The sequence below is a fragment of the Myxocyprinus asiaticus genome, chromosome 50 (genome assembly GCF_019703515.2).
Source record: "Myxocyprinus asiaticus isolate MX2 ecotype Aquarium Trade chromosome 50, UBuf_Myxa_2, whole genome shotgun sequence".
Classification (NCBI taxonomy): domain Eukaryota; kingdom Metazoa; phylum Chordata; class Actinopteri; order Cypriniformes; family Catostomidae; genus Myxocyprinus; species Myxocyprinus asiaticus.
The window spans coordinates 11,832,315-11,893,262 of record NC_059393.1 but is presented as its reverse complement, the minus strand read 5'-3'; the positions used below and the strand labels follow the sequence as shown (position 1 = coordinate 11,893,262).

Sequence of the window (60,948 nt, the reverse complement as noted above, 5' to 3'; positions counted from 1 at the left end):
AATCATAAAACAAAACATGGCAACAAAGAAAAAAATGAAATTACCCCTGTTCAAAAGTCTTCATTCCCTTAGTTCTTAATACTGTGTATTGCCCTCTTTAGCATCAATGACAGCGTGCAGTCTTTTGTAATAGTTGTCTATGAGGCCCCAAATTCTTGCAGGTGGTATAGCTGCCCATTCATCTTGGCAAAATGCTTCCAGGTCATGCAGAGTCTTTGGTTGTCTTGCATGAACCGCACATTTGAGATCTCCCCAGAGTGGCTCGATGATATTAAGGTCAGGAGACTGTGATGGCCACTCCAGAACCTTCACCTTTTTCTGCTGTAACCACTGCAGGGTCAACTTGGCCTTGTGCTTAGGGTCAGTGTCGTGCTGGAAAGTCCAAGAGCGTCCCATGCGCAGCTTTCGTGCAGAAGAATGCAAATTGTCTGCCAGTATTTTCTGATAACATGCTGCATTCATCTTGCCATCAATTTTCACAAGATTTCCCATGACTTTAGAGCTCACACAACCCAAAACATCAGTGAGCCACCACCATGCTTCATAGTGGGGATGGTATTCTTTTCACTATAGGCCTTGTTGACCCCTCTCCAAACATAGCGCTTATGGTTGTGACCATAAGCTCTATTTTGGTCTCGTCACTCCAAATTACAGTGTGCCAGAAGCTGTGAGGCATGTCAAGGCTTTGGATATCTTTTTATATCCTTTTCCATCTTTATAAAGTTCCATTACCTTGTTACGCAGGTCTTTTGACAGTTCTTTTCTGCTCCCCAAGGCTCAGTATCTAGCCTGCTCAGTGCATCCACGTGAGAGCTAACAAACTCATTGACTATTTATACACCGACACTAATTGCAATTTAAGAAAACACAGGTGTGGGAAATTAACCTTTAATTGCCATTTAAACTTGTGTGTGTCACCTTGTGTGTCTGTAAAAAGGTCAAACATTCAAAGGTATGTAAACTTTTGATCAGGGCCATTTGGGTGATTTCTGTTATCATTATGATTTAAAAAGGAGCCAAACAACTATGTGATGATAAATGGCTTCATATGATCACTATCACTTTTGCCAGGGTATGCAAACTTTTGAGCACAACTGTATATATATATATATATATATATATATATATATATATACAGGGTTGGGGAGTAAGTAAATACATGTAACGGGATTACGTGTTTAAAATACAAAATGTAAGTAACTGTATTCTACTAAATCATTGGTAATTAGAATACAGTTACATTCAAAAAGTATTTTGATTACTGAAGTGATTACTTTGCATTTCATTGTCATTTGTTTCATTTAATATTTAGTACTTTCAGATGGAAAACATTTATACATATAAATGATGCGATCCAAAGTGCATCTGCACAGCAGTGAAACGCTTTCTTATGATGTGTTACATTCATATGAGCAGACAGTGAAGTAAGTTTGAAGTAAGTTTGGAGCAGAAGAAATAGAAATAAACCTTGTGTAAATCGTCAGCTTTACTCTAAGCTAAAATACCATTTATTGCCATTTTACATGCACATGTTAGCAGGCATAATCATATATTTTTTTTTTTTATAAAGAAAATTCACATTGGATCATAATATCTTTTTTTCTAGTAAGACCTTTGATATTAGGGCAAAAATCATATTCTTGATGATAATTTTTGTATTGTTTTCCTGTAAAAATGTCTAAAAATCCTTAAAACAAGATCAGTTTGATTTATCTTGTTTTAGAAACAACACTGCATAAGATATTTAGGTTTTTCAGAGAATGTATTTTTAACTTGTGTATTTTGTCTTACTGTACTGGCAGAGTTTTTATAATCAAAACAAGTGAAAAAATCTACCAGTGCTGAAGAAGTAATCCAAAGTATTTAGAATACATTACTGACCTTGAGTAATCTAATGGAATACGTTACAAATTACATTTTACAGCATGTATTCTGTAATCTGTAGTGGCATACATTTAAAAAGTAACCCTCCCAACCCTGTATATATATATATATATATATATATATATAATGTGTGTGAGTGTGTGTGTGTGTGCAAGTGTGTGTGTGTGCTTGCTGATTTGGCTGTGTGTCTGTCCATCTTCATGCTTTGGATACATCAGAGAGATACAGGAGACTATAAATGCATTTTTACGGGTTGGTACAAATGAATGTTTTTCAAACAACAACACTTAGGACACTGAAAACTTAGGTTTACATGCCAAAACATGCTAATGTACAAACACTTTCATAGGGTCACTCTGTTCGTATTTAACAATTATTGTGTCTTTATTTAAAAGAAATCTTCTGAAATCAGTATAATTATAAATTAAATGCAGTCAACAGCATTTTTTTTTTTCAAAATGTTTTATTTGTGGTTCATTTTTTTAGTGCCTCTAAAAGAACACTCTCTGAAATTCATTGTTTTATTACCTCAGTGTTTCCACTCGTTTTCTTTTCAACCAAGTCAATTTTGTTCATAGCCTGAATAAAAGGATTTAAAAAAATGCTGTTAGTATTGACCTTATTACACTATAAGCGTACAAAATAAAAATTGAAAGGGTTTAAAACAGATACTGGATGATGCTATTAACTAAACTTGAGCCAAAATACTGAATTAAACACTCAATATGCAGATATCCTGAAATTTCAAACTACACTTAGAATGAACTGTTCTTTTCTATAAGTGAGCAGTACATTTCTCACATAATTAATTAAGCTGAAATATATTTCTGAAACTTCTCTTATCGATTTAAATGACTTAAAAAAAAATTAAGATGAGTCTAAGTGACACATTCAAGTACAAGAATAATAAAGAGCTACATAACAATAAAATTCCAAACCAATTTATCACAAGCCTCAATGTTTCAACCCAAACATTTGCCTTCCAGGTGAAAATTTGTAAATATGTTTAAGAGAGTTTAACAGATCTAACCGAATCTTATCTGATCTAACATCAGTCTCAGCTACTGCAATGAAAAGAAATGAGATTCACTTGTCTGATATTTCAAGAAGCAAAATGATGATAGTAGAATGTGACTCACTGCATCTGGCACTGTCACTTTAACCGTTTCATTTAAAGTTTCGCTCAACATTTTTTTCCTCATTTAAAAAGTTTTACCTCAAAATAAATTAATAGTAATTTGAAACATATGTATAAAATCATGACCACTCATTTGAGATGAAGAGTTCAGTCATATCAGTAACCGCCCTGTTACTGAACACTTTCACTCATGGATTAAATTAATTTTGGCTTTCTGTGCATGTGAATTTCTACAATGGCAATAGTAACTGAAAACATCATGATTACTTTCGTAACCTCTGTTCCCTGATGGAGGGAATGAGACGTGTCGATGTAGTGACACTAGGGGTCACTCTTGGGAGCCCCAAACACCTCTGCTTTTTTGAAAAAAAGCCAATGAGAATTGGCGAGTGGAATTTGCATGCCACTCCCCTGGTCATACGGGTATAAAAGGAGCTGGTATGCAACCACTCATTCAGGTTTTGTGCTGAGGAGCCGAGACCAGGTCCCGGCCATTTCAGCGGGTAGTTCAGCGTTGTGACAAAAGGGACACAACGTCTCGTTCCCTCCATCGGGGAACGGAGGTTACGAAATTAACCATGATGTTCCCTATCTGTCACTCACTTGACGTTGTGTCGATGTAGTGACACTAGGGGTCCCTATACAAAATGCCACAACTATCTGAACTGTGTTACATGAAGTGGCGGTGTGTGACAGGCAGACTGCTGTGTGCCTCGTAGCCAGTGCACCAGGCCATCACGTAACTTCTCCCAACGCTCTTATGCGCATCGAACAGTCCATCAGGAACAAGCTGACTGCCCAACAATAGGCTAGCCCAGCCGAGGCCTCTTTCCCTCTCTTTTCTCCGCAAAAAGAGTGGAATTTGTTAACTGACTGGGAGCCATAAGTGTCTGCATCGGGGGGTGTCCCTCCCAAGGGGAAGACACCGCGGAGACCACACCCCGCCCAAAAAGGGGGGGGGGGTATTTTGAGTGGAATACATCACATGGACTTACCGAGTCTTGTCGGAAGTATGTCATGTGGAGAGGTCCCATGGTAGGTCCTACCCGAAGGGGGAGGAGTTTTTACAGAGCATGGTGACCGGGGGCAGAGGGGCCTCTGCCCAAGGAAGACGCAGTTTGCTGACAGGGAAACGATTTTGCAGAAGATATCCCATGGGGTTGCCTTTGGGGAACCAGCACATGTAGAGCACCTACCTCAGTACAGGGGCTCATTAGCACACGGACTGGGCCGGTCAGCGAGTTTCTCCGCAAACTGCCAGAGGGCTAAGGAGGAAAGTCATCCAGGGGTCACAGTCTGTGAACAAAAAAAGTTTGTCTGGCGAACTGAATCACGTAGCCGAGTCGGATGTTCTGGGTCAGCCATCGTGACAGGTTGGAAAGCGCGAGCCATGCGCCCAAACTCCGGGCGAGGGGGACCAAGGGAATGATCATGTCGGACGGGGCCTCGCAGCGGGGTGGAGCTTGAGGTGCCACGTCGAGGGGACTCGAGCCCCGTGGCCATGCTGAATCCAGGGACATCGAAGCACTTACCTGGCTTCTGCCGCCCACCATAAGATTGGCCGAGGAGGAATCTCTTCCCCGTTGTCCACTGGAACCAATCCTGTGTGGGCGTGTTTGTGCCACAGCTGGGCGCACAGGGGCAGGGGGTCCGCCACTGGAGCGCCATACCTGCCAAAATGGGACGGTGGACAGTGGTCGTGACGACGGCCGTGCACACCGGATATGTGACCCAGGAGACGAGGGAACCACCGGGGGATGGAGTGGTCTGTCGACCAACCCCAGAGAAGTGGGTCTCCTCGCCCCTGTGTCGCCCGTCTCGGGGTCGCTTCGAAGCCTTCCTCGGGTTCTTAGCGGCCGGCCGTGAGACAGGTGGTGTCTGCTTCCTGCGGAGGGCTCCACGCCGGAGCCGGGCCATGGGGGCGGGCTGCGGCGGAGCCGGTGTTGTTGCTGCAGGAGGACGCCCTTGGCGACAAGCAGACAGGGTGCGGGGTCTTAAACCGCGCTGGGGCAGAATATGTTGTAAGGCCTCCGTCTGCTTCTTCACCACCAAGAGCTGCTGGGCAAAGTCCTCGATGGCGTTGCCAAACAGGCCAACCTGGGAAATGGTGGTGTCAAGGAACCGTGCCTTGTCCACCTCTCCCATCTCGACCAAATTGAGCCAAAGGTGGTGCTCCTGGACCACCAGGGTGTACGTCGCCTGCCCGAGAGACCGCGCCATGACCTACATCGCCCGGAGAGCGAGGTCGGTCACCGAGTGCAGTTCCTGCATCAATCCCGGGTCAGAACTACCCTCGTGCAGTTCTTTTAATGCCTTGGCTTGGTGTACTTGCAGGAGAGCCATGGTGTGCAGGGCGGAGGCGGCTTGTCCAGCGGCACTGCAGGCCACAGTCGTCAGGGACGACGTAAACCTACAGGCCCTGGATGGGAGCTTCGGGCACCCACGCCAGTTGGTGGCGCTCTGCAGACACAAGTGCACCGCGAGCGCCTTATCCACTTGGGGGATCACCAAATACCCCCTGGCCGCTCCACTATTGAGGGTAGTTTTCAAATTCAAATTCAAATCACTTTATTGTCACACAGCCATATACACAAGTGCAATGGTGTGTGAAATTCTTGGGTGCAGTTCCGATCAACATAGCAGTCGTGACAGTGATGAGACAGTACCAATTTACAATAACATCAAATTAACACAGCACAATTTAAACATCTGATATACACATAATTACACCCAACAATATACAAAAAATAACATACACTGTACAGTATACAATACACACTATATAGATACACATTATTCAATAAAAATAAAAAATAAAAATATATAAAAAAGTATATATAGTAGTAAATATAGAATGTACAGTATTGTACTGTATTGACATTCAGGCTGTCGGTTGATAGTCAGTTGTTAAGAGAGAATATAATATAATAATAATATAATTTATGACAGTCCGGTGTGAGATATAAGAGTAAGGGTATAAAGTGCAGTGCTGATGTATTTTGATCGTGGGAGATCAAGAGTTCAAAAGTCTGATTGCTTGGGGGAAGAAGCTATCATGGAGTCGGCTGGTGCGGGTCCTGATGCTGCGATACCGCCTGCCTGATGGTAGCAGTGAGAACAGCCCATGGCTCGGGTGGCTGGAGTCTCTGATGATCCTCCGAGCTTTTTTCACACACTGCCTTGTATATATTTCCTGGAGGGAGGGAAGCTCACCTCCGATGATGTGTCTGGCAGTTCGCACCACCCTTTGCAGGGCTTTGCGGTTGTGGGCGGTGCTATTGCCGTACCAGGCGGAGATGCAGCCAGTCAGGATGCTCTCTACAGTGCAGGTGTAGAACCGTGTGAGGATGTGGCGGTTCATTCCGATACTTCCTCAGCCGTCTCAGGAAGAAGAGGCGCAGATGAGCCTTCTTCACAATGACTTCAGTGTGGATGGACCATGTGAGTTCCTCAGTGATGTGGACACCCAGGAACTTGAAGCTGCTGACTCTCTCCACTGGTGCTCCATTGATGGTGATGGGACTGTGTTCTCTGTCTTTTCTTCTGAAGTCCATCACAAAGTCTTACTGACATTGAGGGAGAGGTTGTGCTCCTGACACCAGTGTGTCAGAGTGTGCACCTCCTCTCTGTAGTTTCATCATTGTCAGTGATCAGACCTACCACCGTCGTGTCATCAGCAAACTTAATGATGGCATTGGAGCTATGTGTTGCCACACAGTCATGTGTGTACAAGGAATACAGTAGTGGGCTGAGAACACAGCCCTGTGGGGCTCCAGTGTTGAGGGTTAGTGATGAGGAGATGTTGCTGCCGATTCTAACCACCTGGACAATGGCTGAGTCTGGAATCCCTGCAGACATCCAAGTTTCTGTAAGGCAGATAATGCAGCAGTCCCTCATCTCTCATTGGAAAGAGATCCGCACTTTCAGCTCACAGAGATTGTTATCCAGAGACTGAACATTTGCTAGTAGAATAGTGGGTAGCGAGGGTCGATTTGCACGGCGTCTTACTCTGATGAGAATGCTGGCTCTGTTTCCCCTTTTCCTTTTGCGTTTCCGCATCCGGGCAGCCCAGACAAAGGGCTCCGCTTGCGTGTTTGTAAACAGCGGGTCGGCATTGAGGAATTTGAAGTCCAGTTCACGGTGTGAAATTGCTGAACCAATGTCCAAAAGTGTTTGTCTGTCGTAGACAATAAGGCAGACAACATCCAGTTCCTCACCCAGTGAGAGCGGGGGAGCTTAAAGACTGGGACCGGGCAGTAAAAGGTGCCTCCCACGATCTTGTCAGCTCCTCATGCACTTCTGGTAAGAAAGGAAGGGGGGTGGGCTGTGGCCATGGGTGGCGCCCTGTGCCCAGGAACCAATCGTCGAGCCGCGAGGTTTCAGGGGAGAGTGGAGTGTTCCACTCTAGCCCGACGCTCGCGGCCGCCCGGGAAATCATGTCTGTCATTTCCGCGTTGGCGTGAGACTGGGCGACCGTTCCCGAAGGCAAGCGAGCGTGCTGGGGAATGGGAGGTCTGTGGGGGGATACCCGGTGGAGGTGGTCCCATTGATGTCCCCAAATCGCCCCCAGTGCTAACCGATGTGGCCTCAAACCTGTAGGTAGAAGGACTGGTGCGGGGAGCTGCTGGGGTGGCTTCCGCGACCGCAGCGTTGCCATGGTCATGTTCTCGCAATGAGGGCATGACTCATCCATGAACGTTGTCTCCGCGTGGGCAGTGCCCAGACACGTAAGACAGCGATCGTGGCCGTCAGAAGCGGAGAGATAACGACCGCAACCAGGAATAACACACAAACGGAAGGCACCTTTAAAAAGACGTTCCGTGTGTGCCGCTCTTTTTGTGAATGAAAATATACTCTTTTAGAATATACTCTCTTATTTTCGCTCTGCCGAAGCTCCCATGGGCGTTCTCTGCACTCCACGGGTGCAGAGGGGGAGAAGCTGCTGAAATGCGCCATAAATCCTGCAGTTTTGAGGTGCGTCTTTGGAGGGAATTGAATTCAGTGCACTGAATAGAACCGCTCGGCTCCGAAGAGAAAATCTGAATGAGTGGTTGCATACAACTCCTTTTATACCCGTATATCCGGGGGTGTGGCATGCAAATTCCACTCGCCAATTCTCATTGGCCTTTTTAAAAAAAAGCAGAGGTGTTTGGGGCTCCCAAGAGTGACCCCTAGTGTCACTACATCGACACAACATCGAGTGAGTGACAGATAGGGAGCTAGTGTGTTGGAATGATGCAGCATCCAGGACACTAGGTGTCAATGTAAGCCAATCTAATCCACTTCAACATACTTCAAAAAAATAACTGAGTGCACCTTTAAACATACAGATCACAACAGCTATATTCACCTTGACTTTTGTGGGTGTGAAAACACACAATTAGATGTACTCACAACTTTTTTCTGATTTTATCTCTCCATTAGAGCACGACACGTCCAGATATTCATGTCTCCCCCAATCTCCAGTATTCCATCCAGACTTGCAACTAAGTCTATACGGGTAACCATGCATCACACAGACCTTTTCTTGGAGGGGCTGTAGATTGTACTTCTCAATAATGTCAGGTGTTATTTCACAGTGATCTGTGACAGACACAAAATCCGATTAGACAGAAAGTGCAAAACAATGCAAAATACTTAATGATGGGCATGCGATCCAGAGAATGGTTTGGAGATGACTCAGACATTTTGGAGGGGTCTCCCATGTCCCATACTTACAGTGATAATATCTTGGTTGTACATCTAGCATAGGGGTCAGGAACCTTTTTTCACTAAGGAGCCAATTTTGTAATTTTTGGATGATGCATTTTTACGAAAGAGCCATAGCACAAACAAATAATTTACTATTTTCAAAAACAACGTTTTTCAATAAAATAAAATGTTTATATTGCCCACAGACTACTCAAAAACACAAAAACAAACAAATATGCAAAAATTAATAGGTAAAATGTTGCAATAAGGAATTTAGTACACGTGTTTGTGCAGGTCTCCATAAAATTACTTCATTTACAATTGTTCATGAAAAATGTAACTTCCCTTTTGGGCTGGGCGATATGTAAAAATATTTTAACGATAATCGGCTTTAAAATATTGCGATATCCGATTACATCGTCAACCCCCCTGCTAAGGGTCGGTGAATATTTTTGCTTTATTGATTTCGCTTTAAAAATGTATTTAATTTATTGAAACACGATAAACTTAAACAAAAGACATTTCTCAATTAAAATTGCACTTTAAACAAACTGAAAAAAGCAATTAAAATAATAAAGTGATTAAAAATCTTATATATAACCGCCTCCCCAAATCCATACATTTACCGTCTCCAACGGCCCCATTTGCCATCACATAAGCATCCGTCAATGACACCAGGTGAAAAGTTACTAATAGCTTACAAATTAAGAACTAAAGACAATTATAAATGTAAAGATAATTATAATAATCATCATAATAAATAAGCCTAATAAATTCCCTTGTGTTCCCAAAATAATGCTGCCAAATGTGTGTTCTTATCGAATGTGTTTGTATTGTGTTTTGTTAATACAGTTTATGCTGCCTAAAGACAAGAAAATAGAACTCAATTTTAGGTTCAAGGTGAACGTGTCTTGTATTACTTTATGATTTAATCACTTTCGTCTTTGTTTCTTTAATACAAATATATATATTACTGAACCTGCAGAGTTGCACTCAAAATGCAGGTTACCCACGAACTGCTCCGTAAAAAATAAAGCGAACTAAACTCACAGCACCTCCTGAGATGATCGGAGATCATTTGCAGCATTCTCATAGACTACATTATTCTTGCAAACAGTTTTCAGTCGAATGAAACAGAGACAAATGTGATAACTCTTTACATGCGCTTGTTTCACGAGACAGGGTCCCGTTGCACGCCTCTGAACAAACAGCGAATCAGACATGAGCATTGGCGGCTTTTCTTTTGTCTGTTCTTATAAATATAATTATAATATAAATATATAATAAAAGTGTGTTTCTTCAAGCGCGTGTCTTTATGACTAACAGCTTTTCTTGTCATGTGTCACTCTGAGACGTCTCACAGGTCATCCCCCTGTTGCGGGTAGATAAGCAAAATTACCTGCACATGAAATACATTTGGACGAGGAGCTCGCAAACTGGATTGAGCCTTTGGTGGGTGCTATTTCACAGCCTGGGCGCACATAAAAAATAAAATCGCTCAGAGAAAAGGCTCTTAACCACTAAGATCAATAGTTATTGCTAAATGAGGCCCAGAACTCAATGAATGTGCGTGTCTTTGAGAAGCACTTTCATTGCACTCGTGAACAGCAGAGCTCACTGCACACACAAATCAAATCAGACACGCATCGGCGGCTTTTCTTTCGTCTGTTCTTCAAAATATAATCACGTTTCGTCAAACGCATGTCTTTGTGTTTAATTTCTTGTAATATATCACTCCAAGAAGTCGTACAGGTCGCCTTCCACAGTGGCTGGTATATCAGCAAAATACTCTGCATGAAAAATCAGCATTTGGCGGGTGTTAATTTCAAACCTTGTTCACCAGGAGTAGGCTGTACGACAAATTCTGGAGAAAGGAAATCAAAACAGTGTCACTGACTTCAAGCTTTGCAATCGCACCCACACTTTCTGCAGGAAAATTATCTCTAGAAAGTTTGAAACGATCATATGTTGGTGAATGGTGAGACAAGCCACAAACCACTTGATTTTTAACAAAGAGCCACAGGTTCCTGACCCCTGATCTAGCACATAGTCTCTTTGGCAAGTGTAATGATTTATTGTAATTACTTCACCTTCATTTCTATATATTTTAATGTCTCCATGTTCAAGATGAGGTGGTGGTGGTGGACAGGTCTTTCCTAAACAAATAAAAGTAACAGAGAAATGTTCGTCCTTTTTGAGCACTGTTTTACAATTTTCTGCATAAAATCGTGCATGCTGAATTTAAACATTCATCTTTAATTTTAATGTATAAATATATCAAAAGGTATGAATAGGGACATTTTACACAGCACACATTCTTGCACACATCTGCACTATTTTTAATTGTTCTTTTGTGTACACACACTCTAGATGGACGTCTTTGGCTGCTGGCTTCTGTGTTGCCCGACTAGTGCCGCATTTAAGACACAGTGTCAAGTTAAAACAAGTTTTTAAAACTAGACTTGGCTGAAAGTGAACTGTGCCACATCCTGTGAAAACAGATATAAATGAAGTGAGATGTCACTGCTGTGAAGACCAGCGTCTCTGCCTTGACCTCTGTCGAATCATCCAACAACAGGAAGAGTGGCTGAAGTTATATGCTGCAGGCTTAGCAAAGAAACTGTTATTGAAAGATGGGGATGTTAAGATTTTTTTGAACCCAGCAACAAACCTAAGTAACCAGTTTAATTTATAAATGTTTCATCTCTTGATGGCGTTTGATAATAATGGTTTATGGTGCAGCTGGGCTTGATATAAAAGTGTGATTCACTCAGATACAATGCGTTTCGGTAACATTGTTGTTTTGGTTATTTCATGTCGGATGTGTCTTACGTGTAAACTATGAAATATAATTATTGAGGTTATGGAGCTGGTTCATTCTCTTCTGATTTCAAACAAAATATGGCTGTATTTGAGGGGTTGCACTGGTTAACATTTGGAGTTTATAGATGCTTATTTGTTATACCGAGATGCTAGCCAATCATAACAGTGGGCATTTACCTTGAAGTCTTAAAAGAGAAGCAACACCAAAACCGACTGTTTCAAACCAGAGCCAGGGTGGAAAATTATCATGTATTACTAAATTATTACTTTAAACCTTTTCTAACATTATAAGTGGACCTCAGAGAAAATATATATAAAAAAAAAAAAACAGTTATGTCATGACTCCTTTAAATCTCCCTCTATCAATTTAACACTCATTCACTCAATTATTCACTCATTCTCACGTGTCTCATTCATGCGCGATGCACAAGCTTAAATTAGGGTGCATCAGTACAGACTTCTTAAAATGAGTGTCAAAGATTTTAAAGTGAACTGCAGCAGATTATGAAAAGCAAACAAGAAGAATGGTGTGGCATAAAACACACAAGAAATGGTGGCATCTCACATATAAGAGCATTACTGTATATATATTTCTTTCAAATGGTAAGTAAACATTATGACATTTTCAGAGATGTCATGTGTTGGTCTAAAATGTTGGGGTGACACTTGTCTAATTTTTCATATACTGTATTATTATTATTATTTTAAATATGTTTAATATATCATTATATATTGATGCTGAATCATCTTGGATCCAACCACTTTTTGCCCAATGGCTAAGCAAATGTGATTGTAAGATTTTAAGGGGACTCACTTGTGCAGACAAACGTTCCATGCCATTTTTCATTTTTACACGTCCAAGTTCCTTCAGGAATTTCATCATACGGATGATTGCATTTGTATGTCACATTTTCTAAGTTGTTGTACACATTTTTCTCATTTAACAGTGTCACAAACTCCATGTACTCTGTTGGTTTGGAGCACTGAGATTTTTCTAAAGGAACAATGTAAAATTCAATACAAGTTTAATGTATACTGAAAAATATCTATTTGCAGATGATAGTATTTCAATAAAATATAATAAACTGGCTGTACAATATGTATACATGCCCAACATTTCCTTAACATAAACATAGACAAAGACAGTAGTTTAAATTTTCACTCACTATTACATTCCGGGTAAATCCAGGTTTGTGCATCACACTTAGCAGTGGTCTCTTCCTTAGACTCAAACCCCTCAACACACTCATAGCGCACTGTATCTCCATGTGGATATTTTTTCTCTCCTTGGTTTTTATCTACCAGTGTGGCATTGTTTACTTTCTGAAGAGGTTCTGAACAGAAAACTGAAAAAAAAAAAAAAAAAAAAAAACAGAGTATCATCATTCATACAAAAAAGGGTTGTATAAATTTGTAACAATATATTTTAATAATAAAATATAATAAAAATGTAATCAATTTTATATAACTTCAGATAGTATTTATAAAATATGGAGCAAAATCTATATAAAGACGCTGTAAATGTAAACATTCCCTCTTGTTGTTTCTTATAATGCTGTATAATGGCATTTCTAAAAAAGTTCATTAAAACATAGGTATCCAAACTGACTAAAACTCACTTTCACATGCAGGTACTTTTTCCCAAGTCTCATTGTGGCAGAAAACGTTTCTATCCCCGCTCATCGTGTATGAGTTTCGACATTTGTATATTACATAAGAGCCTTCAGGATAAAATTCTTGAGGTTTAGAGATTACGACAGCATTTTCCACCTTTGGAGGGACGTCACAACGCACATCCACTGGAATAAAAAGCCATATAGGACAAATCAGAAACTGCAAGAAGACAGGATTTAAAGTAAATCATGCTAACATTGTTTTCTGTCACTTATATATATATATGTATTAAGAGTTTGAGAGGCTCACCCTCACAGGTTGGTGTCTCCCATGTACCATTGACACATTTTATTGGGCTATTTGTTGATTTGAATCCTGGATCACATTCCAATTCTGCAAATTCTCCATCACTATTTTTTATTTGTTTCACTTTTCCATTATTGACTTTGGGAAAAGCACCACATTCTTCCTTCCCTGTAAAGAGAGACCACAAGAAACACATTTCAATAAACTAGTAGTTTATCTTATAACTGAGACTAACAATAATAAAACGTCCTGGTCACTTGCGCTTACACTTACTATGCTACCGTTGCCGTGTTGTCTGTCCGAACTAACATGTGCTTGCCCTGGATCAACAGCCGGAACCTCCGCAGGGTGAGCAGAATTGCCAACAACTCGAGGCAGTTGATGTGCCAATGCAGTCGCCCGTTGCAAACAGCGCATCAGCCCGTTACGGAGACCTGCTCTACAGGAACACCTGCCCGTAGAAACGAGAGGTCGGTCCAAGGGCTGAAAAGACAGTGACAGACCGGCGTGATGACCACGCGATGTGTCCCACGGCGCCATGCCCATCTTGGGACTCGAGTCTGAAACTGCTGAAGCGGTCTCATATGCATCAGCCCGAGCAGGGTGGCCACCGCTGAGGATGCCATATGCCCCAGGAGCCTCTGAAAGAGTTTCAGTGGAACCGCTGTCTTCTGTTTGAACGCCTTCAAACAGGCCAGCACCGATTGTGCACGCTCGTTCGTGAGGTACACTGTCAAAGAGACTGAGTCCAACTGCAAACCGAGAAAAGAGATGCTCTGAACCGGGAGGAGCTTGCTCTTTTCCCAGTTGACCCGAAGCCCTAATCGGCTGAGGTGCGAGAGCACTAAGTCCCTGTGTGCACACAACATGTCCCGAGAGTGAGCTAGGATTAGCCAATCGTCGAGATAGTTGAGAATGCGAATGCCCACTTCCCTTAACGGGGCAAGGGCTGCCTCTATGACCTTCATGAAGACGCGAGGGGACAAGGACAGGCTGAAAGGGAGGACCTTGTACTGATACGCCTGACCCTCGAATGCGAACTGCAGGAAGGGTCTGTGTTGAGGTAGAATCGAGACGTGAAAGTACACGTCCTTCAGGTCTACCGCCGCGAACAAATCTTGATGCCGGACACTCGCCAGAATGCGTTTTTGCATCAGCATCTTGAACGGGAGTCTGTGTAAAGCCCGGTTCAGTACTCGCAGGTCCAAGATTGGCCACAACCCACCGCCTTTTTTCGGTACGATGAAGTAGGGGCTGTAAAACCCCTTCTTCATCTTGGCCGGAGGGACAGGTTCTGTCGCACCTTTCCGTAGGAGGGTAACGTCCTCGCGCAAGGTATCAGCGTTTTCGTCCTTCACCAAGGTGAAGTAGATACCGCTGAACCTGGGCGGACGCCTGGCAAACAGAATCGCGTAGCCAAGTCGGGCGTTCTGGACCAGCCATCGTGACGGATTGGAAAGCGTAAGCCACGCATCCAAGTTCCGTGCAAGGGGGACCAAAGGGACAACGTCGTCGGACATACCAGCAGGTGAGGCCTCGCGGCGGTGCTGAGCTCGAGGTGCCACACCATGTCGTGGCCGTGCTGAGTCTAGGGACATTGAAGCACTTACCTAGCTCCTTGTGACCACCCCCAGAACAGCCTGGGACGGGGGATGAAGAGGCCTGTCCTCATAACTCGTGGAGACTGTCACATCGGGGGTGGATGTGTGCCACAGCTGGGCACGCAGGGTCAGGGAGGCCACCGCTGGAGCGCCAATCCTGCAAGGAAAAACCCATGGACAGTGGTCATGATGACGACTGTGTGACCCAGGGAAGGAGGAAACTGCTCTTTTGCTGAACTGTTGGGTACCGCAGCCACTTGGGCATGTGGCAAAATGAAATAAAAAGGTAACAAATGATTCTCCACCCGGCCCTCCACCGGATGGAGTGGTCTTAGTTCCAGCTCCAATGCAGTGGGTTTCGTCAACCCTGGGTTGCCCGTCTCAGGGGCGCTTTGATGACCTCCGTGGGTTCTTAGCGGCTGGCCGTGAGACGGGTGGTGTCTGCTTCCAGCGGTGGGCTCCACGCCAGGGCCGGGCTGAAGGGGCGGGCTGCGGCGGAGCCAGTGCAGTCACCGCAGGGGGATGCCCTTGGTGACGAGCAGATGGGGAGCGGGATCTCAAGCCACGCCGGGGCAGGATATGCCGGATAGCCTCCGTATGCTGCTTCACCATTGAAAAATGCTGGGCAAAGTCCTCGACGGTGTTGCCGAATAGGCCAGCCTGGGAGATGGGGGCAGCAAGGAACTGTGTCTTGTCGGCCTCACCCATCTCGACCAGGTTAAGTCAAAGGTGGTGCTCCTGGACCACTAATGTGGACATCGTCTGCCCGAGAGACCGCCCCGTGACCTTCGTCACTCGGAGAGCGAGGTCGGTCACCGAGCGCAGTTCCTGCATCAAATCTGGGGCGGAACTACCCTCGTGCAGTTCTTTTAGCGCCTTGGCTTTGTGGACTTGCAGGAGAGCCATGGCGTGCAGGGCAGAGGTGGCTTGTCCAGCAGTGCTGTAGGCTTGGCCATCAGGGATGACGTGAACCTACAGGGCTTGGACGGGAGCTTTGGGCGTCCGCGCCAGGTGATGGCACTCTGCGGGCATAGATGCACTGCGAGCGCCTTATCCACCAGGGGAATTGCCGTATAGCCCCTGGCCGCCCCGCCATCGAGGGTAGTGAAGGTGGGGGAACTGAGGAATCGGGACCGGGCAGTAAAAGGTGCCTCTCACGATTTTGTCAGCTCCTCGTGTACTTCCGGGAAGAAAGGCACTGGACCAGGGCGTGGCTGCTTGAGCCCAGGAACCAATCATCAAGACGCGAGGGTTCAGGGGAGAGCGGAGTGTTCCACTCTAGCCCGACACTCATGGCCGCCCGGGAAAGCATGTCCATCATCTCTGCATCAGCCTGTGACTGGGCAATCGATCCCGAAGGGGGGAGCCCAGCTGAGGCTTCTGCGTCCGACTGGACATGCCCGCTCTCCGATGCTGCGCTCGAGAGCTCACCAGCTTCGCAGGCTCAGAACAAGAGGTCGAACTCACCATGAGACGAGCCGGCGGACTCATCTGGAAGCCCGAATGGGGCAGACGAGCGTGCTGGGGAATGGGAGGTCCGTGGGGGGATACCCGGTGGGGGCGATCCCATTGGAGTACCCAAATCGCCCCCAGTGCTAGCCACGCTGGCCTCAAACCCGTAGGTAGAAGGACCGAGGCGGGGAGCCGCTGGGGTGCACGACCGCAACGTTGCCATGGTCATGTTCTCGCAGTGAGAACATGAACCATCCACGAACGCTGCCTCTTTGTGGGTCGCGCCCAGACACGAAAGACAGCGATCATGACCGTCTGAAGTTGAGTGGTAACGACCGCAACCAGGAAAAACACACAATCGGAAAGGACAAAAAAGCGGCACACATGGAACGTCTTTTTAAAGACGTGTCTTTTTAAAGATGCCTTTCCGATTGTGTGTTATTCCAGGCTGCGGTCGTTATCTCTCAACTTCGGATGATCATGATCGCTGTCTTTCGTGTCTGGGCGCGACCCACACGGAGGCAGCGTTTGTGGATGGTTCATGTTCTCATTGCGAGAACATGACCATGGCAATGTTGCGGTCGCAGCTTGCTTTCGTAAGAAGGAGCAGCTTGCTTTTCGTGAGAAGGACCGCGGCTCCCCACATCGGTCCTTCTACCTATGGGTATGAGGCCAGCGCGACTAGCACTGGGGGTGATTTGGGGACCCCAATGGGATCACCTCTGCCGGGTATCCCCCCATGGACCTCCCATTCCCCTACATGCTCGTCTGCCCCAGTCGGTCTTCCGGATGAGTTCGCCGGCTTCTTGTTTGGAGCCCGCGAAGATGATGAGCTCTCGAGCGCAGCATCGGAGAGCGGGCTTGTCCAGTCGGACGCAGAAGCCTCAGCTGGGCTTCCATCCTCGGGGATGGTTGCCCAGTCACAGGCTGATGCCGAAATGACAGACATGTTTTCCCGGGCGGCCGCGAGCTTCGGGTTAGAGTGGAACCCTCCGCTCTCCCCTGAACCCTCGCGGCTTGATGATTGGTTCCTGGGCTCGTGGCGCTGCTCAAAGCTGCCATGCCCTGCTCCAGTGCCATTCTTCCCGGAAGTGCACGAAGAGCTGACGAAATCGTGGCAGGCACCTTTTACTGCCCGGCCCCAATTACGCAGTTCCCCCACTAGCACTACCCTCGATGGCGGGGCGGCCAGGGGCTATACGGTGATTCCCCCGGTGGATAAGGCACTCGTGGTGCACCTATGCCCGCAGATCACCGTCACCTGGCGCGCACGCCCTAAGCTCCCATCGTCACCGTCATGTCGTCCCTGACGGCTAAAGCCTACAGTGCTGCTGGACAAGCCACCTCTGCCCTGCACGCCATGGCTCTCCTGCAGGTCCACCAAGCCAAGGTGTTGAAAAAAGCTGCACGAGGGTAGTTCCGCCCCAGATTTGATGCAGGAACTGTGCTCAGCGACCGAAGGTCACGGCGCGGTCTCTCGGGCGGACAATGGCCACATTAATGGTCCAGGAGCACCACCTTTGGCTCAACCTGGTCGAGATGGGTGAGGCCGACAAGACACGGTTTCTTGCTGCCCCCATTTCCCAGGCAGGCCTATTCGGCGACACCATCGAGGACTTTGCCCAGCAGTTCTTGGCGGTGAAGCAGCAGATGGAAGCGATCCAGCACATCCTTCCCCGGCACGACTCAAGATCCCGCACCCCGTCTGCTCATCGCCAAGAGTGTCCCCCTGCGGTGACTGCACCGGCTCCGCTGCAGCCTGCCCCTTCGGCCCGGCCCCAGCTGGAGACCACCGCAGGAAGCAGATGCCACCCATCTCACAGTCGGCGCCTAAGAACCCACGGAGGTCATCAAAGTGCCCCTGAGACGAGCGACCCAAGGACGAAGGAACCCACTCTCCTGGAGCTGGTAAGAAGACCACTCCATCCCCCGGTGGAGGGCCGGGTAGAAAATCTTTTGTTGCCTTTTTGTTTGATTTCACCACATGCCCAAGTGGCTGCGGTTCCCAACAGTTCAGCAAAAGAGCAGCTTCCTTCCTCCCTGGGTCACATACCCGGTGTGCATGGTCATCATAACGACTACCGTCCACAGGTTTTTTCTTGCAGGATTGGCACTCCAGCGGTGGTCTTTCTGCCCCTGAGCGCCCAGCTGTGGCATACAGCCACCCCCAATGTGGCAGTCTCCACAGGTTATGAGAACAGGCCTCTTCCTCCCCCATCCCAGGCTGTTCCAGGGGTGGTCACAAGGAGCCAGGTAAGTGCTTCGATATCCCTAGACTTAGCATGGCCACGACATGGTGTGGCACCTCGAGCTCCACCCTACCGCGAGGCCCCACCTGCCGGTACATCCGACAACGTTGTCCCCTTTGGTCCCCCTTGTGCGGAACTTGCACGCGTGGCTTGCGCTTTCCAATCCGTCACGATGGCTGATCCGGACTGTCCAACTTGGTTACGTGATTCAGTTTGCCAGGCGCCCTCCCAGGTTCAGCAGTATTCACTTCACCTTGGTCAAGAACGAAAATGCTGCTACCTTGCACGCAGAGATCACTGCCCTCCTATGGAGGGGCACGATACAACCTGTCCCTCCAGCCGAGATGAAGAAGGGGTTTTACAGCACCTACTTCATCATATTGAAAAAAGGTGGTGGGTTGCGGCCAACCTTCGACCTGCGAGTACTGAACTGGGCCTTACACAGACTCCCATTCAAGATGCTGATGCAAAAACGCATTCTGGTGAGTGTCCGGCATCAAGATTGGTTCGCGGTGGTAGACCTGAAGGACGCGTACTTCCACATCTCAATCCTTCCTTGACACAGACCCTTCCTGTGGTTTGCATTCGAGGGTCAGGCGTATCAGTACAAAGTCCTCCCTTTTGGCCTGTCCCTGTCTTCTCGCATCTTCAAGAAGGTCGCAGAGGCTGCCCTTGCCCCATTAAGGGAGGTTGGCATTCGCATTCTCAACTATCTCGACCACTGGCTAATCCTAGCTCACTCTCGAGACATGTTGTGTGCACACAGGGACTTGGTGCTCTCACACCTCAGCCGACTAGGGCTTCGGGTCAACTGGGAAAAGAGCAAGCTCCTCCTGGTTCAGAGCATCTCTTTTCTTGGTTTGGAACTGGACTCAGTCTCTTTGACGGCGCTCCTTACGAACGAGTGTGCCCAGTCAGTGCTGGCCTGTTTGAAGGTGTTCAAACAGAAAACAGCAGTCCCACTGAAAATTTTTCAGAGGCTCCTGGGGCATATGGCGTCCTCGGTGGTAGCCACCCCGCTCGGGTTGATGCATATGAGACCGCTTCAGCACTGGCTCCAGACTTGAGTCCTGAGATGGGCATGGTGCCACAGGACACATCGCGTGGTCATCATGTGGTCTGTCACCGTCTTTTCAACCGTTGGACCGACCTCTCATTTCTTCGGGCAGGTGTTCCTCTAGAACTGGTCTCCAGGTGCATCGCGGTCATGACAGACGCCTCCAAAACGGGCTAGGGCACTGTTTGCAACAGGTACGCAGCCGCCGGCCTGTGGACGGGCCCGCGACTGCATTGGCACATCAACTGCCTCGAGTTGTTGGCAATTCTGCTCACCCTGCAGAGGTTTTGGCCATTGATTCAGGGCAAGCACGTGTTAGTTTGGACAGACAACACGGCAGTTGTAGCATATGTCAACCGCCAAGGCGGTCTGCGCTCTCGTTGTATGTCACAACTCGCCCGCCGTCTCCTCCTCTGGAGTCAGCAGCACTCCAAGTTGCTGCGAGCCACTCACATCCTGGGCAACCTCAACACTACAGCTGTCACAGCAGGTTACCCTCAGGGGAGAGTGGAGACTCCACCCTCAGGTGGTCCAGCTGATTTGGAGTCGATTCTGACGGGCACAGGTGAACCTGTTCGCCTCCCAAGAATCCTCCCACTGCCTGCTCTGGTACACCCTCACCGAGGCTCCCCTCGGCATAGATGCGCTGGCACACAGCTGGCCCCCTGGCCTACATAAATACGTTTTTCCCCCAGTGAGCCTACTTGCACAGACCCTGTGCAAGGTCAGGGAGGACGAGGAGCAGGTCGTCCTGGTAGCACCCTTCTTCCCACCCAGACGTGGTTCACGGACCTCAACCCTGGAGAATTCCCCTGAGGAAGGACCTTCTTTCTCAGGGAAGGGGCACCCTCTGGCACACACGACCAGACCTCTGGAATCTCCATGTCTGGCCCCGGATGGGATGAGGAAAACCTAAGCGGTCTACCACCTGCTGTGGTAGACACGATCACTCAGGCTAGGGCCCCCTCTACGAGGCACCTGTATCCCTTTAAGTGGCATCTGTTCTCTAAGTGGTGCTCTTCCCGATGGGAAGACCCCCAGAGATGCGCAGTCGGATCAGTGCTTTCCTTCCTGCAGGTAAGGTTGGAAGGGAGGCTGTCACCTTCCACCTTGAAGGTGTACGTTGCCGCCATAGCAGCACACCACGACGCAGTCGACGGTAAGTCCTTAGGGAAGCACGACCTGATCATCAGGTTCCTAAGTGGTGCCAGGAGGCTGAATCCCTCCAGACCGCGCCTCGTTCCCTCATGGGACATATCTGTAGTTCTTCAGGGTCTACAGAGAGCCTCCTTTGAGCCTTTTAAGTCAGCCGAGCTTAAGGCACTCTCCTTGAAGACTGCCCTCCTGACTGCGCTCACTTCCATCAAGAGGGTAGGAGACCTGCAAGCATTCTCTGTCAGCGAAACGTGCCTGGAGTTTGGTCTGGGTTACTCGCATGTGATCCTGAGACCCCAACTGGGCTATGTGCCCAAGGTTCCCACGACTCCTTTTAGGGACCAGGTGGTGAACCTGCAAGTGCTGCCCCAGGAGGAGGCAGACCCAGCCCTGTCGTTGCTGTGTCCAGTGCGCGCTTTACGCATCTATTTGGATCGCATGCAAAGTGGATCTCTGAGCAGCTCTTTGTCTGCTTTGGTGCACAGCAGAAAGGAAGCGCTGTCTCCAAGCAGAGGCATATCTTGCTCAGGACATGCTGCCCCCGGTAGGGCTACGAGCCCATTCTACCAGGGGTGTAGTGGCTCCTGGGCCCTGGCCAGGGGTGCCTCTCCAACAGACATTTGCAGAGCAGCAGGCTGGGCAACACCCAACACCTTTGCAAGGTTCTACAACCTCTGGGTGGAACCGGTTTCGTCCCAGGTAGTGGCACGCAATACAAGCGGATAAGCCCGGGATAGCCGGCCGGGTGTATCGCTTGCACATAGCGTCTTCCATCTCCTTTTGAGCTGAAGACGTGCGCCATTAATTCCCAGTAGCTTTGTTCCCTGGTTGACTTCCTCCGAGCCCTGTGGCAGTCGAGTTTTCGGAGAGACTCGCTGCTGGCCCAGTACACGTGCTAACTAAGAGTCCTGTTCTGGGGTAGGTGCTCCGCATGTGGTGGTTCCCTGTAAGGCTAACCCCATGCGATATATATCTTCCACTAATTCATTTCCCTGTTGGCAAACTGCATCTTCCATGGGCAGAGCCCCTCTGCCCCAGTCTCCATGTTTGTAGTAACTCCTCCCCCATTGGGTAGGATCTACCTTGAAGATTCTCCACATGGTTGGAAAGACCATGTGACGTATTCTTCCACTTAAATATCCCCCCTCTCTTTGGGCGAGGTGTGGTCTCCACGGTGTCTTCCCCTTGGGAGGGACACTCCCCGACTAGACCTGGCGGCCCAGTCGGATAATCCCCCTTCTTTTTTAGGGAGTGGAAAAAAGAGAAGGGGAAAAGAGGCCACGACTGGGTTAAGCCTGTCTCTATCTTTTGGGTAGTCGACTTGTCCCCAAAGGGCCGTTCGACACTCTTAACTATGTTGAGGGAGGTTACGTGTTGACCTGGTTTGCTGGCTATAAGGCACACAGTAGTCTGCCCACCACACACTGCCAATTCACGTAACACAGTTCAGCCAGTTGTGGCGTTTCGTATAGGGACCCCTAGTGTCACTACATCGACACAACATCGAGTGAGTGACAGATAGGGAACATCGTGGTTACTTGTGTAACCTCCGTTCCCTGATGGAGGGAACGAGACGTTGTGTCCCTTCTGCCACAATGCTGAACTACATGCTGAAATGGCCGGACCTTATATCGGCTCCTCAGCATAAAACCTGAATGAGTGGTTGCATACCAGCTCCTTTTATACCGTATGTCTGGGGGAGTGGCATGCAAATACCACTCGCCAATTTTCATTGGCCTTTTATCAAAGACCAGAGGTGTTTAGGGCTCCCAAGAGTGACCCCTAGTGTCACTACATCGACACAACGTCTCGTTCCCTCCATCAGGGACTGCAGGTTACACAAGTAACCATGACGTTTTCTTTCTGATCTCCCACAATTTCCACATTTGGTAGTTTTGGTGCTTCACACTTAATTTCTGGAAAACATTTCTTCATACTAAATAATCACAGAATTCATGTTAATGATGCATCAATACCACAGATTGTGACTCTTCATAGAAGAACATACCAGCACACAGTGGATCTGGTTTCCAGCCGTCTCGTGTACATGTGGCCACCTGTCCCATTTTACGAAATCCATGCTTACAAGTGTAAGATATTTTTGCATCCAATTTCAAGTCTGCACTAAATGTATTGTAAAATCTAGCAACATGCTTGTCACGTGGAACTTCACATTTAATATCTGAAACAAGATTCACATTTTATGATTAATATGCGATGAGTTCAGCATCAAGTCAAGAAGTGTTTCTCTACAAACTTACCCACACAAGTAGGCTCGTAATCCCATTGCCCGTCATCTTGGCATGTAATTGATTTTGTGGTTTCTTTTGTGCCAATGAACCAGTGTCTTTCAGAACAGGTAATTTCCACAATTTCTCCAACTCTGAAATTTGTTTTTCCTTCTGGTTCGATTGTTTCTATTCCATATCTGCTTGCCTTAATCTGACAAGTTATTTCTGTTCAAAACAAAATGAAAAGTTAAGCCGACGTCAAACATAAAAACATATTGTGAAACTGGGACTGAATAGTGTGGGACAAAAAATTCTGACATATTATACATGTAGTACCTAAACTACCTAAACAAATAAAAGTATTTTACCTAAACAAATAAAAGTAACAGAGAAATGTTCGTCCTTTTTGAGCACTGTTTTACATTTTCTACATAAACTCGTTCATGCTGAATTTAAACATTCATCTTTAATTTTAATATACTGTATATATATACCAAAAGGGATGAATAGGGACATTTTACACAGCACACATTCTTGCAACCATCTGCACTATTTTTAATTGTTCTTTTGTGTACACACACTCTAGATGGACGTCTTTGGCTGCTGGCTTCTGTGTTGCCCTAATAGTGCCGCATTTAAGACACAGTGTCAAGTTAAAACTAGTTTTTAAAACTAGACTCGGCTGAAAGTGAACTGTGCCACATCCTGTGAAAACAGATATAAATGAAGTGAGATGTCACTGCTGTGAAGACCAGCGTCTCTGCCTTGACCTCTGTTGAATCATCCAACAACAGGAAGAGTGGCTGAAGTTATATGCTGCAGGCTTAACAAAGAAACTGTTATTGAAAGATGGGGATGTTAAGATTTTTTTGAACCCAGCAACAAACCTAAGTAACCAGTTTAATTTATAAATGTTTCATCTCTTGATGGTGTTTGATATTAATGGTTTATGGTGCAGCTGGGCTTGATATAAAAGTGTGATTCACTCAGATACAATGCGTTTCGGTGACTTTGTTGTTTTGGTTATTTCATGTCGGATGTGTCTTACGTGTAAACTATGAAATATAATTATTGAGGTTGTGGAGCTGGTTCATTCTCTTCTGATTTCAAACAAAATATGGCTGTATTTGAGGGGTTGCACTGGTTAACATTTGGAGTTTATAGATGCTTATTTGTTACACCGAGATGCTAGCCAATCATAACAGTGGGGGTTTACCTTGAAGTCTTAAAAGAGAAGCAACACCAAAACCAACTGTTTCAAACAGAGGGCCAGAGACAGGGTGGAAAATTATCATGTATTACTAAATTAGTATTTTAAACCTTTTCTAACATTATAAGTGGACCTCAGAGAAAATATATATAAAAAAAGAAAAAACAGTTATGTCATGACTCCTTTAAATCTCCCTCTATCAATTTAACACTCATTCACTCAATTATTCACTCATTCTCACGTGTCTCATTCATGCGCGATGCACAAGCTTAAATTAGGGTGCATCAGTACAGACTTCTTAAAATGAGTGTCAAAGATTTTAAAGTGAACTGCAGCAGATTATGAAAAGCAAACAAGAAGAATGGTGTGGCATAAAACACACAAGAAATGGTGGCATCTCACATATAAGAGCATTACTGTATATATATTTCTTTCAAATGGTAAGTAAACATTATGACATTTTCAGAGATGTCATGTGTTGGTCTAAAATGTTGGGGTGACACTTGTCTAATTTTTCATATACTGTATTATTATTATTATTTTAAATATGTTTAATATATCATTATATATTGATGCTGAATCATCTTGGATCCAACCACTTTTTGCCCAATGGCTAAGCAAATGTGATTGTAAGATTTTAAGGGGACTCACTTGTGCAGACAAACGTTCCATGCCATTTTTCATTTTTACACGTCCAAGTTCCTTCAGGAATTTCATCATACGGATGATTGCATTTGTATGTCACATTTTCTAAGTTGTTGTACACATTTTTCTCATTTAACAGTGTCACAAACTCCATGTACTCTGTTGGTTTGGAGCACTGAGATTTTTCTAAAGGAACAATGTAAAATTCAATACAAGTTTAATGTATACTGAAAAATATCTATTTGCAGATGATAGTATTTCAATAAAATATAATAAACTGGCTGTACAATATGTATACATGCCCAACATTTCCTTAACATAAACATAGACAAAGACAGTAGTTTAAATTTTCACTCACTATTACATTCCGGGTAAATCCAGGTTTGTGCATCACACTTAGCAGTGGTCTCTTCCTTAGACTCAAACCCCTCAACACACTCATAGCGCACTGTATCTCCATGTGGATATTTTTTCTCTCCTTGGTTTTTATCTACCAGTGTGGCATTGTTTACTTTCTGAAGAGGTTCTGAACAGAAAACTGAAAAAAAAAAAAAAAAAAAAAAAACAGAGTATCATCATTCATACAAAAAAGGGTTGTATAAATTTGTAACAATATATTTTAATAATAAAATATAATAAAAATGTAATCAGTTTTATATAACTTCAGATAGTATTTATAAAATATGGAGCAAAATCTATATAAAGACGCTGTAAATGTAAACATTCCCTCTTGTTGTTTCTTATAATGCTGTATAATGGCATTTCTAAAAAAGTTCATTAAAACATAGGTATCCAAACTGACTAAAACTCACTTTCACATGCAGGTACTTTTTCCCAAGTCTCATTGTGGCAGAAAACTTTTCTATCCCCGCTCATCGTGTATGAGTTTCGACATTTGTATATTACATAAGAGCCTTCAGGATAAAATTCTTGAGGTTTAGAGATTACGACAGCATTTTCCACCTTTGGAGGGATGTCACAACGCACATCCACTGGAATAAAAAGCCATATAGGACAAATCAGAAACTGCAAGAAGACAGGATTTAAAGTAAATCATGCTAACATTGTTTTCTGTCACTTATATATATATATGTATTAAGAGTTTGAGAGGCTCACCCTCACAGATTGGTGTCTCCCATGTACCATTGACACATTTTATTGGGCTATTTGTTGATTTGAATCCTGGATCACATTCCAGTTCTGCAAATTCTCCATCATGATTTTTTGTTTGTTTCACTTTTCCATTATTGACTTTGGGAAAAGCACCACATTCTTCCTCCCCTGTAAAAAGAGACCACAAGAAACACATTTCAGTAAACTAGTAGTTTATCTTATAACTGAGACTAACAATTACAAACACACTCACTGATACACCATGGCTCAACAGACCAAGATCCCTCGTTGCATGTCACTGATTCCCACCAGGACCCACTGAATGGTTTATAACCTGTACTGCATGAGTAAAATATCTCTTCCTCATTTGGGGAGGCTCTGTTTATAAACCCATTTTCCAAGGATGGAGTAGGGCAAAATCCTTTTTTTTCTGTGTAAAGAACATAAAAAACTGTATCAACACAAAGTAATTTAATTTAATTGGTTTCTGAGTTATCAATGGGCAGATTTATAACTATTTGTTTGGATAATGACATTAAATGGAATTTAAGGCTCTTGCATTGTCAACAAACTGTGACTTGCCGGTGCAGTGCTGAATGCCTGTCCATTGGCCCTGAGAATTACAGGTGATTGGTACACCCTTCTCTGGTTCAAATCCAGGAAGACAATTATACACTATTCTTGAAGTGACTTTGTAGTTTTCTTTCTGATCTCCCACAATTTCTGCATTTGGTATTTTTGGTGCTTCACACATAATTTCTGGAAAACATTTCTTCATACTAAATAATCACAGAATAAATGTTAAATGATGCATCAATACCACGGATTGTGACTCTTCATAGAAGAACATACCAACACACAGTGTATCTGGTTTCCAGCCGTCTCGTGTACATGTGACCACCTGTCCCGTATTACGAAATCCATGCTTACAAGCGTAAGTTATTTTTGCATCCAATTTCAAGTCTGCACTATAGTAATAGTAAAATCTAGCAACATGCTTGTCACGTGGAACTTCACATTTAATATCTGAAACAAGATTAACATTTTTTGAGTAATATGCAATGAGTTCAGCATCAAGTCAAGAAGTGTTTCTCTACAAACTTACCCACACAAGTAGGCTCGTATTCCCATTGCCCGTCATCTTGGCATGTAATTGATTTTGTGGTTTCTTTTGTGCCAATGAACCAGTGTCTTTCAGAACAGGTAATTTCCACAATTTCTCCAACTCTGAAATTTGTTTTTCCTTCTGGTTCGATTGTTTCTATTCCATATCTGCTTGCCTTAATCTGACAAGTTATTTCTGTTCAAAACAAAATGAAATGTTAAGCCGACGTCAAACATAAAAACATATTGTGAAACTGGGACTGAATAGTGTGGGACAAAGAATTCCGACATATAATACATGTAGACATTATGACACTACTGACTTCTTGGCTATATGGACAGATGGACTATTTCTTTTTATATAAGAATTTCCAATATTAATTCTGTGCATTAATTCTGTGCATTACCTTCACACTCTGGGTTCAGACTCCAGCCATATTTAGTGCATTTTGGGCTTCCCTCTCTGGACTTGTATCCTCTATCACATCTGTATTTCAATGTTTCATCTTTCTTGTATTCTTTCTGGTACTCTTTTGGCGAGGAAATACTCCCGTGTGGTATTTTAGGTGCTGGGCATGTTATCTCTTCATGAAACGCAAGGGAAAAGTTAATCAATCATTAATGTGGTGGTTTGACATAAGCACACAAGTCTGTAATCATTGGGTAAAAATAATGTCAAGTAGAAGATCAATTGTCAAGTAGAAGATCAATGGAAATTAACCTATGCAATTTGGAACAGAGTCACTCCAAGCACCATTCTCCTTGCAATGAATGTCCCTACTTCCATCTAACTTTTTGTCAGGAGATACACACTCAAAGTGAATGACATCACCATAACTTCCCTCCTCTGTGTTGCCTGATGCAGTCACATCCCCTTCTGTGTGAATCGCACCACACTTCACCACTAGGAGATAAATAAACTCATTTAGTCATGATTCCCTTGTATAGCTCTAAGACCTGTTTCACACATACTGCGCTTGTGATGCGTTAGCAGCGTGTATTCATTTTGGCACCCATATGAACAGGTGACTAAGCCTATTTTTTGTACGACACATGCAGTACTCAGCAGAAAATATGTTGAAAACACATTTTAAACCAATTTGTCGAAGCAATCTTTTGTAATAGAGGGGCTTTTATGAAACAACATAAAACAATGGAGCAAACTTCTCTCCCATTGTTTGGAGTAAGTGTAAGTTCCACATTTAATGTCAGGCATACAAACACCTTTTGTATTTTAAATCTGACATAATCCAGATGAATTATGCAAATTTATAATGTAAACTTTGAAGGTTGAGTTCTGTTTTATGTTAATTAATTACCATTTGATGTAAATGTGGTTCTCCTCATGTAAATTAGATTTTATGACCATCAAGGCTGAAGTAGTTCTCAGTGGCCCACTCACACTAGCTGTATTATAATTTTTAGTCATAAAACAACAACAACAACTACAACAAAAACTTAAATGGTAACTGTAATTTCTGTACATAGCCACAGCTCTGTTATGCAGCAAAAATGCTGTCAGATTGAAAGCTATATGCACGCATGCCATGACAGTCACTCAATTCTCACAGATGCATATGTGCGAAACAGGCCTAATTTCTGGAGCATTAGTTCTAAAATAAGAACTTTGAAAATCAGTTAAAGGTGCACTAAGTACATTTTTCCTCAAAGATTTACTCCTAAATAAAAGAATGACATTTTGAAATGTAAAAATGTGTATGTATATGTATAAAATCTAGGGCTGTCAATTGGTTAAAATGATTAATTGAATTAACTAAAGCACATGCTATGGTGATTAATTCATTGATCACAATAAATTGCATATTGCAAATATTTGCTGAGAAAGTCCCTCAAAGAACAACAATTAAATATATATGATCAAATAATTATAAATAGCTATATTTAAATAATTATTAATTTAATATATATATTGTACAAATAATAATTAAGATAAATAAAATGCAGATGAGTAAAGCATTGCTAACACAAAAAGTAGCAATATATTTACAGTATTTCCATATTATTGAACATAAGCTAATCATTGGCCAACAGTCCACAGCAACTCATTTTGCAATTTAATTTGTCAATCAATCCGAGATTTATTATAAGGACTTTGTGTTAATGTACACGAGTCAGACGAATAATTTTAGAGTGCTTTAGCTGTGTTGCATCATAAACACAGCATTTTTAGGTCACTGTGTCAGTTTAAACAGTTTGAAACTTAGAAAAACACATCTCGAGATCCCTGCATTCGGAATTGCACTCGGTCCAGCTGTGTTTGAATGCGAGAATGCATCCTCATCTTGTGATGTCGCTAGTGTCAAGCCTGAGAGTGGTTTGTTGTTTGTACAGCTGCGCGTTGCCTATACAGCTGAAGTTTTTCAAGCTTGAATTGCTCTGATGGTATTAATATTCCTTACAGTATAACGATCCAGGGACATGATTAATTTAATTAATTTGTTTAACACGTTAGTTCTAAATTTAATTAACTGCACTGAATTAATGCGTTAAATCAGTCGAATAGTACTCGCATAATCTCAGTAACCGCCCTGTTATTGGACACTTTCAATTATGGATGAAATTAATCATGGCTGACTGTGAATTTCTACAATAGCATCATAATTAAAACCAATTGTGTTTGATTAACACTTTAAGCTCTAAAGGTGTTTTTAATGAATTCCTGTTTCAGTGGAATGCCAAAAATTAAACGCTTTAACACTACACTGCATTATAACTGCATTATAAAATGATAACTCTTCTGCATCCACACCCCTAGATGTCAGTGTGAGTCCAAAATGACTAAATAAATAAATAACTATTTAATTGTGAAAAGCTTGAGACATACTGATTTAGCAGTGGTAAGTTTTGGGAAGGGTAAGGGGACAGAGACAGTGAGAGAGACAGAGAGACACAGAGAGAGATCAAATGACAATAAACAAACAGCGATTTTCAAGCCTACCCTCACAGACAGGGATAGCATTATCCCACCCTTGGCTTCTGCAGTTACGCCGAGTTATTCTGCTTGCCATTTCATACCTGTGAACAAAAAGTAGGTCTCCTTTTTGAAGTGCAAGGTGTGTCAAACCTTACCAGAGAACAGAACAAACCTTTCAGAACTAGAAACAAACAAACAAAAAGTACGCAATCCACATTTACCCTGTCTTGCAAGTATACTCCACTGTTGCTCCAAAAACAAACTCTGTTCCATCTACAAGCTTAAAATCACCATTTGGTGCATCCCCTGGGTGACCACATTTTTTCTCTGCAGACATCAAACAAGTTTTATTCTTCCTGATGAAATGTTATTTCAAGAAATTTGGAGTTAATAGCCAAAAATGGTGTGATCATCATTTTGACAATTCTCTTACTTTTGCAGCTTCGTGCAATGTTTTTCTCCCAATTTCCATTGACACACTTCAATCTGTACATGCCGGTAAAGCCTGGTTGGCAGTTAATTTTCACCATTTCATTATTAGCGTAGGAATCTTTCTCCACTTGTTCTATGTTTTCATATTTAATGTCCTTTCCAAGACATTCTGAAAAGTACAAACAATGAATGCATGAAGACATAAATGTTAAATGGGCTAAAGAACATCCTTAAATAGTCAACACTCTCTGAAACTGAACAAGATTTTTAAATGTTAAATTTAAAGTCAATGAAATCTGAATGTGAAGGGCAATATTAAAATTAGTAACATAAACAAATGAAGAAAAGAAAGAGGAAGATTTGCCATGGGGTGTAAGCTTACCTTGAGCTTGCACATATGTAAAGGAAAAAACCAAACAGGCAAAGCCGAGGATTTTTACAGAAACTCTCATTTTTGAGAGTGTAAGCTCACTTCACAAATGATTGTAGCTTTTTTAATCTTTGTCTCTGAAATTCTACCCTGCTTGGGGATCAACAAGTTAATCATTTACCAAAGTCAAAAAGAGGTTTCATCAGACCTCACTGAACAAAATAGAAAAAGAAAAGAATTCTTATCCAATGCTGCAAGTCACATTTGACATTTATAGACAATGTATATATAGTGTACACAGGGTTGGGAGGGTTACTTTTGAAATGTATTCCACTACAGATTACAAAATACATTATGTAAAATGTCATTTGTAATGTATTCCATTAGATTACTCATGGTCAGTAATGTATTCTAAATACTTTGGATTACTTCTTCAGCACTGGTAGATTTTTTCACTTGTTTTGACTATAAAAACTCTGCCAGTACAGTAAGACAAAATACACGTTAAAAATACATTCTCTGAAAAACCTAAATATCTTATGCAGTGTTGTTTCTAAAACAAGATAAATCAAACTGATCTTGTTTTAAGGATTTTTAGATATTTTTACAAGAAAACAATAAAAAAATATTATCAAGAATATGACTTTTGCCCTAATATCAAAGGTCTTACTAGAAAAAAGAAATTATGATCCAACGTGAATTTTCTTGATAAAAAAACATGATTGTGCCTGGTAACCTGCATGTAAAATTGCTAGAAATAGCATTTTAGCTTAGCGTAAAGCTGACAATTTACACAAGGATTATTTCTATTTCTTCTGCTCAAAACTTACTTCAAACTTACTTCTCTGTCTGCACGTATGAATGTAACACATCATAAGAAAGTGTTTCATCGCTGTTCAAATGCACTTTGGATTGCATCATTTATATGTATACATTTTTCCATCTGAAAGAACTAAATAATAAATGAAACAAATGATAATAAAATACAAAGTAATTTCTTCAGTAATCAAAATACTTTTTGAATGTAACTGTATTCTAATTACCAATGATTTAAATTGTAACTGTAGTGGAATACAGTTACTTATATTTTGTATTTTAAATACATATTCCCGTTACTTGAATTTCGTTACTCCCCAAACCCTGAGTGTACATACTTTATATATTCACGATAATTAACATTGTTTTTGCATCTCTACCTAGTGGTTTGCTACAGTACAAGTTTTAACTGAGTTTTAGAAAAAGACGTTTTACTTTTACCCCAGTCAAAACTGGGACCATAGCTTATTTTCCTTCACAGTGTTCCAGAGTCTAAGTATGCCACAGCCAGACCAGGCATACATATTGGTGATCACATATTTCATGGAGCAACTGCACCACCAAGTGGCACTCATGACATGTCCCTAAGCAATGCTGATTTAGTCATATCACATGAAATACTATAGTAGAGGGGTTTGTTCTAAACATTTGAATGTGAACATCATTCATTCTCTTTTAATTGATGATATGAAGATTCAGGATATTCAGTTGACATTTTGCTAGGTTTATCAATGATATAATGACAACCGGTACCTCATGAGAAAACAGGTTTCAGACAGCCTTCCAAGGCAATGTAAACGTATAATTATCAAAACAAATTTGAGTTTTAGAGAAGCCCATGCAAATATTTAGTAACTACAATGCCTATTGCTAAGTAGTTATTCAGTCATTAAAAATAAAAAATAAAAAAAACTGGACATTTGTAGACTAATTTTCTGCTTTCAACTGCTCCTTCAGATGCCATTTTTATTCTTTCAACCAACAACCGATCCACAGGCACAGGACTAAGGGATATCAAAAGCAGCAAAGGATACATCTCTGCCAGAGGCTGAGTGTATCCACTATCCATGACCCCACAACCCCCCATTTATCTATAAAAATAAACATGAAATCCAAAACAAGTACAAACGTTCAAAATTAATGAAAAATAAATAAATAAATAAAAGCATGCCTATATTTAGTTTTCTACATTCATGGGGTTTTTCTAGCCTTTCATCATTCTCTCATCAAATCACATAGTGCTTCCTGATAATGTAGGGGGATTCGAGGCATGCTGCCCCTTGAGATGTTATGTGGCTTAAAACTGTGTAAAGACTGTGAATATTTTCCATTTCTGTTACACGTAAAAAAGACACTCATACAGGTCAGGAGTGATATTGGTGGGAGAGTAATTAAAGCTGCTATATGTAAAATTGACAACAAGCATTTGAAATGGATACTGCAGTCCAAATTCAAAATATTGGAGAGTTGTCTGCCCCGCCCCAGACTCGAAGCTCATGCGGGTTGCCAGAATTAGCCAACTCAGCATCCGTTCTAAAGGTTTTCTGGACATTTAAGATGTCTCCATCTTCCAAAGGCATCTCATGTCCGATGTGCACGGCCGTCGTCATGACCGCCGTCCACCATTCCTTTTTGGCAGGGTTAGCGCTCCAGCAGCGGACCCCCAGCCCCTGGGCACCCAGCTGTGGCACAAATACCCCCACACGGGATTAGAGCCGATGGACCTCGGGGACTCCTCCTCCCCCCTCCTCAGCCAATCTCATGGTGGGTAGCAGGAGCAAGGTAAGTGCTTCGATGTCCCTCGACTCAGCACAGCCACGGGGCTCGAGTCCCCTCGAAGTGGCACCTCGAGCTCCACCCCGCCGCGAGGCTCCACCCGCCAGTACGTCCGACACGATTATACCCTTGGTCCCCCTCGCCCGGAGTTTGGACGCGTGGCTCCCGATTTCCAACCCGCCGCGATGGCTGACCTGGACAGTCCAACTCGACTATGCAATTCAGTTCGCCAGGCACCCGCCCAGGTTCAGCAGCATCCGCTTCACCTCGGTGGGGGTTACCCTAGAGCAGGTCTCCAGATGGGTCGTGGTTACAACAGACGCCTCCAAGATGGGCTTGGGCACTGTATGCAACGGGCACGCAGCCGCCGGTTCTTGGACTGGCCCGCGGCTGCGTTGGCACACCAACTGCCTAGAGTTTTTGGCAGTACTGCTCGCATTGCGGAGGTTTCGGCCGTTGATCCAGGGCAAGCACGTGTTGGTCCGGACAGACAACACAGCGACGGTAGCTTACATCAACCGCCTAGGTGATCTACGCTCCCATCGCATGTCACAACTCGCCTGCCATCTTCTCCTCTGGAGTCAGCAGCGGATGCACTGTCACGTCAGGTTACCCTCAGGGGAGAGTGGAGACTCCACCCTCAGGTGGTCCAGCTGATTTGGAGTCAATTCGGTCAAGCACAGGTAGACCTGTTTGCTTCCCGGGAATCCTCCCACTGCCCGCTTTGGTACGCCCTGGCCGAGGCACCTCCACGTGTATAGACACGTTGGCACACAGCTGGCCCCCTGGATTACGCAAGTATGCGTTTCCCCCAGTGAGCCTACTTGCACATACCCTGTGCAAGGTCAGGGAGGACGGGGAGCAGGTCATCCTAGTAGCCCCCTACTGGCCCACCCAGACATGGTTCTCGGATCTCACGCTCCTCGCGACAGCCACCCGCCCCGGCGAGTTCCCCTGAGGAAGGACCTTCTTTCTCAGGGACGGGGCACAATCTGGCACCCGTGACCAGACCTCTGGAATCTCCACGTCTGACCCTTGGACGGGACATGGAGGACTTAAGTGGCCTACCGCCCGCGGTGATAGACACGATCACTCAGGCAAGGGCTCCCTCTACGAGGCACCTCTATGACTTGAAGTGGCGTCTGTTCGCTAAGTAGTGTTCTCCCCAACGGGAAGTCCATCAGAGATGCACAGTCGGATCTGTGCTTTCCTTCCTGCAGGAGAGGTTGGAGGGGCGGCTGTCCCCCTCCACCTTGAAGGTGTATGTAGCCGCTATTTTGGCTCATCACGATGCAGTAGATGGTAAGTACTTGGGGAAGCACGACTTGATCATCAGGTTCCTGAGAGGTGCTAGGAGGTTGAACCCCTCTAGATCATGCCTCGTTCCCCTGTGGGACCTCTCTGTAGTCCTTCAGGGTCTACAGGGAGCTCCCTTTGAGCCCTTGGAGTCAGCTGAGCTTAAGGCACTCTCTTTGAAGACTGCCCTCCTGACTGCGCTCACTTCCATCAAGAGGGTAGGGGACCTGCAAGTGTTCTCTGTCAGCGAATTGTGCCTGGAGTTCGGTCCGGGTTACTCTCACGTGATCCTGAGACCCCGACCGGGCTATGTGCCCAAGGTTCCCATGACCCCTTTTAGGGATCAGGTGGAGAACCTGCAAGCGCTGCCCCAGGAGGAGGCAGACCCAGCCTTGGCGTTGCTGTGTCTGGTGCGAGCTTTACACATCTATTTGGATATCACGCAGAGCTTTAAAAGCTCCAAGCAGCTCTTTGTCTGCTTTGGTGGACAGCAGAAAGGAAGCACTGTCTCCAAACAGAGGATCGCCCACTGGGTCATTGACGCCATCGCTATGGCATATCAAGCTCAGGAAGTGCCACCCCCTGCGGGGTTACGAGCCCACTCTACCAGGAGTGTGGCGGCCTCCTGGGCCCTGGCCAGTGGTGCCTCTTTGGCAGACATCTGCAGAGCAGCGGGCTGGGCAACACCTTTGCGAGGTTCTACAATCTCCGGGTTGAGTCGGTTTCGTCCCGTGTAGTGGCAGGTACAAGCAGGTAAGTTCCGGGACAGCTGGCTGGGTGTACCGCTTGCGCATAGTGCCTTTCCCCTCCCTTGAGGGGAAGACGTGCGCTCTTGACTCCCAGTAGTGTTCACAGACTGTGATGCCTGGATGAATTTCCTCCTTAGCCCTGTGGCAGTCGAGTTTGCAGAGAAACTCGCTGCCGGCTCAGTAACTACGTCTTCCTTGAGCAGAGGGCCCTCTGCTCCGGTCACATGCTTGTAGAAACTCCTCCCCCCTTGGGTAGGACCTACCATGTGACTTTCCACATGACATACTTCCGACAAGACTCAGTAAGACCATATGATGTATTTCCACTTAAAGTACCCCCCCCCCTTTTGGGCAGGGTGTGGTCTCTGCAGTGTCTTCCCCTTGGGAGTGACACCCCCCCCCCCCCCGACGTAGACACTTAGGGCTCCCAGTCAGTTAACAAATTCCACTCTTTTTGGGGAGAAAAGAGAAGGAAAAGAGGCCTCGGCTGGGCCAGCCTGTCCCTATTTGTTGAGCAGTCGACTTGTTCTGAAGGAGCGTTGGGGGAGGTTACTTGACGGCCTGGTGCGCTGGCTACGAGACACACAGCGGTCTGCCCGTCACACACCGCCACTTCACGTAACACAGTTCAGCTAGTTGTGGCGTTTTGTATAGGGACCCCTAGTGTCACTACATCGACACAACGTCAGATAGGGAACGTCATGGTTACTTTCGTAACCTCCGTTCCCTGATGGAGGGCATGAGACTTTGTGTCCCTCTTGCCACAATGCTGAACTACCTGCTGAAATGGCCGGGACCTGGTCTCGGCTCCTCAGCACAAAACCTGAATGAGTTGTTGCATACCAGCTCCTTTTAAACCCGTATGTCCGGGGGAGTGGCATGCAAATTCCACTCACCAATTCTCACTGGCCTTTTCTCAAAGATCAGAGGTGTTTGGGGCTCCCAAGAGCGACCCCTAGTGTTACTACATCGACACAACGTCTTGTTTCCTCCATCAGGGAACGGAGGTTATGACAGTAATCAAGACGTTTCATGTACAACAGTAAAGAGAAGACTCAGGTGTTGAATGGGTAGAATTCAATGAAGCTGTCAGCTGAGGACATTTGAGGCATCTATTTCTCAAACTAGAGACCCTGATGTACTTATCGTCTTGTTTAGTTGTACATCTGGGCCTTCCACATCTCTTTCTGTCCTTGTTAGAGCCAGTTGTCCTTTGTCTTTGAAGACTGTAGTGTACACCTTTGTATGAAATCTTCAGTTTTTTTGGCATTGTACAGCCTTCATTCCTCAAAACAATGATTGACTGATGAGTTTCTAGATAAAGCTGTTTCTTTTTTGCTATTTATGACCTAATATTGACCTTAAGACATGCCATTCTATTGCATTTTGTGGCAACTAAAAAACAAACACAAAGACAATGTTATGCTTCATTTAATGAACCAAATAGCTTTCAGCAGTGTTTGATATAATGGCAAGTGATTTTCTATTACCAAATTGGCAATTTATCATGATTACTCAAGGATAAGGTGTTGAGAGTGATGGTTGCTAGAAATGCGGCCTGTCTAGATTTGATCAAAAAGTTGAGACAGTCGAGTGTTTGCCAATGTGCAACATCGCGATTTTTTCTAATAACACTTATTAAGCATTTAGGCACTGAAGACACAAGTTTGTTAAGTTTAAAAATCTGAATTTTTCCCCATTCATCCACTATGCAGGTCTTCAGCTGCACAATTGTATGGGGTCTTTGTTGCTGTATTGTGCACTTCATAATGCACCACACATTCTCAATTGGAGATGGTCAGAACTGCAGGCAGGCCAATCTAGCACCCGCACTCTCTGCTTATTCAGCCAGTATGTGGTTTGAAGTTGTCCTGCTGAAAATTCTGGGACCTCCCTGGAAAAAATGGTGCTGGATGGCAGTATATGCTTCTCCAAAATTTTAACATATCTGTCTGCATTAATGGTGCCCTCACAGATGTGCAAGTTACCCATGCCATGGGCACTGACACACCCCTGGCCCATACAGACACTGGCTTTTGGACCTGACGCTGATAACAGCTTGGATGGTCCTTTTCCTCTTTGGCCCGGAGAACATGTCAGCTGTGTTTTTCAAAAACAATTTGAATTGTGGACTCATTGGACCAAAAAATACAGTTCCACTGTTCTACTTTCCATCTAAGATGAGACCGAGCCCAGAGAAATCAACAGCGCTTCTGGACAGTGTTGATGTGGGGCATCTGCTTTGCAAAGTAAAGTCTTAACTTGCATCTGTGGATGCAGCTGCAGATGGTGTTGACTAACAAAGGTTTAATAAAGTAATCCCAAGCCCATGTTCATGATATCCATTACAGATGATGTTTTTTAAAACAGTGATGTCTGAGGGATCAGAGATCATGAGCATTCAGAAGTGGTTTTCATCTTGCCCTTTATACACCGACATTTGACCAGATTCATTGAAACTTTGAACTATATTGTGCACTGTAGAGTGAAATGCCCAAAATCCTTCCAATTTGTCTTTGGGGAACATTGTTCTCAAAGTACTGAATAATTTGCTGAAGCATCTGTTGGCAAATTGACAAGTCTCGAATGATCCTTAGTCCAGTGGCGCCCTGGCCTGAATCCGGCGGGGGAGGAGTGTGACGAGGAGGAGGGCGTGGCTGGGCCGTGACGGTGCACGGCCAGCGCCGAATCAGATGATCAGCGGGAGAGCGAGATATAGGGGGGCTGGAGATGCCAGTTCGAGTGAGAGAGAGATGCACGTGGCCGCGCTGCATGTGTGTGTTTGTTTATATTTGGTTTATATTGAGTTTTACCATTAAACTTTATGTTGACTGTTCAGCCGGTTCCTGCCTCCTCCTTGCCCATCCTTTAACTGCTACAGGGTTGTATATAGATGAGCAAGCACAGAAGAGAAATTTCTTGTTCAAGCACCATTTCTGAGGCTGTACTGATTTATGATGACACGCATGACAATTCACCTAATGTCATTGTATGTCATTTGCTATGTGTGGTAATGTATGCAGCCACAAATATTTGGAATTAAGCAATGTCAAAATAAAGTGAACCTGCAGAGTTGCCTTCACAATGCGTGTAAAACGCAAACTGCTCCATAGAAATAAAGCAATCTAAACACAGAGCACCTCCTGAGATGATGTGTGATCATTTGCAGTGTTCTCATAGATGATACTATTCTTGCACACTGTTTTAGATGACTGAAATACCAATAATTTGTGGGTTAGAGGGTATTAATTTTAAACCCTGAATATGTCATTACCTCCACATTGTGGATATGGGTTATCCCACCACCCATATGACTGGCATGTAATTGCACATTGGCCGTACAGCTTCATGTTCACATCAATGTATTGGAAAACTAAGGCATGTCCTGATTGCATTTTACATTTAGCAGATGCTTTTATCCAAAGCAACTTACAGTGCACTTATTACAGGGACAATCCCCCCGGAGCAACCTGGAGTTAAGTGCCTTGCTCAAGGACACAATGGTGGTGGCTGTGGGGATCAAACCAGCAACCTTCTGATTACTAGTTATGTGCTTTAGCCCACTATGCCACCACATGATTGATAAGTTTTGTCTGGATATCCAAATAAAATGTCATCATTTTTTAGTTATTTCTCAGGACAGGTACCATCTGTGTATAAAAGAATTGGTAAAATTTTTTTCTTAACTATTTCTCTGTCTTCACATAAACAATGTGTAGTCTTTATTATTATAAACTTTGTTGTTTTGTTTTTGTCCAGTTATTGTTGCTTGGTACCATAGTGCCATGTAGGCTATTTTGTTCTTTATTAAATAATCAAACATTAATTTTCTATTTTTTTCTAGTCAACTGGGAAAAAAAGATGTTTTAATTTACATGGAGCGGCTTGACTTATGGGGGCAAACATTTTGAGATCACAAGACCAGCCAAATACTGCTTCCGTTATCTCAGTAACTTTCTCTTGCATAAAGTAAATTAACCATGGCTAACTCTGAATGTTGAAATTCTACAATGGCATTGGTACAATAACTGAAAATGATCGCTTTTGCTTGAGGCTGCATTTACCTCACTATCCATGTCAGTCCAAGACAACTGCCATTACCGCCAGCTCAAAAATAAAAAAATAAAAAAATTAGTCAGTGCACAGTAAAACCAGTATCTATAAGCTTGTATGATTCAATAAAATTGTCGACAAGCTGTAACTTGCCAGTGCAGTAATGTATGCCTGTCCATTGGCCCTTGGAATCACAGGTGATTTGTACATACTGCTCTGGTTCAAATCCGGGAAGGCATTTATATAATATTTTTGAAGCAATTCTGTAGTTTTGTTTCTTCATTCCCACAATCTGTGCATTTTGGATTATTGGTGCTTCATGCATAATTTCTGGAAATCAAAAAGCATCATACTAATTCATCAAAGAATTCATTTTTAAGCAAAATCTAACTCAGAATCATGATTTTGTTCTGAATATCAGCATGGCTGTGATTCTGTCATAGGCACAAGTCCACAAGTATACAGTATTTGGAGCAACAGCATGATTACAAATGTGACACTGGTTTTTTACAACAGTTCTACATACCTGTAGGCATACATATTAGTGAGTAACTTACATTCCAGATAAAATTTTATCCCGTTTTTGTAGGTCATTTTTTCTGTGCCAACAATTAGTTCCAAAAAAAAAAAAAGAAAAGGAAAAAAACAACAACAATGCATTATGATTTGTGTGCCACCAAGACAAGTACGGACTAAAAGCCGTTCTGGACAGCATGTGTAAGGTGCTTTAATCTGTGCTTTAGTTCCGATTGTTTTTCCACTATTATGGCTAGGACTTTATTAATGTAATTACTAACTGTACTATTGTAATTGTAATTCCTTTTCAGGTCTCCATAGAAGTAAAAGTTTGGGAGATACACATTCTTGTCATTTGGAACCTCACAGCTAATCTCTAAAACAAGATTCACATTCTTTTGATATCACAAAATGAGTTCAGTAGCAGTCCAGAAATGTTGTTTTATAAGCTTACCCTCACAAGTAGGCCTGTGATCCCACTTCCCATTATTTTGGCATGTAAATGAATATGTGTGTAACAGACTTCACGCCAGGAGGGGAAGGAGGACACAGGGAACTGGTTTCTTCCACTCACAGGTAAGACTTTTAATTAATAAACTCCAGCACTTTACAGCTTCACAATAACACATCAGCTTTTCAGCTTCACAATAACACATCAGCTTAACAACAGGTCTCTTTGTCCCTGACTCTCTCTGTCTTCTTGCCGCTGTCATGGTCCCATTTATACCGCTCTCCCCAAGCTCACTGCAATTGGAAACAGGTGCTAATCATTATCTGGCTCAGGTGTATGCACCCTTACAGCTTTCTCTCCGGACGAATGTTCGACCACACCTCCGCCGCCACAATGTGTTTTCCTTTTTGAAAAAGAACCTGTGATTTTCAGAGCAGGTAATTTCAATGCTTTCTCCAAATTCAAAAATAGTTTTTCCCTCTGGTTTGATCCTTATTATTCCAGATCCAGTTAAGTCAAGCTGACAGGTTACTCCTGTTCAAGACATAATAATGCAAAACTAAGTTAAGAAGAGGTCAATCATCTCAAAAATGATTCTCAAACTGGAATTAAATGCTGTTTCTGATTCTAACCAGGGAACATGAAACAAGGTCATAATTTAAATACATATGCTTAAATGGCACAAAAAAAGTGTAAACATTCACAGAAAGTTGCACCTTTGATGAAGCAGAAATGAATGCATTTAATCTACAGTATACAAGTAACAGCAATGTACATACGCTATATAACCAAAAGTATGTGGACACACAAACACGACACTTATATAGTAGGTGATTCCACTTGACGTTGGAAAATAGCTGCAGGGATTTGCTCCCATTTAGAGAAAAGAGCATCAGTGAGGTCACATGGGCATTGTCATGATGGAAGAGAAAAGGCCCCTTGCAAAAATTTGTCTTCTCTGGACTTAAGGGGCTCCTCCAAAATTGTTAATTAGAAAGGGGTGTCCACAGACTTTTGGCCATGTGGTGTATAATATGTTGAGTTTGCAATACACTAGTGTAGTCTACAGCAGTGCATGCCCACCTATATTTCTAAGGATTTTGCGTATACCTACCTAAAATGAGTAATGATACATGTCAAAGGCCGCCAGAACAACAAATGCGCTTTTGACCTGTAGCTTTTCAATCTACTGAAGCAATGCCGCAGCCATTGAGTGAATTGTGATTTATTTTTTTTTATTTTTTAGCGCCAGCAGCGACAGAGTAATCATGATTTGTATTACAAAATTACTTCATTACTAAACTTGAACATATTTATGCATTCAAATACAGCTATTAAACTATTTGAAAATATTGACTGCACCCATTCTAGATTTTGATGCTCTTCGCAAATGCTGGCCAAGTTAACTGAGTTGACCGTTGATTATATTAAATGCAATTTTTTTCTACCTTTTATTTCTGTCAGTAGTGCCTTTTTTCTCGTAATATCATTTCAATTTATATTTCTTAGTAGGAAAAAATAACTCTACTAAACACAGATAAGCACATTATGGCAAGCAAATAAAACAAATACCTGTTAATTCTTAATTATATAGTTATAGCCAATAAGATAGTTAACAAACACTACTACACTTTTGTTAGCCATTCAAAGCTATTCTTTTTATTATCTATTAATTTATGTATGTATTATTAGTGAAATTATAAAGTGTTACCCATTTTACTAGTAAAAATAAAATGTAATCAAACCTATTTATTGTAATAGATATTTAATATGGTAGCAAATCATATAATAAGCTACTATACCATGGTTTTTGGTACAGTACTGTACTGTACTGTCACACATATTGAACTCATGTGAGACCCTTCTTTTGAAGTTTTGAAGAGACTCATAATTTTGAAGTTTTGTATTTTCCTGTGTGATGTCTGTCTTCCTGTCCATTGCCCTAATTGTATCCCAGGTGTCCCTTGTCTTCTTGTTAGCCCAGGTGTATATAGTATACCCTCTTGTTCTTTGTTCCAGGGTCGGTTCTTGTTTGTATGTGGTGCATTATTAGCCAGCATACTGCTGTAGAGTTTTGTGTTACTTTCTTTTTTGAATGTTTACCTTCATCGTTGAATCCTCTTTTGATTACAATTAAAGTTATGCATTTCTGAACTTCTAGCTGTTCTGCCTCTTGAGCCTCAGCCTCCTGTGGCTCCACCCTCTGAGTTCTTGCCTCCTGCAGCTCTTGCTCCTAAGCCTCCTGCGGCACCGCCCCCTGAACTTTCTGCTGCTCTGCCTCTTGAGCCTCAGTCTCCTGTGGCTCCACCCCCTGAACCCTTGCCTCCTGCAGCTCTAGCTCCTAAGACTCTATCTCTGGCAGCTCTTCCCTCGGACTCTCTACCTTCAGTGGCTCCGCCACCTGATTCTCCGCCTCCTTCGGCTCCACCCCCTGAGCTTTTGCCTGAGCCTTCTAAGCCCTTGCCTGAATCCTCGCCTTCTGATCCTTCGCCTGCGTGTTCATTTTGCATGAGTCCCGGCATGAGCCTCTGCCTACAGAGTCACTACCTGAGTCTCTGCATCAAGCGGCTTTACCCTTGAAACCATGGCCTCTTGAGCATCAGCCGGCATTACCAAGGTATTCTGGATGTTCGCCAGCTTCTCCCTGGCCTCCTTATTATTAGCCGGCAGTACCATGGTCTCCAGGATGTCTGCCAGTTCCATCCTGGCCTCCTCATACTCCGCCAGTTCCGTCCTGGTCTCCTGCTCCTCAGCCTGTTCCGTCCAGGCACACTGGACAGTCCTCTAGCCCTGTCCCGGACCCTGGAAATTCCACCAACTCTGCCTAGGCCTTCGGACAGTCCGCCAACTCCGCCTTGGCTTCTGGACCATCCGTCAGCTCCGCCCTGGCCAATGGACCATCTAGCTCCATCCTGGGATTTGGACCATCTTACAGCTCTGCCTTGGCCTTTGAATTGTCTGTCAGCTCCACCTTGGCTTCCTAAATGTTCACCAGCTTTTCCCTGGTCTCTTTGTCATCCGCTGAGTCCACCCTGGTCTGCTTCCTTACCTTTGCCCCATGGCTCACTTGATAAATTCCCATTGGCCCCAGATCTTCTGAATTTTCCTTTTCTTCTGAGCCCTGGACTATTGTCTTTTTTACTTTCTTTTTTGAATGTTTACCTTCATTGTTGGATCCTCTTTTTTGTTTACAATTAAAGTGAAGGGAAGAGATGAGAGAGTGAGGATCTAAATGCATAAATTTACTTGTTTAAAAGAAGGGTCTCACGTGAGTTCAATATGTGTGATACTGTACACCATGACAGCGAGAAACGTCCTTAACCTGGCACACATTTTGTATGTTCATAAGTCTATGATTACAAGAGACCATAAAATATGTTTAATGAAAAAAGTACTGTAATTTCTTACACATTTTATATGTATATACACTGGTGCATTACATATTTACCAAAAATCAAGGATGTTAACTTTGTTATTTTAAGTAATAGGCTGGATAATGAGGTGTTAGATGGCCTTTTGCACAGAATAACCACCAACAGACCTCCGACACACACTGGAGGTGGATTTTAGCTGTTCAGTGATTTCCTTCTACTCACATAATTACATAATTTGAATGCAAATCAATATAAAATGTCCATTTGTTTATTTATTTGGTTAGTGGCCATGTAATAAGCAGGACAATGTTCAGTCCGCCGGTTGTTATCACAAAATAAACCCTTCGGGGTGATTCAAGAGTCCTCTGCTTCGCGTCGGGGTCCTGATCACCCTTGCCATTCTTCCTTTATTTTACAGATGAGTTTGTTCTTAGGCACCAGACATTGGGTTTGGTTGGGGAACTAATGAGAATGCTACAATTTGTACAATAGTCAATCGGACCACCTCATTTACCATCACAATGATCCAGAGTATCATTATGAAATAACCTAAACAGCCCTGCTCATTGGTGACCAGAGATTAATGAAAAAATGCACCACTAGGTGGTCCTTGTTATAATAATAATAATAATAATAATAATAGTGGACTCACTTTGAGGAATTCTGAATTGTGCTCTCTCCAATCTGCACTGTTGTAGTTCTTTAAAGCAGCCACTAGAAGGCATGAATGACCCTTGGAAGTGGTTCCTTAGAACACGGTTTTATCTGTGCCACATTCAAAGGCATGTCTAAAATAATTCATGATTTATCTGTCTATGTTTTGGCAATCTACATCAATTTTATCTATGTTGTGAATCTCTTTATGTTGATGTGCAATCTTTGACTGTAATACCTAAAAAAAAAAAAAAACTCTGAAGTAATTGAAAACTAAATATGTTACCTGATTATATTTACTAGTTTAAGTCTCATCTTGAAAGCCTGCTGAAAAAAAAGCAGCAAGTTATTAAATTTATTTGAAGGAGGAACTTACAAACAAATTAAATGACATTTGAACTGACGTCAGAACACAATGAAGACACATCAGAAATTGCTCAAATTTAGTGAAGCAAATGAAGTTCACGATGAATTAGATCATAAACAGCTACAATTTAAGTGAAGCTGAAAGCTGCACTCTAGAGAAAATAGCAAGTTACACTTCAAGCTACACAACAAAAGTAGGTTGCTACATTTAAGCTACTTCCTAATCAACAAAATTGCTTTGCTACTGAAAAGTTACTTGATTTAATAACAATCAAAGCTAGTACCTCGCTTGTTAGCAGGTGCTAGCTTTGCTGTTTGTGCGATGATACTGCCCATCACTGATTCTAAGTGAATAACTGTAAACCAGTTACAAATGCTACAAATTATGCTACAAATGCTGTCGATTGAGCTTAACTTGTATTGAACCTGGAATATTCTTTTAAAACCAGGGGCCAAAGTAATGCACAGGAAGGGCAAAAGCTAATTGCATGCCAAGATTAATGGTTTCATCAAAGTCCAGACAGCAGTGGAGGTGGGAGGTATTTGCGCACTGTTTGGGCTACAGTGGTCCTCCGAGTCCGGTTTAAAGGTTTCCTTTGGCTGGAGGCAAAGAGAAAGCTCCAGCTTTCATTCCAGCCATAAAGTTAAAGGAGAATAATGGGTGGACGGTTGACAGATGACCGGCATTGGATACCGCCACGACTGCAGGGAGGAGGGTAGAGCAAACGAAAGAGAGCAAGTATTCATGAGGCGCACTAAAGGACTTTAACAAAGCATTTTCGTACACAGCTGTATTCATCAGCCATTAATGAACAGCAGAAATGGGCAGGAATGCAAATTCAGAGAGCGTGACATGTCCTCCATTCATTTAGATAAATGAAAAACACAGCACTGGCATGGGCCCCGGGGCCATCACTCAGTCACCCTGGCAGTCAAGTGCTCTCCAGTTGTGTTGACATGGATGCTTCTCATTATAGGGATATCAGAGCCCACTATGGGTCAGTTGTCTGTTTCTCACTGTGCAGAGAGACCTCTCTGCCATCTGCCTTTGCACTTTGAATTGGCTCATCCTTTGGACTGTGTTGGTACTGGCTACAGATTATAATTGCTATATTTTTAGGCCTCAGACAGAACATTTTGAATTTAGTAAGAATGGTACAGAACAGATCTGTTCTCTGTGGGTTTCATTGTATTAATCCACCATATGACCCTTAAGTCAGCTAATGTTCTTCAAAAAAGACTCTAATTATACTTCCTATTCTTGAGATGTGGAACAAATAACATCCCACAGTCTTATCTGCCTATAATTTTGTAAATAGCAACATTTCCACTTTGAAATCAGAGACAATCACACAAAAAAATATTTTTTTACTCATTATTTAATTGAAATTATGACATTACATTACTACCCCTAAAACTACCTCTCTTTAGAATGTAACTTAATACTTCATGTAGATTGAAATATATTAAACTTGAAAACAAGAATATGAATATATATTGAAAAGAAACTGTACTACGTCCCGTTATGATTTTACTATCTCGTATGAATTATGGCGAGTTGTAATGAGACTATGTTCATATATCACCAGGTATGAGTTAAACAAGGCCAGTAGGCCACACAGGGCCAGGTGACTGTAGTAATTTTTATATATAAATATCAGTGGTGGAAAGAGTACTAATTTTTATTTTTTTTTATTTTTTTTACTTAAGTAAAAGTACTGCAATAGAAGAAATAATTCACTTGAGTACAAGTAGAAGTACTGAGAAATACTATGACTCAAGTAATACTAAAACTACTCAAGTAATTACAAGTTACTTTATGAAAATTATATTATAGTATATACGCTTCCATTTTTAAACACAAAGACATTTTTGTTCTTGAAAGAAATTGATGCTTCCTTTCACCAAGGATGCATTAAATTGATAAAAAATACTGTCAAAATCATTAATTGCAAATTATAATTACGGTTTAAAATAATTGTTTTAAGTAGTAATTATTCAATTTTGTTCTTGGCAAACATATACTGTGTCACATATTCCTTACAAAAGCATTCTAATCTGCTAATTTGGTACTCAAGAAAATGTTCTTATTATTAGAACAATTGAAAATGGTTGCGCTATCATGCGGAAATCACAATATAGTATGTTTTTCCCCATTTGTAGAGGTATTGAGTTCTTACAAGTTGCTTTACACTTGCAAGTCATATTTTGCTTTTAAAAATAGGCTAAAAGAAACACATTTCTCCTGAAATTCTATTTTCTCCTAAAGTCTATCATTTTAGAGAGATGAAGCCTATTCCATGCATTACTGTTTTGAAAAAATAATCTCTAACCAGGATAGAGAGGGAAGTGGACGGCCCAGATGCACAACAAAAAGACAAGTTAATCACTCTAGTCTCTAGTTTGAAAAACAGACTCCTCACAGGTCCTAAATTAGCAGCTTCTAAATGTCAAGGAGCTGCATTGGTGCAAGAGGATTCTTGGACAAACAGAACATTTTAAGAATAAAACATTTATTTAACAGGGCTACAGACTGCGACTAAAATGGTCGCAAATGCTACCAAAAATTATTTTGCGACAGTCAGGTTGTGTGCATTCATATGCAGTTTCGTCAGATATCATCTTGTGAGTTACTGAATCCATCTTTAGAGCACGCACAACCACTGTGTCTCGCTGTGCTTTTCACCCGTTCTGTTTCTGATGAGCTCGCTGCACCGCACGCAACAACAAACACAGAGTGAGAGAGTCGTGAACAAATGACTCTTTTGAACTGGGTCTTTTTCATGAATCACCCGAAAAGAACTGAGGGTTTGAGCTCAGGTTAGCAGTTTGAATCAGATTCACTTTCTCAGCGAATCAGCCGTCAGTGAGATCACAACTGGGAGTGCAGACATTTCAAAATAACAATATAAAATAACGTGTATTTCGGGCTTCTTTATAATTAAAAGTCCCATATTGTGTACCACTTTTTTTTTAATTATTATTGATTAGGATTGGAGTAGTACAATAAACTGCATCTGGGATTTCAGTAAAGAAGCAGGCCTTCCCCTGGGAAAAACAAAACAAAACAACAAAAAGAGGAGAGGGAAAGGCCAACGTGGAGCGACAGTGAGAGAGAGAGAGAGGAGAGAGAGGAAAAACTTACTCGCCGGTTCCCAGACATTCCATCGCCTGGTCCTCAATCACTCCTCCACCCTCTGGCGGACAACAGACGCTCTTCCCCGGGCGGACCGGGCCAAGTCCTCCGACCCCTGGCAGATGGAACGCCCATCTGTGTTTCTGCCGGTAGGGAACTCCCCAGCCCCTGACAGTGGCCCCACCGCTCCAGGCGGCCGGTAGTAAGCCCCTCCTCCCCCGCGGACGGTGGCCATTCCTCCGCATCCAGGCGGCCGGTAGTAACTCCTTCATGCCCCGGCGGATGGCTGTGGCTGCTCCTTTGGGGTGGATGGCTGGTGCGAGGACTCTACGACGGCGCATCCCTCCTCCTTCTTGGGCTTCGGCACCAATGTAACAGGGTTCAATGGAAAGGAGGAGGCAGGAACCAGATGAAGCATCAACATAATGTTCATGTTAATATTCAGGTCAGGGAGACTTCCGGCCTGACTTATACCCCACCTCCCTTCCTGGACATTTGGCCTCTAGCAGGTGAGGCTTTTCAGCAGCAAAACAGCAGCACATGGCAGGGAAGTACAGTACACTACAGCACCATGAGCGAGAGTGTTACCCGCTAGGCCAGTTTATTTTGAACAAGAGGGGCAAACAGTTATGGAATTTAATGCGGCGTACAATACCGAACTGACGCAAATTGATAGAAGTGGAGAGCCCGTCTGTGTGCGCGATGATGCAAGGAACCGGACTGCAGGAAAAAAAATTTTTCAGTTAAATGTCAAAAGAAGATCGCAATGTATGTATGTAATTGTAACTATATCATATATTATTAATATATACATTTTTGGCCCCCATATTTTGAATTTCGGGGATATTTTTGTCAATTTTAGTGGCATTTTTGCCCCGAGTCCCCGTTATTTCTGACACTATTGGCATTATATCTTTCTAAGGTATTTAAAAAGTTTGCTTTAGACATTTAGTAGCAAGTAAACAAGATATCTTCAAATATGCCAAACTACATTGTGTTAATGTTTGACACAGTTAAACATTGCCTACCTTAAAAACAAGTGAAGTTTGATCAGTGGTTAAACGTGGTCTGATGGTTCCCTCGTACCTGAATGAACGGCACCTTTCCAGAATAAAATGAAATTTGCAGAAAATCACAGTATTAAAGTTCTTGTGTAGTGACAGGGCAGAAAGTCTTAGAGAAGCTAGAGAAGAGAGGACACCGGCGGCAGTTTATGCAAGCTGCTGTGCTCATGATGCTGTGCCCTGCAGGCTTCCGTCGTGCCGCGCACAGCGTGTTTTAGTTTATAAACAGATTTAGCACTTTTAACTTGCTGATATCTTCTTCCCAAAAAACTTCCTAAAAATTCAGAAATATTATGTGGTTTTTTTTTGTACTTTGTAACTATAGTGAAGTTGAATACTTCTGATTATTTTTAATTATTATTATTTTTAATCAACCCAAGTAAAAGTAAAAGTACTATTATTTATTTATACTTAAAAAAAGTAGAAAAATTTGAAAAATATACTCAAGTATTGTAACGAAAGTAGTTGTAATTTGTTACTTTCCACCTCTGATAAATATATATATATAATAAAATATATATTAGAGCTGTCAATCGATTTCAATTTGTAATTTAATTAATTACATGATATGTCGATTCATTAATCAAATTAATTGCAATTAATCACATATATAAATACTTGCATAGAAAGGCCCCCCAAATATAAATAATTAAATATATTATGATTATATAATTATATTAAAATGATTATAAATATAATAACAAATAGGCCTTTAATAATTCAGATAATTAAAATACATTACATTATTGTGGAAGACAGGTACAGCATTGATTAGTCAATACAAAAAGTGTAATACAGCAATATAGTATTGTTTATTTCCATATCATTGAACAAAATCCTATCATTGACCTATAGTCCACAGCAATCAATTTTGCATTTGAATTTGTTAATCAGTCTGAAGTAGACCTATAAGGCTTTTCCAAGGATGCGCAAATGTACACTTGCATAAGACGGGCGCTTTTTGAGCATCTCACTTTGGTTGCATTGCCTCACAAACACAGCGTTTTTAGGATGTGCTGGCAAGTTAAACATAGTTTGAAACTTACAAAAACTCCTGCATGTTCAGATGGAGTTGCGCTTACTGCTCCCAACTTGAATTGCTCCAATGGCTCGAAAATTCATATAACGTTCCATTTTAACGATTAATGGCATCAATTTGTTTAATGCGCTATTTTAAACAAAATTAATCTATATTAATGCATTAAATCAACATCCCTAATTCTGTCACAATCATGATACGTCATCTCCAACTGTAAAGAAATTGTTTGGTATTTTTAGAAAACTTTCATAATTTAGAGTAGGTCCTATTAGTAGCTAACAAAAAAAACAAAAAAAAAAAAAGGCTACATATGTTTAGTAGATCAGTAATTTGCAAAATATGGTTGTTGTCAACACTGTCAGCTGTCAACCCCATTAGAATTTCTTTAATAGATGGAGCTGACAGTCAGTTTGAAACTATTGTGTATTCCCAATACATTCTTAATCGATGTTGAATGTTAGATTTGTCAAATATGTTAAATATTTCATCTAACACCACACATTTGAGTGACAGGCAAGGAAAAACAGCATTTTGAGAGAAATACAAAAGCAGGGGGTTACATCAAAATATAGATACCTCTGAACATGTTTAACAGATCAATCCAAAATAATTCCTTTGTACAGGTACTACATAAACTTTTATTTTAACATTTTACAGTTCTGCGGCCTGTTTTGTCCCCACTTTGCAGATAATCGTGAATTTCCATGCTGAATACTCTGACACACTTTATAAAACAATTACTATTAATAAAAAACAATGTTCATGTACAGTATCATAACAGGCTAACTTCACTAAGATCTAACAAGGCTTTTCACAATGTTCGCTAGAGATCATTGATTGTCCATGACTCTTTCTCACCAAGAGCAATTAGTTCCAGATCATTTTCTGATTGTCTAGCATTTGATTTATCGAAGTGTCATCCACACATTGGCTAACTGTCTTACAGCACCCCTCCTCGCCAATAGACCCTGATTGAGCCTAGTGCTAACTATCTACTACCTAGCCAATCACAATCACCATGGAAACTGCAGGTGCATGAGGCAAGCTGCCCGTAACCTGGCTGTTTTACAGATACATATCCTGATAGCTTGTGATTTTGCTTCCCACTCAGCAAAATGCACAGTCTTTCATTTATTTGTCTTTCTTTCTTTTTTTTAAACTTTAAAAATTTTCATCCAAAAATGAAAATTATGCCATCATTTATGCACCCTCATGTTAAACCTGTATGATTTTCTTTCTTCTACAGAACACAAAATGCATCATTTTAGGGACTGACTGCCTCAGTCACCATTCACTTTCATTGCATCCCTTTAACCTAAATATGTGACTAAATGTATTTTATTAAAGATCAGAAATTATATACATTGTTATACATATTAATGTATTTCCTTGCCCTGTAAATTGGAATTCAAGGTGAATAAACTGAAGCTATTAAATATTCATATCCTGATTAGCTATTCCCCTCATTCAGAATGAGGACATACATTAAATATGCAACAATGTCTTGGAAATGGAGTTCAAATTAAAATGAAAGATTGCTTCAAACTTGCAAATGTGGCTTCTGCCTTCCTTAGATTGTAGCTTTAAATGCTTTGGCATAAGGTAATACTTTTTTTCGGGTTACCAGGGAATGTATAAAATGTGTTATTGCTATTTTTAGTTGCTCATAGCATCATTTGTGCTTTGTGTGTCTGTGCAATTAAACTCAATTTTTAGGCCACATTAAAAGGAACACTGCATTTTTCTCTCTGTGTTAAATTTACTGTAAAAAAAAAAAAAAAAAAAAAAATGCCAGCTGTAGTTGCCGATGTTTTATCTAAAATATGGTAACAACATTTCAGGCATTATGGAATTTTATTTTGATACCTGTATATTTTACAATTCACAACCGTTTATATGATTAAATTATATAATATTAATATACCATCCTACTGGGACAATAAAAATCTGCTGGGCACTTTTAAATGTACTGTATTGTCTTATAATTTTCACTGTATTTAGCAAGGTATCCACCACTATACCAATGATTTGTTTTGTTTTTGTTTTTTACATACTTTGGTAACACTTTACAATAAGGTTCCATAACATTAGTTAATGCATTAGGTATCAGGAACTAACAATGAAGTGTATATCTTTTTACAGTATTTATGTTAATTTATAATAAATATAATTATTATTACAATAATAAATAAAATCGTTTATTGTTAGTTAATAGTGCATTAACTAATGTTAACAAATACAACATTTTATAGTAAATAGACCAAGATTAATAAATGTTCTAGAAGTATTATCCATTGTAAGTTCAGGTTAACTAATGTAGCTAAAATGGAGCCTTATTGTAAAGTGTTGCCAATATTTTACATCACAATAACTTTTTAAAACATTTTTTTTTACACTGATTTGAGCTTATTAAAAACTCTTCAACCTAAACTGAGCATAATGAAATCTGAGATTGACTATAGTAAACAGTTATCATGGACATGGAGTGATAAGCTACGAGATAGCAGCTGTATTAAAAACATACTTTCTCATTTCCCTCTGCGGAGTCGCACTGAAGCTTGAACACAGACTTTTGGCATTCTGCAAAGAGAGTTGCTCTAACCAACCATTAAAACAGCAGTTCAATTTGAAATTCAATATGCCCCATTCAGTCCATTTGCATTTCACAATTTTCCACCACTTTCCTCTTGCTCAGAAAACCCGGGGTTCACATAAAACAGCTTGACAGGTAAAAGAAAAGAGAAATATTTTGAAAGTTACAAGGGTTTTGAAGGTGGGCAGTTTGCCTGGCTGTTTGATGACAGAATCCAATCATGTGGGAATTGAAAGTGTTTATTTTTTTTATTTTTTTGCGGTATGATCTAAACCATTCCCCTGCAAATGTCAGGTTTACATTACAGCATCAACATCCTGAGACTTCAGGAACACAAGATAAGCACTACCTATGAGAGCAAGGCAATATCCTGCTGTCTTGCAATGACAATGTCGTTCGGGGCAATTTTTTATGCTAAAACTGTTACCACCACTGTTGTTTTCCCAGCAGTCTCCTTCAAACCGATCTCAGAGAGAACCATTTGACATGCCACAGACCTGGAATTTACAAGCTACTATTTCCATCGTCATTTTGTATCCAGCTATGTTGAATTGCTCTCTGTGGATGGTTTTAGCCTTTGATTCTACATACCGGAAAAATGACACACCAGTTTCACCTAAACACTGCTGAACTTTACACCAGTAACATGGGAAAACAGAGAAAGGCAGTGTGGAAGGCAGTGTGAAAACTGGTGAGACCCGATCATGACTGCTGTGTGCATTTTTCATTTCCTTTTTGATTTGTAACTAGCAGCACCTAATAAACAAGCAAAAATAAATGAATAAATAACAAATAAATACATTCTAGACCAAATAGTTTTCCTAAAAAAATTATGTCCACATGTGGACAGCAGGACTATGTTGTGAAATTTTTTATAATAATAATATATATATTTTTTACAGTTACAGATGTTACAGACGTTACAGCTGATTTTCTGTAAAGCTGAATAAATAATTCTTACTCAAAGTAATGGCCAGCATCATCCAATCACTGCCAACCATGTTAAAATAAAATTTAGCATTATAAATTCTATGTACTGATTACCATTGTACCATGTCTGTCAAACATGTTGAGTCATCCAAATATCATCTTGGATATAAGATGTCCCCTTGCTCCCTATTTAGTGATTGACAACCTCCAGTGTTCTGTCACTCTGCACTGGTCTCAGAACAGTTCGAAATGCACCTTATTTTCATTCTAACTCCATTAAAGCCTCTGAAAGCACCATTTTCCAGCTTTTGGATGAACCCATTGATTCTAAATGAGAAAAATCATGGCAAATATTGGAATGCATATCAGTAAATGTTAATGAAAAACTGTATTGTACAGTGAAAACAAAATAAAATATTACAAAATTCATATTAAAATGAAGCAAAATGACCCACAGATGTGTTAATATTGAAAGTTATTCAAAATAACAAAAACTATTATAAAAAAATAAAAATAAATTCAACTTTTGAGGGAATAATATTCCAAAATCCACATATATGAACATGATGTTTATCAGCACGCTGATGCAAAAAAAATAATGCATTTTTTAAAGCAGCATATTAAACTAAATTAGAGACACTACTCTTTACACCCAAACAGGTTTCAATGAAAACACTTAAAGAGATTTCTTACCAAAAGCACTTTTGTTGGCTCTTGGCCTGTAGAAGCACTTCACGGAAATCGACGCCATGCTGTTGTGTCACATGACACGATGCACCAGAAATGTAACCCTTAAATGACAGTCTAGAGTGTTGTGAACAGTATTCAGTTGGTTTAAATTAATTTAAATTATGAGTTGCGTATAGCAAAGCACATACAATGTCACACACATGTTGACGTGGGGACACACAAGGTTAAAGATGGCAGCGAGACTTGCTGGTGCAGCAGCGTTTGGGAATAACTAATTAACAGTAGCGACGATACTAACTTTTTTTCAACTAACAACATTTTTCATTAACGTAACAGTAGCTACTAGTGAAAAATGTTGTTACCTACAAGAGCTGTAGAACTGTGGGAGTTTGATCTCATAAAAATAATGTGACTGTGGCAACATTTTGAATGAAATTGAATTAGATTAAATGGTTACACATGTCAGTTTCTATGTGAATTGTGAATGTATACCCCAACTGTGTGATGCTAAAAGACAGTTAAATGTTAAATGTGTATAATTTCCGGTGTTACAATACAGTACTTTCTGCTACCCCATCTTAATGTGCAGAGACAAATACAGGCATGGCCAGACAAAAATCTGTGGACTCCTTTTGCATTTTCTCTGATGATTTTTAGGGAAAGTCTACGGAATTCTGCGGAAGGGCTTTAAACGTAGCAAAATGTATTAAATGTACCTGCGAGTACCACACCCGTCCAGCCAGACACAACAACAGTGACTCAACCAATGGTGTGAATTGGGGGCGGGAGTATCATTTTGTTTGATAAACAGAAGACAAGAGCGTTTTCGGAAGGCTGTTTAAAAAAAAACATTTTTACATTTTTTTCTTTAGCAAATCTGTTGGATGTGCTAGTGGCTCAGAAATTACACACTTTAGCTTTCAAGTTATTGATCCATTAATTAAATGAACAAAACCTATGTCCCTAACCTAAACCAAACCAATAGTGTCATAAAAAGCAAATGAGAGATGATAGAGCATTAACCTTATAAACCAAATATGTTTCTCGAGTTTAAAATAATCAAAAACACCTAAACCTAATCAATAGTGTCATAAAAGCAAATGTGAGTGAACAATGCAATTGACCCGGTGCTAAGCGCTGCCTTAAAAGCGTTTCTGACAAATCCTGTTTTAGCAACTGTTGCCCTGCCACCATTATAAATTCCTTGTATATGTAAGCATACTTGGCAATAAAGCTGATTCTGATTCTGATTCTGATTACTCTGACAAGCATTTGCCTTTTTACAATAAGAGCCTATGGGAGTAATGTGTGTTTGAGTGGGTAATCGCTATCAAGTGACACTTTTCTTGTTTTATGTGACTGTGATGATCGTTTGCCTCAATTCTAATTCACAGTCTACAGAGTTTTCATTCAAATTACTGTGTAATTTAATCATTTCTTTTACAAAAAACGTCAGATAAATATGCATTACAGTGTCACTTTTCATTCCAGCCCACGTAATAATATTATCCATTCCTTTTATGAGAATATTTAGCCAAATACTGCACCATTCACAGCAATCTCTCATTTAGTCCTATGGGGGGTTCTGCAGAGCTTGTCAGAGTGCATAACAGTACTTAGCGAAGGGTCAATTGCTAAGCAAAAACATAATTTCATGGTGCTTCTATGATACTTTCAGCTCACATGTCAACTCGTACCCCAGTCTTTCACGCTGCTAATCTAATACTATATCAGTTGAGCTACCGCACAACCTAATCACACTGTAATGAGCTTGTAAATGCAGTTGGTTATGTAATGCAAATGTTAAAATGTACAACTTTTACAAAGCACATAATTTGAAAGCCGATACTTTCAAATTATGTGCTTTTGTAAAAGTGCTTTGATGTCATAAGATAACATTGTGTGAAAAACAGAGCGATTAAGTGAAATTAAGTGACTTGATAGAGCTTTAACCTTAAAAACCTGTGCCCTCTCAAAATTCTGTTTTGGAGAAAATTGAACATGCTTTTAGTGCCACTCAGTGGAGATTCCACCAAGAAACTGCTGCGATACGAAGATCGAGGCATGTAAAAAACTAATTTTGCAAAAATGTAGGTATAGTGGCATGATTCTATGAGACCAGGTTGGACATTTCAACAAAATTATATTACGTGGCTCCTTACATGTATCATGGTAGCTCCAAAGGTGAAATGTCCACTGAGTGGCGCTAAATGCGAGTTACATTTTCTACAAAACAGATGAGTTTTTAAAGGTTAATGCGCTATTGAGTTTTAAATCAACAAAAATGACCTCCGTACCTTACACCTTAATCCTAAACCTAACATAGTGATAGTTTCATAAAAAGCTAATGTGACATGAAAAAATACAATTGTTGAAGCTACTACAACATTTGTTGGTGCTAATATGACATATACCGGCTCCTGTGTCGACTTATGTGCTCTTCAGGATTCGTTTCCCAGTCCTTTCGCAAGTGCAACACCCTATCAGTTGAGCTACCATGCAGTTTGATTACACTTGAATAAGCTTATAAATGTAGTTAGTTATATAATGTAAACGTTAAAATGTCGCTGTAGAAGTCATCCACAAGTCATAGTAAAAATGTTTTAATATCATATGATAGCAGTATGTAAGGAACAGTGCGGCAAGTACAGTACTTGTTTTTGAACTTGTATTATGCCATTTTAGTCATGCTTTTTGTGAAAAGAAATAAACATCTTCGTTGTTTTAGCGCCTCTAGTGTAGTGTCTTTTTAAATATACAAAAAGCCATGTAAAGATTTTGCAAAAATGTAGGTATAGTAACATATTTCTATGAGACTAAGTTGGTAAGAGAATAGATTTTCCAGTAACAAGCAACTTGGACCCACTTTATATTAGGTGGCCTTAACTACTATGTACTTAACCATTTTATATAATGTACTTATTATGTACATACATGTTGTTGCATTGTAATTACATTTAAAGTACTTGCATTTAATTACATTTGTAGTTACACTGTTAACTTTATCCCTAACCCAACCCTTACCCCAACACCTAACTCTAACCCCAGTCCTAACCCTAACCCTAACCTTAGTCCTAAACCTACCCGTACCCCAACCTTAGTATCAGCAAATGTGGGAATTTTGCAGAACATGTATTTACACAGTAAATACATAGTCTTGTATGTATTTAATGTTAGTACATAGTAGTTAAGCCACCTAATATAAAGTGTGACCAGCAACTTTTCCCAATGAGTAGATGTATAGCGTGACAAAACGCTAAATCACTGTTTTTGTCACTAACCATGATCAAGTGGTGATAAAAAATTTTAGGAAATTTGTGACATGGAGCATGTGCATTGTGGATGTCATTCAAATATTGTCCAGCAGAATTTTATGTCCTGACCACTGGTTTCACTGCAGAAGTCAAGGTAAAATCCCTAAATAGTGCTACAGCAACATAAACATACACGGTGGGAGATTCTCCCATTTGACACATGTAGTGTCAGAAAACATACAAACACAAACATAGTGGCTCTTATAAGGGATTACTGTCAAACTAGATGACAGCTAAGTGTCTACTTACAGCATGTTGCAGAGCATAAGTGAGATAACTGCTCTTTGAATGTGATGTTGGCCTGCTGAACACTTCAGTGGGCTTCCAGTCCCTTGAGCTTTATGTTCTATAGTGCGACAGAAATCATCATAAGATGTACCTACTCAAAGCTGTCAGGGACTTTTTCTCATTTTTCTCATTTATCACTAAAGAGGTAAAAAAGCACTGTGGCAGAATTCAAAACGCTATGGTAGAAATCTCCCATTCACATGTCTAAATTGTGTCAGTCCATTTGAGTTGCTTCTTCTGCAAGTCTTTGGCTTAAAACGTATAATTCATCGTCATACTCATGTTAACTACCCTCATGTCGTGTAAAACTCATATAACTTTTTTTTCTCTTGAACATAAAATGAGTTATTAACAAAAAGTGAAAGCTGCTCTTTGCCATAAAACAAAAATGCACGGTGATCATTGGCTGTCAAGCTCACTTGCAATTTTGCTTGGTTCATATATACTGTACATTCTATAACTACATTAGGTTGAGATTTGAACTCTGGCCAGCTTTTTTTCTTTTTACTTATATATATCAGTTGATCCTAGACTGCCACTGGTGCCATCTCAAAAACGTTTGTGGCTACACAAGTTTGATAAAACACATAAATAAACATCATTTACACAGTTAAGGCACACCCTTTCCTCTTGCAACATGACCACAAAATGGCAATCTACATGTTTGTTACACCACCTGATATTGATTTGATGGACAACAGTTTATTCTGCTCTACTCATGCCAACATTTTATTTATTTTTTTCAACAATTTCAGGTTTTAATGAGACTTACTGTCTCCGGATGGTTACACCACATTATACTTTTTGCTTTAAGCCCCAGACAGAGTTTTCTGTAAATTGCATATTTTACAAGTATTTTTAAATAAATAAATCAAAATGAGCATCAAGTCATTGACCCAAGTACATTTGTAAAGGACAAGCATACATCAAGGTAGAATATGTAATACTGAATTTAATGTATGCCAATTTTAATGATAAAGAAGACATTTCTGTATGTTTTTTTTTCTTCTGTATCATACAGTTTAGATATTTTTATTTCTGTATCACACTTTTTTTTTTTTTCACATACAGTATTGAGAACTTGGGGATAAAATGTACTTTATTGTCATGAAAAGATCACTAAAAATCTTAATGTTCCTAAAACAATTTTTTTCCTTTTTGATATCTCTGTTAGATTCACCTGATTGCATGAACCATGTTCAAAGCCACTGTAAAATAGCAAATAATCACACCTGTCATCAATCACATAAATGTACAACTATATTTATGTGCCAAGTTGCTACATTGCTTGGTAAGCATAAGTAGCCTAGAGTTAGGCTTATGTACTATATTACTTGGCAGAAGAATTGTTTATTGTGATTAGTATTGAAATAAATGTAATTGTGGCAGCGGGGGTGTGGTCAAGCATCCGTCCGGAGAGAGAGAAAGTGGTAAGGGCGCTTGCACCTGAGCTAGATTATGTCTAACACCTGTCTCTAATTCCAGTGAGCATGGGGAGAGCGGCATATAAGCAGCCAAGCCACCAGCAGAGAGAGAGAGAGAGAGAGAGAGAGAGCCTGGCACAAGGAAGTCCATGGTGTCTGTGAAGCTGATGAGTTTATGAATGTTCGTATCTGTGAAGCTAATGAGTTTGTGAAACTACGTACCTGTGAAGCTAATGAGTTTTGTGAAGCTGTAAGCGTTGAAGTTGCCAATTAAAAGTCTTACCTGTGCCAGGAGAAGCCCGTTTCCCTGTGTCCTCCTTTCATTCTGCTGTGGACCTTTCACAGTAATTATTTATTAAAGATTGCTGTCTTTCATTATTTTGCCATTGCTTCTATTTTTTAAAAGCCATGAGCCACTTTAGTTTGGATGTTACAAGGATTTTATCTCAAGTAAAAGTGGCTTATTGCTTTTTTAAAACCATCTATGAATTTTCATCCATGAGATGTGAACTGTATTTCGTTATGACTTGTGTTTGTTGCATATTTGACAAAAATCAGCTCACAGCCCATTCTCACACAGATGACCTCCAGCAGCACTCAGCTAACTAAATTCAAATGTACCGGGAGGTTTTACACTATGAAAGAGACTTTAAATCACACTGTGACCTGCAAGCCCACAGCCTAGCGATCAAAAGCCCTCCAGAATCGTGAGCTGAATGACAATTTGAGTAGTCACATCCCTACCAAGCAACACCATCCCTAAAAAGTGGAAGTCTACTTGAAAATGACTGCTGTATCTGCGGCCATTATTGCCATGGTAATTTAGAATTTGATGGCATCAGATAAAAAGGCCCAGCAGACCCAGAACAAAACAGCAGTGCAAATGGCAGCCTGCTACTTTATCTGTCTCATACAGAATATAAAGAGATGAGGTCAGGATTTTTAGATTTTCAGCATCCTGACTGTTTTTTTCATATACAATGGGGTCTGAAAGTCTGAGAGCACTAGTGGAAATTAATATTATATGTATATTAGAATTTAATTACAGCTTTAATGACAGCATGCACTCAAGCTGGCATGAACCCCAGAATTTTGTGCAAAACCTGATGATCATGTCATGAAGCATGATTTGAGAATGTTCCAAAAAAGCATCTTGTGTGCTTCAGTGGAAGCAAGGAAATCTAAATTTTTATACAAAGGAGTTAACATGGTCAGTGTCAATATTTGAATCTTACATTTTCATCTTCATTTTACATCAAATTTCAGAATAATATATATACAGTATAAACTAGAGTGTATATAAAATACCACATGGTCTTGGACATTTGGTACCCACCTCATATACAGTACACTACTACTAGTAATAATAATAATAATAATAATAAAAATGATAATAATAATAATTGTTG

The 60,948-nt window shown here is 41.6% G+C and overlaps 1 protein-coding gene across 1 annotated transcript; it reads right to left on the bottom strand.

Annotated features, from left to right (window-relative positions):
* Positions 1–2,327: 2,327 nt before the first annotated feature.
* Positions 2,328–31,160, bottom strand: LOC127438632 (complement factor H-like). Its single transcript, XM_051694334.1, has 23 exons — positions 31,023–31,160; positions 30,642–30,809; positions 30,430–30,535; positions 30,233–30,309; positions 27,995–28,177; positions 27,681–27,857; positions 27,275–27,469; positions 27,022–27,195; positions 26,752–26,928; positions 26,423–26,599; positions 26,173–26,337; positions 25,869–26,048; positions 25,415–25,594; positions 25,063–25,242; positions 23,232–23,426; positions 22,979–23,152; positions 13,460–13,624; positions 13,156–13,335; positions 12,703–12,882; positions 12,351–12,530; positions 10,804–10,869; positions 8,417–8,605; positions 2,328–2,463 (listed from the first exon to the last, which is right to left on the bottom strand). The coding sequence occupies exons 1-23, from the start codon at positions 31,090–31,092 to the stop codon at positions 2,447–2,449; spliced, it is 3,555 nt and encodes a 1,184-aa protein (XP_051550294.1). The 5' UTR covers positions 31,093–31,160; the 3' UTR covers positions 2,328–2,446.
* Between the last annotated feature and the right edge of the window lie 29,788 nt (positions 31,161–60,948).

Excerpts from the sequence above, each read along its gene's own strand:
- LOC127438632 (XM_051694334.1), bottom strand. The coding sequence starts at position 31,092 with ATGAGAGTTTCTGTAAAAATCCTCGGCTTTGCCTGTTTGGTTTTTTCC. Across the intron at positions 30,810-31,022 it reads TACATATGTGCAAGCTCAAG|AATGTCTTGGAAAGGACATT; the intron begins GTAAGCTTACAC and ends TGTACTTTTCAG. Across the intron at positions 30,310-30,429 it reads GAGTATACTTGCAAGACAGG|GTATGAAATGGCAAGCAGAA; the intron begins GTAAATGTGGAT and ends TTTTGTTCACAG.